Source organism: Myotis nattereri (assembly GCF_964212035.1).
Source record: "Myotis nattereri genome assembly, chromosome: 1".
Taxonomy (NCBI): domain Eukaryota; kingdom Metazoa; phylum Chordata; class Mammalia; order Chiroptera; family Vespertilionidae; genus Myotis; species Myotis nattereri.
Window position 1 is genome coordinate 2,575,485 of NC_138075.1, and position 60,948 is coordinate 2,636,432.

The 60,948-nt window shown below is 62.6% G+C and overlaps 3 protein-coding genes across 5 annotated transcripts; all 3 read right to left on the minus strand.

Moving 5' to 3' along the window:
- Window positions 1–14,574: 14,574 nt before the first annotated feature.
- TNFAIP2 (TNF alpha induced protein 2) lies at window positions 14,575–27,555 on the minus strand. Its single transcript, XM_081099302.1, has 12 exons — window positions 27,538–27,555; window positions 24,796–25,159; window positions 23,882–24,512; window positions 21,561–21,675; window positions 21,277–21,399; window positions 21,016–21,116; window positions 20,402–20,500; window positions 19,727–19,835; window positions 18,771–18,893; window positions 18,405–18,560; window positions 18,118–18,239; window positions 14,575–16,266 (listed from the first exon to the last, which is right to left on the minus strand). The coding sequence occupies exons 2-12, from the start codon at window positions 25,142–25,144 to the stop codon at window positions 16,128–16,130; spliced, it is 2,067 nt and encodes a 688-aa protein (XP_080955428.1). The 5' UTR covers window positions 25,145–25,159; window positions 27,538–27,555; the 3' UTR covers window positions 14,575–16,127.
- Window positions 27,556–36,448: 8,893 nt separating this feature from the next.
- Window positions 36,449–45,267, minus strand: EXOC3L4 (exocyst complex component 3 like 4). The gene is made up of 11 exons (XM_081112169.1): window positions 44,838–45,267; window positions 43,382–44,012; window positions 42,412–42,523; window positions 42,034–42,156; window positions 41,602–41,702; window positions 41,272–41,352; window positions 39,767–39,881; window positions 38,712–38,831; window positions 38,467–38,619; window positions 37,865–37,986; window positions 36,449–36,941 (listed from the first exon to the last, which is right to left on the minus strand). Exons 1-11 carry the CDS (start codon window positions 45,253–45,255, stop codon window positions 36,761–36,763), a joined length of 2,157 nt encoding a protein of 718 aa, XP_080968295.1. The 5' UTR covers window positions 45,256–45,267; the 3' UTR covers window positions 36,449–36,760.
- Window positions 45,268–54,636: 9,369 nt separating this feature from the next.
- Window positions 54,637–59,570, minus strand: LBHD2 (LBH domain containing 2). 3 transcript variants are annotated; one of them, XM_081114379.1, is made up of 5 exons: window positions 59,488–59,543; window positions 58,426–58,509; window positions 57,767–57,853; window positions 56,215–56,371; window positions 54,637–55,097 (listed from the first exon to the last, which is right to left on the minus strand). In XM_081114379.1, the coding sequence occupies exons 3-5, from the start codon at window positions 57,833–57,835 to the stop codon at window positions 54,943–54,945; spliced, it is 381 nt and encodes a 126-aa protein (XP_080970505.1). In that variant the 5' UTR covers window positions 57,836–57,853; window positions 58,426–58,509; window positions 59,488–59,543; the 3' UTR covers window positions 54,637–54,942. The 3 variants fall into 3 exon arrangements, with proteins under 3 accessions (XP_080970505.1, XP_080970506.1, XP_080970507.1); XM_081114380.1 differs by lacking the exon at window positions 58,426–58,509 and having other exon boundaries at window positions 59,488–59,570; XM_081114381.1 differs by lacking the exon at window positions 58,426–58,509 and having other exon boundaries at window positions 57,767–58,121; window positions 59,488–59,531.
- Between the last annotated feature and the right edge of the window lie 1,378 nt (window positions 59,571–60,948).

The window sequence follows — 60,948 nt, forward strand, 5'->3', positions numbered from 1 at the left end:
GAGCATCGAGAGGAGGAAGGTCCAGGTGATGCCCTGGGGGCAGGGCGGGCAGGGGGGCTGGGCAGGCCCCCTTGGGAGCTTTTACGGGTGGAAATCCTAGGGGAGGACCCGGGGAGGGTTTCTTCTTCTTTCTTTTAATGTGTTTTTATTGATTTGAGAGAGGAAGAGAGAGAGGGAGAAACATCAGCGGGAGAGAAACACGCATCAGCTGCCTCCGACAGGCCCCCATTGGGCCCGCAACCCAGGCACGTGTCCTGACCGGGAATCGAACTGGAATTGAACCAGACCCCTTGGTGCCTGGGTCAACGCTCAACCACTGAGCAACACCGACCAGGCAACTCTCAATGGAACCTTCGCCCGCTCTCCAGGTGTGCCCTTCAGGGTTGGTCCCCACGGGCTGGCTGTCGGCCCAGGGCAGGGTCCTCACTCGGCGCAGCTGGTCCTGAGCTCAGCGGTGAGGCAGCTTCTCCGGGGCTGCTGCTTTTCTGGGCCTGGAGCTGAGACACCGGTGAGGCCTGGGTGGCATCTCCAGGGAGGCAGGGTCAGCCACTCCGCACCTGGGCCCGCGTCCTTGCTCTGCTCCTCTCCCTGCCCACCACCACGGGGCCCAGCACACGAGGTGTCGGTGTGTCTCCGCAGCACCTGTGAGTGGAACAGCCTGCAGTAAGGTGCACGGACTTGACACACGAGGTTTGTAAATGTTCACACGTGCACATGCTCATGAGACGTGGTCAAGGCAGTGACCCATCCACCAGCACCCACGCGTGGCCCTTCGTAACCGTTCCGTCCGGCCCTCCCCACTCACCCACCCCAGCACCCACTCCCCTGCCTCTTAGCGGCATCAGGTACAAAGGGCGCATGGCAGGCTGGAGACCACCAGGGGCTCTCACCCACAGCTCCTGGCACAGCCCCTGGGCAGGCCCTCCACCAGCATCACAGACGCGTGTGCCAGCCTCCCCTCCCAGGAGGTGCCTCACCGAGGCCCCAGCATCCAGGCACAGTGACGCAGGCACCTGGCTGCTGACTTTTTAACAATTGATTTCCGAGAGGAAGGGAGAGGAAGGGAGATGGAAAGGTCAGTGATGGGAGAGAATCACTGATCCGCTGCCTCCTGCACGCCCCCCGCTGGGACTGAGCCGCCCTGCACATGCCCTGGTGGGACATCGAACCGTGCCCTCCTGGCTCATAGGTCAACCCTCAACCCTGGCTGGCTACTTACTTTGTTTGTAGCGAAATATTGGAAAGTCCCTAAGTGCCCGGCAACGGCTGAACAATGGAGCGCTATGCAGCCGAGAACGAGGAGGGAGTGCTCTCTGCTCTGAAGCAGAAATTGCTCTGAGAGGAAGGTGAAGGGGAAAGCATGTGTGCCCAGCAGAGGGTGGTGTGCGTGCCGTTTCCCTAGTGGGGGGGAGGTGGGCATTCATGAGGGCCGTGACCCTGCCCACCTCTCTTATCACCCCCCCCCGCCCCTCCCACCCCTCCCCTCTCACCCGGGGAGGGACCAGGCACGCACTCACTGGCAGACTGGCAGCTGGTGGAGGGATTAAGCCTCTTTCCCTTTGTTTTATGTTGGGTTTGTTCTGCTTTTCTCCTTGTGTCTCTGCGCAGAGGGGCGTGTCTGCCTGGACGGGCGAGGCCTGCAGGCGGGAGCCATGCTCCGCACCCGGCCTGTCAGCAATGGCTGTGCGAGCCTCCCCCTGCCCGCCTGGCCATCTCAGGTTGCACCTGGCAGGTGCTTTTGTTCCCCCACCGTGTGGCTGTGTGCCAGCCGCTTACACACCTGCTGTGCCTGCGGGACACAGGTAAAGCGCACACAACACACACGGTGCCATCTTAACCAGTGTGTTCTAGTCACAGCTCAGTGACGCCTACAGGACGCGAAGTACGTTGATGGTAGTGCGTTCACATCACTGTGCAAGCATCACCACACCCCGCCCTGCAGCGCCGTTCATCTTGTAAACGAAACCGTTAAATAGCTGCCCGTCCTCCCTCCCCGTCCCCGGCAGCCACCACTGCACTTCCTTTTCTTCCTTAAATATATTTTTATTGATTTCAGAGAGGAAGGGAGAGGGAGAGACAGAAACATCAATGACGAGAGAGAATCATTGATTAGCTGCCTTCTGCACGCCCCACACTGAGGATTGAGCCCGAGACTCAGACATGTGCCCTGACCGGGAATTGATCCGTGACTTCCTGGTTCATAGGTTGACGCTCAACCCCTGAGCCACGCCGGCCAAGCATGCACTTTGTCTTTATGGTTTTGACAACGCTGAGTACTTCACCTAAGGAGGGTGGTGTCATGTCTGTCTTTTGTGACAGGCTTATTTCACTCAGTATAATGGCCTCGTCTCATCCATGTGGTAGCATCTGTCAGGATTTCCTTCTTTTTTTATTGATTGATTGATGGATAGATTGATTGGATTGAGAGAGACACAGAGAGAAACATCGACTTGTTGTTCCACTTATTTATGCATTCATTTGTTGATCTTGCAGGTGCCCTGACCAGGGATCAAACATGCAACCTTGGCATATGGGGGGCAGGGGAACACTCTAACAAACTGACCCAGCCAGGGCGGTCCTTGATCTATTTTGAATTTATTTATTTATTTTATTATTATTTTAAAAATATATTTTATTGATTTCAGAGAGGAAGGGAGACAGAGAAAGAAAGAGAAACATCAATGATGAGAGAGAATCATCTATCAGCTGCCTCCTGCACCCCGCCCCCCACTGGGGATCGAGCCTGCAACCCAGGCACATGCCCTTGACTGGAATTGAGCCTGGGACCCTTCACTCTGAAGGCCGATGCTCTATCCACTGAGCCAAACTGGCTAGGGCTATTTTGAGTTTATTTTTATACTAGAGGCCCGGTGCACGAAATTCGTGCACGGGTGGGATCCCTAGGCCTGGCCAGCAACCAGGGCCTATTGGGATCATCTCGCCCAGCCCCAATGAGGGCTGGGCTGGCCGGGGCCTGCTGGCTGATGGACAAGGCCTGCCAGCTACTGGACAGGGCCTGCCGGATCGGGGGAGGGACAGGGAGAGGGACCACAGGAGGTTGACTGGCTGTGGGAGGTTGGCTGTGGGAGCACACTGACCACCAGGGGGCGGCTCCTGCATTGAGCATCTTCCCCCTGGTGGTCAGTGCACATCATAGTGACTGGTCGACCGGTCATTCCGGTCACACGGTCGTAGCGGTCGCTTAGGCTTTTATAGATATAGATACAGTAGCATTGAGTACAGGTACAATTTCACTTTTTTGCATGTGGATGTCCAGTTTTCCCAGCACCATTTGCTGAAAATCCTGCTCTTTCCCCACTGGATGGTCTTGGCACCCTTGACAAAAATCACTTGGCCACATACGTGAGGATTTAAGTCTGGGCTTTCCATTCTACTCTCTGGCCTGTGCCTGTCTTTATGCCAAAGCTGCACTGTTTGATCGCTTTAGCTTTGTGGTAGTTTTGGAATCAGGAAGTGTGAGTCTTGGAGGTTTGTTCTTTCTCAAGATTGTTTTGGCTGTTCATGGTCCCTGTAGGTGGCATGTGAATTTTAGAATGGGTCTTTCTGTTCTGCAAATAATGCCATTGGGATTTTGATAGAAATTGCATTGAATCTGTAGAGTGCTTTGGGTAGTATTGATATATATATATATATAATTTTTTTAAAATTCTCACCCAAGGATATTTTTTCCACTGATTTTTGTTTTATTTTTTAAAATTAAACCTTTATTGTTCAGATTATTACATTTGTTCCTCTTTTTTCCCACCCATAGCTCCACTCCATCCGGTTCCCACCCCACCCTCCGCCCTCACCCCCCCTCCCACTGTCCTCATCCATAGGTGTACGATTTTTGTCCAGTCTCTTTCCGCATCCCCCACACTCCTTTCCCCCCTGCCCAAGATAGTCAGTCCACTCCCTTTCTATGTCCCTGATTCTATTATATTCACCAGTTTACTCTGTTCATCAGATTTTTTATTCACTTGATTTTTAGATTCACTTGTTGATAGATGTGTATTTGTTGTTCATAATTTGTATCTTTACCTTCTTCTTCTTCTTCCTCTTCTTAAAGGGTACCTTTCAGCATTTCATATAATACTGGTTTGGTGGTGATGAACTCCTTTAGCTTTTTCTTATCTGTGAAGCTCTTTATCTGACCTTCAATTCTGAATGATAGCTTTGCTGGGTAAAGTAATCTTGGTTGTAGGTTCTTGGCATTCATCACTTTGAATATTTCTTGCCACTCCCTTCTGGCCTGCATAGTTTCTGTTGAGAAATCAGCTGACAGTCATATGGGTACTCCCTTGTAGGTAATTGTTTTGCTCTGCTGCTTTTAAGATTCTCTCTTTGTCTTTTGCTCTTGGCATTTTAATTATGATGTGTCTTGGTGTGGTCCTCTTTGGATTCCTTTTGTTTGTGGTTCTCTGCACTTCCTGGACTTGTAAGTCTATTTCTTTCACCAGGTAGGGGAAGTTTTCTGTCATTATTTCTTCAAATAGGTTTTCAATATCTTGCTCTCTCTCTTCTGCTGGCACCCCCATAATTCGGATGTTGGTACGCTTGAAGTTGTCCCAGAGGCTCCTTACACTATCTTCATATTTTTGGATTCTTTTTTCTTTTTGTTTTTCCGGTTGGGTGCTTTTTGCTTCTTCGTATTTCAAATCTTTGACTTGATTCTTGTGATCCTCTAGTCTGCTGTTGGGAGTCTGTATAATATCCTTTATTTCAGTCAGTGTATGCTTAATTTCTAGTTGGTCCTTGTTCATATCCTCGAGGGTCTCACTACATTTATTGGCAGTTTCTAGAAAATTCTTGAAAAACCTTAAAAGTGTGGTTTTGAACTCTATATCCAGTAGTTTGCTTTCCTCCATTTCTGTCATTTGTGACCTATTTCTTTGTCTCCACATTTTTTGTGCTTCCCTGTGTTGATAGAGTGGCTTTCTGTGCTAGGTGTCCTATAGGGCCCAGTGGCTTAGCCTCCCTAATTATCTGGGGTGGACACTCTTGGTGCACCCCTTTGTTGGCTTTGTGCACAGTCTTGTTGTAGTTAAGCCTTGATTGTTGTAGGTATCACTGGGAGGAATTGACCTCCAGGCCAATTGGCTGTGAGAATCAGCTGTGTCTACAGTGGAAGAACTTCTGTGCTGGAGAAACCCTTCTGGGGCAAGACTTGCTTCAGTGGGGCTTTGGTGCTCACTGAGTCTGCCCCCTGAGTGTGTCCCTTATGGATCTGAGGAGCTGTAATCTGGATGGTCCCACTCTGACCACTGGGTACACTGGCTCTTGGATCTCTAAGGAGGTGCTAATTTAGCCTCTTCCTGAGGCTACCCAGCAGGATCTATGGAGAGAGCTGCAGATTCCTTTTCTTTGTTTGGGGTTTGGAGATCCCCTATGAGGCCCAGCTGTGAAGCAATGCAAGCTGCTGTGGGGCCTTGGGCCTTCTTTTGGAAGTTCTGGGTCTCTCTGACCCAGCTGCAGTTTGTTAGGTAATTTTCAGATTGCAAAGGGCCAGGCCTTTCATATGCAAAAGCCTCTGCGCACAGCTTGGGTGGGGCAGGGTCTCAGGGGATCAACAGGGCAAAGCAAACAGCTATGGCTGATCCTCAGCCCTGCCCTAAGAGGCTCCTCGTCTCAGTGTCCCGGTAATCGCTGCAAGCACCTCTGAGAGAAAGCCGCCCTCAAGTTCTGCCCAATGCCAGACAGTCCAGTTTCTACCCATATGAGTCTGGGTCCCCAGAGACTCGCCCGGAACTGGAGTTCAGGGCAGTCGGGAGCTTGAGACTCCCTCCCGATTGAAAAAGACAACCGTGTCCTCAGTTGCCAGCCTTTTCCGCACGGGCTTGAGCCTCCATACCTCTGCACTTTACTTCCCCACCTCCTCTGAGTCTCAGTGTGCTTTTCTCTTTCCTTCTAGTTGTAGAATTTCCACTCAGCCAGCCTTCCTGTGGTTCTGGATGATGTCCGTTTTGTCTTTTAGTTGTATTTTTGAAGTGGTTGTGCGAGGCAGCAATTTCCGGTGTTTACCTATGCCGCCATCTTGGTTTCTCCTCCTCCACTGATTTTTAGAAAGAGTGAAAGGGAGGGAGGTGGAGGAGAGAGAGATAGAGAAACATAGATGTGAGAGAGACACATCAACTGGTTGCCTCCCGAATGTATCCCGACAGGGGGCAGAGATTGAACCCGCAACCGAGGTATGTGCCCTTGATGGGGAATCAAACCTGTGATCTTTTGGTTTGTCAGCTGACGCTATAAGCACTGAGCCAACACCAGCCAGGGCTAGTATTGATATTTTAACATGTCTTCTAATCCATAAACATGGAATGTTTCCAATTATTTGTGTCTTTAATTTCTTCCAGCAATGTTGTTTATATTGCACAAGTTTTCTTTATTTTTTAAAATCCTCACCTGAGGATATTTTTTCCCATTGATTTCTAGAGAGTAGGAGGGAGGGAGGAGGAGAAGGGAGGGAGAGAGAGAGAGAGATTGATTGGTTGCCTCCAGCATGTGCTCCTACTGGGGCTGGGGAACCTGCAGCCAAGATAAATGCCCTTTACCAGGAATCAAACCAGAGACTTTTCAGTCCTTGGGCCGACACTAACCACTGAGCCACTGGCCAGGGCCTTTAAGTTCATTGTAAGTAATTTTGTTTTCAGGTTTTGCATTATTTATGTATGGAAATGAAACTGATTTTTGTCCATTGACTTTGTATCCTACTACTTTGCTGAATTCATTGCTGTCTTTTGTGGAGAATGGATTTTTTTTGTGGTGAAATATTTAAATTCCTTCAAATTTCCTTTTGTGTTTATTCTATAGCTATTTTCTTTGGGGTCCCCATGGGGATTACATTTCACATCCTAACACGATCACACCCTAATTTGAATTTATAGCAGCTGAACTTCGCTGACATTCCTTTAGGCTCTGCCCACCCTTTTGGTGGCTGAGACACAGAACCACATCTGTGTGCTTTGTTGTTGAGTCAGGCCCCGCCTCCTGATGGTGATACTCTCAGTTCCGAGTGTCAGGGGCACTGGCCTGGGCCCCTGCCCCTCAAGGAACCCCACAGCCATTTCTCCTTCCAGCCAGTGTTGTGGCTGGGCTGGTTGTTGTGCTTCTTATTATGATTGTAGGATGCACGTCAGTAAAAAACCACAGGGAACTTGAGGAGTAGCTTTATTACTCACCGGTGCTGGAGGACACACAGCACGCATGAGGGTCACGCGGCCAGGTGCTGGGGAGAGAGGAGGACATGGGCCGGGGGCCTGCCATGGTCAGGGTCTGAGGGTGGGTTGTCTGAGATTTTGCAGGGTCTCTTATTATGGGCTAATTTGAAACATAAGTGTGGGAGCTAAGGGGAGCATTTGAGATCTTGCTCCCCCAGTATATGTCATCAGTTTGGCTCAAATAAAGTATTTTTTTTTAAAATAAAGAGTGGGAATGAAAGTGTGGGAGAGTGGAGGTAGGTCACAGCTTTCTCGGTCACCCAGGGCCTCTGAAAGGGGAACTTCATGGGTGTGGGCGGCCCAGTTCCTTAGCTGGTTGATTTGCTAATAGTCATGCCGTATGTTTTTTTTTAAATGGATGTCATTCTAAATGGAGGCCTCAGCAATCCAAAGCTCAAGGTACAGTTACACAACACTTGTGTTCTCAGACACACAGAAATAATTCCATCACCGTCATTAACCTCCTGAACTAGAAAACAGTAACCAACAAGATCTGGAGTTAGACACCACAGCTACAGTAGGACTAGCTTTTACACTAATGTTTTTTATAAATATATTTGTATTGATTTCAGAGGGGAAAGGAGAGGGAGGGAGAGATAGAAACATCAGTGATGACAGAGAATCATGGGTCGCTGCCTCCTGCACGCCCCACACAGGCTCGCCCTGGCCGGGATCGAGCGCGACCTCCTGGTTCATAGGTCGACGCTCAACCACTGAGCCCCGGCCGGTGACCTGTGCTGATTTGACAGCTGCTGACTTTAGGCTGGAGGGTCTGGGACTTGGAGACAAGAAAACCTGGGGAAGAGTGTGAAGGCGGCCTCTCCGAGTGGGCGCACAGCGCCTGCGTGTGCCCTGGCTGCCCCGCGGGCATCTATCGGGAGCAGCTCTCACTGACCGGGTGGCAGCCGCTGTGGGTTTGCCAGGGCTTCTGTCACCAAGGCAGCAGGACGGGCTGGAACATCTCACAGCAAGAGGCTGGGAGCCCAGGCGCAGGGCTGAGGGCTGGCGCCTTCTGAGGGCCGCGCGCCTCACCTGGCCTCCACCTCTGGGGTTCTCTGGAGATCCTTGGTGCACCTGGGCCTGTGGGGTCACCCCAGGCTCCGCTCCATCTTCACCTGCTTCCTTCCCAGGTGAGCGTGTCTCCAAATGCCCCCTGTGAGGCCGGCAGTCGTCGCTCATCCGGGGCCACCCCAGTGGCCTGGTGGCGGCTCGTTCAGCGCCAGAGCGATCCCAGCTCCAAAGGAGGTCGAATCCTGGGCACTGGGATGCAGGACTTCAATGTGAATTTTGGGGGACACAATGGGACCCGTAACAGCCTCTTTCCCCAGCCCCCCAGGGCTTCCACATGGACCCACCAACACAGTAGCGACGGGGACAGGGATGCGGGCTACCTGTGGGCACACAAGCACGCGCTTTCTCTGACCAGCGGCTCTGGCCTTGCAAGTGTCTGATCTGTGGCAGGGGCTTAGCGGGGGTTGGCACTCACTCCGGGGCTGGCACCGCGCCTGGGAGCCGGTGGGTGGCCTGGGCCTCTTCCCTCTCACAGGGGCAGGGCCGCAGCGTCCCTGGAACGTGGATGTGGCTCCTCATCCATATGCTCCTGCGGGACAGGCCCCCAGGCCCCCAGGATCCTTAGCCATCAGCACGTACTCCGCACAGTGTGGCTTCTGGCCCGAGGTTCATGTCAAGGCCTGGGAAATGCAGCAGAGGCGCCCAGGCCGGGAGTCCCTGCTCTCACCTTGGGTCCTGTGCCGGGAGGGACCAGGTGGCTGATGGCTGAAAGAGAGCAGCCAGGAAGGGTGGGCCCTGTGTCACAGGAGTCGGTCCCCTGCCCAGGAGGCAAGGAGGGGCTGCGGGCAGGTCCTCCCCTCTGGCCTACAACCTTGACCTCTGCTAGTGTCAGTGTCTCGGTCCCCCAGGGCGAGGGCTTTGACCAGGACACGCAGTGTTTCATTGCACTGAAAGATGGCACTGCCCCCTTGGGCGCCACAGGCCTAAGAAGGGATGCTCTCCTGGGAGCGATGGAGTGTGGTCACTCCAGGGAAATGGCAAGTTGACGGGGAGGGGGGTGGGTCCCTGCAGCTCTGGGGGCGACATGCAGGGCCCACGGTAGAGACCACAGAGGCAGCACCACTAGGACAGGCCCTGGGGGACGGCTCAGGTCATTCCGCCCAGTAAAGACCCCAAAGCGGCGGTTCTGGCTCGGGCGGGGGGGGGGTTGGGGGGGGCAAGCCGGGTGATGCGAGGAGGAGGACGCGCAGGCATCACAGGGGATGGGGGCAGGGGGTCGATGTCGCACTTCCTCCGCTTGTCCGACGGTGGGCGCGTGTGCTAACCACCCGCCTCCTTTCTCCCCACGTTTTCGTTGGTCCAATTAGGTGGAGTCAGCGTTACATGCCCGTCCTCCTGGCCTGACCCCGCGGAGTGCTGCGCGCAGGGCGGTGGGTGCGGTGGGTGCGGTGGGTGCGGTGGGTGCGGTGGGTGCGGTGGGTGCGGTGGCTCCGGGTGTTTGGAGACGCGCGGGGGGAGAGGGCGGGGGGCGTTTTCCCGGCAGGAAGGAGGGACATGGCGTTCAGTGGAAATGCTCTCAGAGGGGAGCTGTGTCCACAGGGGCCCCTGGAAGCTGAGCATCGAATCCACGGCCTCTGCCTCCCGCGCATCGCTTCGCCCTGGCGGGGCCGCGGTTCCGGGCCGGCCGTCCCCGCCCCCGGCAGAGCGCTGGTCCGCAGCGGGCGCTGGAGGGGCAGGAAGAAGGGCTCCCGGAGCGGGGGCCGCACCTGGGATCCCCTCGAGCTGCGGCCCCGCCGCCTCCTCTGGCCCCGGGGCCCGCGCACCCGCCGCGCAGAGCGACTCGGCGGCTGCACCCTCCGCGGCCGGAGCCCCAGGGCGGCTGGGCGGGGCTCGCGGGTGGCCCCCCTGGGAGTCCGCCTCCGCCCGGCCCGGGGCCCTCCATCCCGCAGCTCCACCGCGGCTGAACGTTTCTTCTCGAAGGTCCCCCAGTGACTGGTTCCGGCTCGGGTTGGCCCCGAGTGGACGCAGCGGTGACAGTGGCTCAGCTGGAGGGTGCGCGGCGGAGGCGGAGGCGGAGGGAGCGCCCGGGAGGGCAGAGCCTCCACTCAGGGCACCACGCTCCCTCCCCCTCCCTCCCCCGCCCCTCCCTCCCGGGTCTCCCCACCGGGTCTCCCCACCAGCGCTCCCACTGAGGCCCCAGCACAGCCTGACTGCCCCCGCGCCCCCACCCGGTTATATCCAAGGGCGCCCCTCGGGCTGGCGGGCGAGGGGCCGGGGCCAGGGACCCGGGCTGGTGGGTGCTTCCCCCCCTCCCGCACCGGTGCCCAGAGGACATGGCCCTGCCCATGCCCCCACCCCTGGGTGCGAGCTGGGCGCTTGGGGCTCCACACTGGCCGCCACGGCCAGCATTCCCGGTGTCCACCTCCCACAGCGGGGGACTCCCCCATCGTCCGCTGCTCCCACCACAGTGAGCAGCCGCCTGCGAACGGGCGAGATGTCCAGGCGCTGAGGCCCTCCCGGAGGGCGGCGCAGGGTGCGCACAGGGCCAGGGCAGGGTGGTCACCTGAGTGTGGACACTCCAAGGAGCCCACACAGCCCCTCCCCGCATGCCCTCCAACCTAACTGCCCTCCTCCCCGGCCCCCCCCCTCCCCCAGGCCATCCCCAGCTCGGACCGGGCTGGTCGGGGGTCTTGTCCACGGCTCCGGGAATGGTCTCCCCTCCCCGCTGCCCGGAAGCGAGCTCCTCTCCCTCCATGTCACCCACAATCACATCTGTCCCCGGCAGCCCACACACACGTGGTCGCCTGGCCTGCCCCTTCTCCGTGCCGCAGCCAGAAGGATCTTTTTAAAATAGAAATTTCCATTGATTCCGAGAGGAAGGAAGAGGCAGAGAGAAACTTCAGTGATGAGAATCACTGAGCCGCTGCCTCCTGCACGCCCCACACTGGGGATCGAGCCGGAAACCCAGGCCGGTGCCCTGACCGGGACCGAACCCTGACCTCCTGGTTCCTAGGTCGATGCTCAGCCCTGAGCCACAGCCAGCCAGGGGGGTCTTTCCAAGGACCACATGTCTTATCAGCCCCATGGCCTCTGGGAGACCCTCCGTGCTTCCTCCCTTACAGCTGAGGTGAGCCCTGCTCCCGCCCCAACTAAGGCCCGGGAGCCCTGCCCCCTTCTGTGGGCTCTGCTCGCTCCCTGCCTTCACCCACCCCTGCCTGGCGCTCTCTCTCTCTCCCTCCCCCTAAAACAGGAACCCTTCCCAGTCCTCCTGGCCTTCGCCCAGCAGTTTCTTCCCCTGCACTGTTCCTTCCAGTGGGGGTCCCCTCCCCAGGGAGCACGCCCAGGCCACAGCGCCGCCTCCCCCCTCCCCTCCCCACCCCCTGCACTTGGACCCCAACTGTTCATCTACTCACTCCCTCCAGGAATGTCAGCCCTGCAGGGAGGCCCGGCTGCCTTCCCCACTGCCCCTCCCCCGTGGATCACACTTGTTCCACATGCACTGTCCTCCTCCCTCTCCCCCCCTCCCCGCCTTCACAGGAGGGGTGGGCGGGCCTTGTGCAGGGAAGCAGGGGTGCGGAGCCCCGCCCAGGAGCTCCCTCCCTGTGCCCGCGACTCCCACCTCCTCTGAGGCAGAGGTTCCTGGGCCACAGCTGCAGGAAGTTACTGAGGTGGAACCTGGGGTGGCCCGCACTGGTGACCAGGGTGAGACCTCAAGCCCTCCCCCACCCCACCCCACCCCGGTGGCAGGAGCAGCAGGAGCAACAGGAACCTCGAGGTGCCACCCATGTCCCCTCCTTCCGCCCCAGCGTGGTGGGTGGGCACCTGAGAGTCACCTGCCCTCCGGCCCGTCCCCACCCCAGTGCTCCAGGACCTTTCGGGTTTAAATTCACCTTCTGGGGCCCTACACAACTGCCCCCATTTAAAATGAGGCAGCCCGGCCAGCGGGGCTCAGTGGTTGCGCATGGACCTATGAACCAGGAAGTCATGGGTTCGATTCCCGGTCAGGGCACATGCCCGGTTGTGGACTGGATCCCCAGTGTGGGGCGTGCAGGAGGCAGCCGATCCATGATTCTCGCTCATCAGTGATGTTTTTATCTCTCTCTCCCTCTCCCTTCCTCTCTGAAATCAGTAAAAATACTTAAAAAATAAATAAATAAAAGGTTGAGGCAGCCCTGGCTGGTTTGCTCAGTGTCAGCCCAAGGACTGGAGGGTCCCGGGTTTGATTTCAGTCAAGGGCACCTGCCTTGGTTGCAGGTTCCCAGGCCCTGGTCAGAGCTCGTGCAGGAGGCAACCAATCAACATCTCTCTCTATACCGGCGTTTCTCTCTGTCTTGCCCTCTCCCTTCCACTCTCTCTAAAAACGCAACGGGAAAACATCCTTGCGTGAGGATTAACAACAACAACAAAACCTGTCGAGGTGAGAAACCTATAAGAATTCTTGTGTTTATTTGAGCCAAACTGATGACAATTGCCAGGAAGCAGCCTCTCCTGACAGAGAACATGCCCGAGGGTGGCAGTTCTGCAGCGTGTTTCACACGTTAGCATGTTAGCATCAACGCGGGAGGCGGAAGGGGTCACCTGAGACCCCTGGTGGGAGGCGAGGGAGGCGGGAGGAAGCACGGGGGCCTCTGGGATCGGATCAAAAGTAAAACGGTGGACACGCCCTTGGCGGGGACAGGACCGCTAAGGTCCCCGGCACGTGGAGGTGGTATTCAGGGAGCACAGTGACATGAGGCATCCGTGGTCCCTGCTCCGGGGGGAGGTGTGCCCGGAGGAAGAGGTGCTGTGACGTTTCTAAGGCATGTTGTCTTAGAGGCCACCAGTCCAGGTAAGGGACAGAATGACCTTCAGCAGGAGATGCCGGCCTAGGACATGATGACCCGCCTCGACTCACGTGTAGTCAGGAATTTTAATTCCAGCTCATCCTGTGTGGTTGCTGTGGGTCTCTGGGTGTGTAAGGCTACCACCGAGCTTGCCAGGTTTAATATGCGGCTTCGGCCCGGCCGGCGTGGCTCACTGGTTGAGTGTCACCCTATGAACCAGGAGGTCATGGTTCGATTCCCAGAGCACATGCCTGGGTTGCAGGCTTGATCCCCAGTGTGCGGCGTGCAGGAGGCAGCCGATCAATGATTCTCATCATTGATGTTTCTCTCTCTCTCCCTTCCTGTCTGACATCAATAAAAATACATTTTTTAAAAATGTGACTCTGTTTTTCACCCCAAAAATGTCCCCCTGGTCCTGGCTCTCCCCATCCTGTGCCCCAGCAGTACCATGAGGGTCACTGAGCTTCCCGCTCCCTGCCCCCACTCAGTGCTCCACTGGGAGGCTGAGGGCAGAGTCTGCAGCCCCCAGGGGTTCCAGCAGCCCAGGACCACACACAGGTGGCACATGGACTGGGGCCCGCCAACCACAGGGCACCCCGTAAGGGTCTCCTGGGGCAGCCATCCCCCCTCCTCCCTCTCCACTACTCTGTGGGCTCTGCCCATCCCAGTTAGCCCCACAGATGGGACTGGCCAGAAAGGCCTCCCTCCCCCTCCAGCTTCCTCTGACCCTGAGCCTGGCTGCTGAGGTCAAGGGCTTTCCTGCAGGTCCCAGACCCCGAAGGTGGTGCCCTTGCCTGCCTCTCTGTGGAACGGATGGTCAAGGTACCCCCTTCCTTGCCCAAATCCTGGGCCGGATGGGAGAGATCTGATCTGCCCACTATTTTGTTTTTCCTTTGATTCCAAGGGGCCTCCCTGACTCACCACCACCCCGCCCTCGCTACGCCCTCGGGACCACGGGCTGTTGACCACAGAGGCAGCGTTTACGGTTACATCCAGGCCTCAGCTGTGCTTCAGCTCCAGAATGACCCACGAACTGCATCCTGGGAAACCAGAGCAGGCGCTGCCCCGGCGACATGGGCCTGGATGCCCAGCCCACCCGCCCGCTCTAGCCCTCGCAGGCCAACCGAGCATGAGCACCTGCGACGCTGGTCGTGGCACCACCAACTCCCAATAAGCCCTCGCTTCCTGGCTGCAGAGTCCTGTGTGTGTCCTGCTGGGCTTTGCTGTGCAGGCAAACGGGCCTCCCTGGTGAGCCGGGCCTCTGTCCGCCGACAGCTCTTCAGGTCAGTCCCAGACACAGGAGTACGTTCCCTCTGAGCCCTGTGCGTGGAGCTGACATGATTGTCCAGGGTCCTAACCTCCCCCCTCCCCCATCATCCTCAGTAAAGTGTGTGGGGAGGTCATTACAGGGAAGGACACTGCGGACCTGGCACAGAGCCAGGAGGACAGGCCTGCCCAGACCCCCAAACCCTGAAAAAGCCGCTGAGGCCCAGCCCTGCTCCCCGAATGAATCACTCCACGGCAGCTTCTGAAATCAGCTTTATGTCAAGCTATAAAAACACGGACCGTGTCCCGGGACACGCATACAAAAGCAGTGCTATCAAAAATAACATCAGTGACATCCAACATGTGAACGACAAATGTACAAAGGCTCTATGCACCGTTTTCACGGCCAGTTCCTGGCCAAGTACCTGGACAGAGGGAGGGACCCTGGAGAGAGAGCTCGCCCGACCTGGCGGCGCCCTCAGAGGCCGAGTCACACCTGCATCTGCTGAGAGGGCCTCTGGGGTGGGCCGAGGCCAGGGGGGTAACTGAACACGTCTTCCTGGGGTAGGACCAGGCGCTCTCCAGGGCAGGGGACGAATGGAGGGCGTGGTGAGCAAAACCATGGCCCCCCAAAGATGCCCACGCCCTAACCTCTGGAACCTGTGACCACGTGAGGTTCGTGGGAAAGGGAATGAAATCAGGCTGCCAACCAGCTGGCCTCACAGAGCGCGGTGCTGGGCTATCCGTCTGGATGGGCCAAAGGTAATGGCTGGGCTCCTTGCGAGTGGAAGAGCGAGGCGGGAGCGAAGCCCTGAAGCCCTGCCCTGTGAATGGCTTTGAAATGGATGGGACCACAAGCCAAGTCCTCTGGGAAGGTGGCCTCTAAAAACCGCAAGAGGCCAGGAATCCTCCCCGGGAGCCGCCAGCAGGGCCCAGCGCCAGCCGGCCCCTTGCCTTCAGCCCACTAGACATGCATCAGAACTCTGACCTCCAGAACTGAAACTTAGTCTTGTTTTAAGATACTAAGTTTGTGGAAATTCGTTATAGCAGCAGTAAGTAACTAATATAGGTGCAGAGGGGTCAGAGGTCAAGCTTGCCCAGCCCAGTGGAGGACCCAGGAAGGCACCCCTGGGCCTGGGCCTGCCTGGGGGGCAGCCTGAACCCTAGAAGACCCAGGAAGCCCCCTTCTGGGCAGGGGGTGCCTGTGGGCAAGGCAAGCAGAGAGGGGTCGGGGTCTGAGCTGCAGGGATCACAGGGCAACCTGGAGGGGCTCTGACGCCGGCTCTGCCCCAGCCTGCGGGTGACTGCCCGCCCCTTCCCAGGCCCAGGCAAGAGCTCATCTTTCCCTTCTTTCCTCCCAGCTGCCTTCCTTTCCAGACTTGCTGAGCCCAGCTGGTCGCAGCCCTGGGTGAAGGGGGCAGGTAGGTAAGGCTCGGCATCCGGCCCTAGGCACTCAGCCCCGGCCACGAGGGCAGCTCTGAGGTGGCCGGGGAGGGCCCCCTGGATAGGAGGTGACCCAGGGTCGCTGACCCCTGGCCACTCTGCTCCTTTAGTGCATGACGATCAATGGCCACTTCTCAGGTACGGTCTCTGGCTCCTCATAGGTGTGCTCCCGCCCCACCAGGCTGGTAGCGAACTGGGAGCCGTCCGTTCCAGCTGCCCCCGGGCCTGCACCAGGCTGGGGCTGGGTGGCAGCAGCAGCAGAAGGCAGGAAGCCCGGGAGGCCGGAAGCCAAGTGGGGTGACTGGCTTGAAGTGGGGTGTGTCCGAAGCTCGCCGGGGCTCACAAGCAGGTCAGTCCACAGGAAAAGCTAACCAACCTTTATAAGTGAAAATAGGGCCTTGGCGGCCTCGGGGGCCCCCGTGTGGACGTCCAGGATGCTCCGGATGCTCTTGACTTCACTGCTGGACATCCCCTTGATGGCCAGGATGGCGCTCAGGTGGCCTTTGCTGTCAGGAGGAAGTCCCGTCAGTCCAGCTGGTCACCAACGCCCCTGCTCACACCCTTCCCGCTCTCCAGCCTCCCGGCCTGAGCCACAGCGCCCCGCAGCAGCTGCCGCCCGCTCTCCTCCCATGAGCTCCAGCAGCATGGCCGCCCAGCCCCCCGAGGGCACGCCTGCTCCTGCCACCTCAGGCCTTTAACCGCTGTCCCTCCTGGAATCTCTTCCACCCGCTCTGGAGGGGACCAGCTCCTCTCACCTTTAAGTCTCAGCTAAAATGTCACCTCCCCCAAGAGGCCTTCCCGTCCCGAAAGCCAGCGCCTCCTGCCGGTTACATAACCTTTCCAACGTGCAGGTGTATCCCTTTGCCTGACTACTGTGAACCCTCCGTGGACTATAAGCCACAGGAGGGAGAGGGGAGGCCTGCTCCGTCTTGTACATCATTGCATCCTGGTACCTAGAACCAAGCCCGGCACCTGGCAGACCACTGCAAATTGTGGGTGGGCTGGTGGGTGGGTGGTGGGTGGGTGGATGAGTGAGTTGATGGGCGGAAGTTGATGGATAGATGCATGGATAGATGGATGGATGAATGGATGAATAGGTGGGTGAATATATGGATGGAAGAGTGAGTGCATAAGTGGATGGATGGATGGATGGATGGATGGATGGATGGATGGATGGATGAAAGGATGAATGAGTGAGTAGATGGAAGGCTGAGGGGTGAATAGATGAGTAGGTGAATGGAGAGATGCAGAGTTGGGTGGATGATGGATGGATGCATGAAAGGATAGGTGGTGGACGTATAGATGAATGGGTGGCTCGATGGGTAGACTTGCGGATGGTGGGTGAGTCGATAGCTGGATAGCTAGATGGTGGTTAGATGAACAGATGGGGAGATGCTGCTTGTATGGGTGGGTGAGTAAGTGGGTGCGTGTGGAGGTGAGTGGGTGGCTAGGTGGATGAGTGCAGTGGATCAGCCAGGGACTACACTAGGCTGAGCTGTCAATCCAACTCAGGGCCCATTCAAACGCTCTCCTCCGTGTCAGAGGACTCGTCCCCCAAACCCATTTCCTGGGCTCACAAGATCCTCAGGCAACCGCCACTCTGGAACGGGGGACCAGGACCCAGGGCCCAGGTCCAAGCCCCAAGCCCCCGGGGATCCCTAGGCTGAGGGGTGGACCCCAGCTCCATCACTGACCTGCTACAGCCTCTAGCAAGTCCCTGGTCTCTCTGGCCTCAGTTTCCCCTCCAAGGGGCAGTATCATCAAAGGCTAAGAGTGGGACTGTGGGGCCAGACTGCCTATATTAGTCATCTCAGCTCCACCGACTCACTGTGTCACCTTGGACACGGGCCTTTAGCTCTCCAGGCCTCGTATGTAAATCAGGGGTGAAGAGCATCAGTCTGGCCTAGCCCGTGTGGCTCAGTGGCTAGAGCATCCACCTGCAGACTGAAGGGTCCCAGGTTTGATACCCGTCGAGGACATGTGCCCGGGTAGTGGGCTCAATCCCCAGTAGGGGGCGTGCAGGAGGCAGCTGCTCAGTGATCCTTGCTCATCAGTGATGTTTCTGTCACTCTCTCCCTCTCCCTTCCTCTCTGAAATCAATACAAATATATGTTTAACGAAGGAAAGCGTCAGCCTGGTAGGGCGGTGGTGAGGCTCAAGTGGGTGAGCCGCTGTAAGGCTTTGCCTGGGCGCCGGCAGTCGCAGCCCTCAGCAAGGTCAGCAGCCAGGACTGCGTTGCGTGGCCAGTACTGGAGCGCCCCCCACCCCAAAGGGGCTGATGCAGCCAAGCCAGGCTCTGACAGTGGGGACCGGCAGGGCCATGCTGACTGCCCAGGTCCCGGGCTGCCCGGTCTCACCTGAAGTCAGGGTACCAGGTGGCGTAAGTGGCCACCTCGATCTTGATGGCACTGGGGTCTTGCAGGCGGATGATCTCGGCGAGTGTCGGGAGGGCGTGGTGCAGCCAAGTGGCCGGGGAGCCCTGCAAGCACAGGCCTGGTTGGAGGGAGGCTGCCCCTGCTCCAGCAGTGCCCCCGGGCCCAGAGTGGTTCCGCCAGAACCGATGGAGCTTGGAGAGGCCCAGAGGGCAAGGGCAGCCCATGGGGGACGGGGGGCGGGTGGTGAGGGGGGTGGAGTCGGGGCTTACAATCTGAGTGCAGAAGTGCTGGATGACTTCGGCGTTGGCCAGGACCTGCCCGGCCAATTGCTGCTGCTGCTCCGCGGTCTTGAGGACCACGCGCCGCTTGCAGAGCCGCACGATGTACTCCTTCACCAGGTGCAGGTGGACAAGCTCCATGAGCTCCTGCGCGGCCAGGGGCAGAGGCAGGGCCGTGAGCCAGCTCCCCACGGAGCTCACACCCTCCCCTGACAGGAGCTTGAAGCCTGGGGCCAGGAGTTCAGGGAGGACAGGTGCCAGGGCCAAGGAGTGCATACATGTGTGTGCGTGTGCAGTGCTGGTGGGTGCATGCACAGGCCTGTGTGAGCCCATGCCCAGCCCAGCCCAGCGCCTCACCTCCTGGAAGCACTCGCGCAGTTCTGAGAACTCGGGCAGCCTTGTCTCCACGGTGGAGATGATTTCCTCCAGGGTCTGCGCAGAGGCCGCCCAGCGGGTCTGTGTGAACCTCTTGAACAGCGGCTGCAGCGGGAGAAAGGCAGGATGTCTGGACCCGCCCTGCAGGGGAAGGCTGCCAGCCACACACGCAGACACGCACACTGACTCTCGGGGTGGCCCAGGGTCCAGGGACCCAGGGCAGGACTCAGGTCACAGGCAGGAAGTGGAGGGGGGTCTGTGTACCCTTCTCCAAGGACACCCAGCTGTGGCCCCTGCATCGCAGGCAGCCTGCGGAGGCCTTTTCCACCCTCCCCCCACCCCTCCGCCCCCAAATAAATAAATTCCTGCATAAACAAAGCCTCGCGCCTGACTGGTGCCAAGTCATCCCGGGTCACTGTCACCGCCAACTGGCCACCCCGCCTCCCACTCTGGCCGCTGGGTACATGGCGGGCAGGCATGGGACCCCTCCTGCTTTTCTCCGGGGCCCCTCACCCTCTGCTAAAGTAACAAGGGCTTTCTGTGGGCTTCTTGGCCCAGGCAGACATGGCGTGGCGGTGGCTGCCAGAGGCTCTGAGCATCACAGCTGGAGTTCGGCATGGGACAGGCGGTTGGGGAGGGGGGGGAGGGGGGGTGGGGGGCGCGGGGAGGGAGAGAGTGTATGCAAGCTTAGGGACTGGGTGGGGGCACCCTGAAGCTTTTCTGTGTCCTCCCAGCCCTGGGTGGCCCCTCTGAGGCCAAACACCAGGCCAAAATGGTGGGGGCGAGGTCGAGGCCTCCATGGCCCCTCGCTGGGCACACCAGCCTCTCTACACCCGGCCCCACACCGTGCCTCCCACATGCCAGCCGGGCTCCTACCATTCCTCCCACCCCATGTCCTATGCACAAGCCTCGGCGGGCCCTGGGCGGGGCGTAGCTACCTTCAGGTCCCAGAGCAGGCCCTGGAGCAGCGTGTCAAAGCCGTGGCTCTTGAGCTCATTCAGGGGGCCCAGGAGGCCCTGTGGCGCCTGCCACTTCTCCAAGGATATCCTGGAAGGACATGGGGCAGGGAGGCCAGTCACACCGGCCCTGCTGGCCATGGCCCGTACCAGAGAGCCAGTCAGCCCGAGGCCCATCTTCCTAAACCACCTCCTCACTCTGGAACCCTCGATGGCTCCCCATTCCCTTGGGAGCAAGTCCAAGTCACTCCATTATACCCCCCAGGCAGGCCCAGGCTGCTCACTGCCCGCACACCCCCAGGCCACATCCTCTCCTAACCGGGGCGTGGCTCCGCCTCTGCACACCTGTGTGCTCCGCTGCTTAACGGACAGAATCACTGCCCGTTGTTCGAGGATAAAATCACCAGTGAACCCTTTGCCTGAGGCGGGGTCCACCACACAGCCGCTTCCGCTGGGCAGGCCTCCCGTTTCCCACAGACCTTCCTCATTTATTCCACGGCTGCTTACACTGCTGTGGCCTGCCCCCCACACCTACCTCACCCCCCACCACGCACTCTCCTCTACCTCCTAGCAGCCCCTTCTCGCCAACAGGCAGGCTGGTGCTCTGCTCCCACACCCACTCCTGGCCGCCCAGCCTCACCGCCCTCACCCTCTCACCGGAAGGACAGGCAATTGTTGATGTTGGCCATCACATTGGCCCTATAATTTTGCAGCTGTTTGCACCTCTCCAGAAAGTCCTCAAAGGCTCGCTGGTAGCTGGTGAGACAGGAAGAGGCACTTGCAGAACCAGCACAAACACTGGGACAGGAGCAGCGCCCCGGGTTACAGCGCACTATCCCAGGGGTGGCCCCTCAGCTTAAGGCAGCAGCTGGCCCCGGGCACCACGCGGCTGACTTCGCTCTCGGGGCCAATAGAGCCAGGTCCTTCCGAGCTCCTGAGCAGGGGGCCGCCAAGCTCTGGGAGCCTGGAGGGGGCCGTGGGTAAATGGAAGGGTCCTCAGACGTGGGGGGGAGGCAGCCAAGAGATTGGGGGGCGAGACTGGAGGTGCCACCTGAAGGGGAGGCCAGGGTCTCAGTCCCTCGGGAGGCATTCCCTTGCAGCTGGAGGGTGCTCCACTGGGAGCTGTGCCCAGCAGAGTGGGGGCCTCAGTGCCCAGTGCAGGGGGACAGACACCCCTAGGGGCCGGGAGGGCACTGGTCTAGCCTGGACCCCCAGCCAGGCGCAGGGAGGATGCTGCAGGGCCCTCTGTGCGCGCCTGCGCACACACCCACCTCCTCAGAAACGCAGCCAGCTCCGCCAGCAGCATGTGCTGTATCTGCTTGCCCAGGTCAGGCGTGATGCTCTCAGCCTTGATCTGGCCCTGGGAGATGATCTGCAGGGAGGGGGGCAAGCTGAGCAGGGCCCCACCAGCACCAGGGCTGGGGTGGGGGTGGGGGCCTGCTGGGAAAGGGGGCGGGCTCAGAGGCGGCACGTGTGTGCACACAGGGATGGACTGGGTGGGCTGTCCGTGTACACGGGAGGGGGGCTGCTACCTGAATGATGTCAATGGCCAGCTCGCTGTGACAGTGGCCGTTCAGCCTCTGGGGGGCCACATCCTGGGCCCAGCGCTGTGACTCCAGGTCCAGGGCTCGGGCCATCAGCTCTTTCACGCTGGCCTGGGGGCCGGGGAGAGTCAGGTCAAGGTAGCAAGGAACCCATCAGCCCTGCCCACGTGGGAGCCCTGTCAGGCTCCCTGATGTCCTGACTGTCCCAGAGCCTCCCTCCGCTTCCTTCCTGCCCCTCCCTGGCCAGGCCCCGGCGCTGTCGTTGGACTCACCACCTCGTTGGACAGGAACGTGGCCTCCAGCAGCCGGACCTGCTTGGGGGGCAGGAGGCTCCCCAGGTTGATCCCCTGCAGCTCCCCTGCCAGGCTGGTGCTATTGATGATGTCGCTGTGGGCAGAGGGGCTGGCGTGAGGCAGACAGGCCCCACCCAGCACCATCCTGAGGTGAGAGTACCTCCCTCCCTGCCTCTCCGCTGCTCTGAGCTCCGCTGTCTGTTCCCCTGCCCCCCGCTAACCCCCCTCCCTGCCTCTCCACCTCAGATGATGGATCCTCTATCTGTTCAGGTAAAAACCTTGGAACATCATGCCTCCTTTTACTCTCTCATCCACTCAGGCTCCAAAACATCCCCCCGCCCCGCCCCATCAGCCTCCAGCCACCCAGCCAACCACCCCATCTCCCGCCTGGCTCATTGCCGGAGCCTCCTCCCAGGCTCCTGCTTCCGCCCTTGTCCACCAGCAGGCAGAACCTGCTCACCTCCTCCTGCAGAACAAATCCCAGCTCCCCTCTCACACACAGGAAACCCGCTCCCTCTGGCAGCAGCCTGAGACCAGCCACCCCTCCCCCTCTTCCCTCCCTGCACCCCAGCCCTAGGCCCCCGCCCTCCCGGCCACCCCTGCTGCCCGCAGAGGCTGGGCCAGCCAAGCAGGAAGGGCTGCTTGCAGGGCTCTGCGGAGGCGGCTCCCCTCACCCTCCTGGCGCCTCTGCGGGTCCAGGGCCCCCAGGGACGGCCCAACCTTGGCACCTCCTCAAGGCCTTTGTCTACAGGAGGCTCTGCCCCTTCGCAGCCTGGACACCATGTCCCTTTGCTCCCTGCACTTCTGCCACACAGGCCTCAACCAAGCCTCCGGAACCCGCCTCAGGACTCCCAGCCCAGCCAGCCTCCGTTTCCGCTGTGTCGACCCCAGTGGGCCCCAGGCTAAAGGCCCCCGGTCACCGTCACCGGGACAGGAAGGCTGCCTGCCTGGCAGAGGTGTGAGTGCCCAGCGTTTCCTGTTGAGTCAGGCCCGCCGCCCCTGCCCTGTGCCACTGCCCTGTGCCCTGCTGACTCCTCACCCACCACCCCACTGGGCCCTTCCTCCGGACCCGCTGACCACCAGCACCAACTGAGCCCACTGGCCACCCAGGTGGGTCCCCGAGGCCCTCCACGCTGCTGACTGTCTATTCCTCTGGGCTTCCCACTGGGGGCTGGGCCAGCCCTTCAGGCCCCCCTGGCTTCTGCTGGGCACTTCCACACTCTGTCTCCCCCCACCCAGCTTGTGCTGAGACCCATGGAGTCTGGGTAAATCGGGATGCCTGAGGCTGTGCCCACGGCTACCAGGCCCCCTCTGCGGGCACCGCCAGCCTCCCACCGAGGCGCTCCGGGCCCCCTGGCCGGAACTCAGCTCAGCTGTGGGCTCACGGGGATCTTTTCATGGGCCACGTGGCCCAGCCCAGCCCTGCTCTCCAAGCTTCCTGGGAGGCCCCCATCACCTGTCCATAAAGCCCAACACTGACAAGCTCCGCACAGCTCCCAGAATGCCTCCCGGCTCCCCTTCAGGCCCAGGGAGTGACTCCCTTCACCGAGAGCACCTCCCTCCTTCTGCCTTCTTCCTGGGCCCCTTCCCTTCCTTCTGTGGGATTGGGAGCTGGCCCTGCTCAGGGACCTGGGCTCCTGCTCCAGGCAGACCCTGCTGGCACCTCCTCAAGCCCACTTCCCAGACTGACCAGGCCAGGCTAGGGCTCTGCCCTGGGCTCCCAGTCCCTGGCCCCCTCTGCCACAGTCCCTCCAGCTCTGGATTGCCATCGTGTGCCCACCCCTTGCCCAGTTCACGAATGAATGAAGTTCTGGGCCCGGCCAGGTGGCTCAGCGGTTGAGCATTGACCTATGAACCAGGAGGTCATGGTTCGATTCCCAGTCAGAGCACATGCCCAGGTTGCAGGCTCCATCCCCAGTGTGGGACGTGCAGGAGGCAGCAGATCCATGATTCTCTCTCATCATTGATGTTTCTCTCTCTCTCCCTCTCCCTTCCTCTCTGAGATCAATACAAATGTATTTTTTTCAATAAGTGAAGTCCCTGCCTTTCTCTGCACCTCAGTTGCCCCAACTGCACCTGTTTCCCCAACTGAGGCCCTGGGAATGAAGGGTTCCAAGTGCAAAGCCGACCCAGCAGGCCTAGGCTCCCGGCCTGCTAGCCGCTCCGCCCACTGGGACTCCTCCCCGCGGCCCAGGGCCCCGCCCACGGGGACGCCACGGGGGGGGCGGGGGGGGACCTGGTTTCCCCCCTCCCGGCCCCACCCCCAGAAACGCCGCCCCGCGGCCCAGACCCGCACTCACTTGGGGTAGAGGTTCTGCACCCAGAGCAGCAGCATGTAGGTGTCGCGCTGGCACAGCTCGAACTGCGCCATGGCCGCGATCTGGGCCGCGAACTGCGCGTGGTAGCTCTCGGCGTAGACCGCCACGACGCCGAACTCGGCGGGGAAGAGCGGCTTCAGCCGCTGCACCACGGCCTCCAGGTCCTCCTTCATGGTGCGGCCCATGGACAGGAACGTGCGCTCGGCCTCCGAGAGGCCCTCGGCGGCGTTGGGCGGCCGGCCCATCCGCTCCTCGGCCTCCTGCGCCACCGCGCGCTGCCACCGCTGCAGCCAGTGCCGCGGGCGCGTGGCCGCCAGCGCCGAGGGCTGGGGCTCCGCGGCCGCCACGCGGCGATCCTCGCGCTCCTGCTCGGCCAGCACGGCCAGCGCCTGGCGCAGCCGCTCGGGCGCCGTCTCCAGCGGCCGGCGCAGCGGCCCCAGCACCTGGTCGCGCAGCAGCACGTACAGCGCCTCCACTTTGCTCTGGCGCCGCACCAGCTCCTCCTCGCTCACGCCGCCCGCCGCCGCGGCCTCCTGCAGCTCCCGCTCCAGCCGCATCAGCGGCCCCGCCGCCTCCAGCCGCCCGCGCTCCAGGTCCGCCTTGAGCTCCTCCACTGCCACAGGGGACACGCGTTAGCGCCAGCCACGGGCCAGGGCACGCGGGGCCAGCCCACCCCATGGCGCCCGCTGGAGAACCCGAAAGGCGAAGTGATGCGCCCCGAGAGCCAGGACTGAAGCCTGGTTCGCCTCCTCCCAGACCCGCAAATTAGGCAGAGGTGCAGGTGGAAGGAGGGAGAGACGGGCGAGCCCACCATTCTGCCCTCTCGGTCCTGGACAGAGTGAGCCAGGCCCCGCCCGCTCTGACCCGGGACCCTCACCCACGCGGCCCCAGCCTACCTGTGGGCAGCGGGCCCCCCGGCCCCGGCTGGGCTTCAGGCTGGGCTTCAGGCTTGCCCTCGCGCTCCGCGGCGGCGGACTGGCCCTTCTTCTTCTTCCCTTTGGTGAAGATGCTGAACATGCCGGCCAGGCCTTTGGGCTTCTTCTTCTTCTTTGAAGCCCCCTCCTCATCCTGGGCCACCTCAGCCTCCGGGAGTGGCACAGGGTCCTCCGAGGAGGCCTCCGACATGGAGGCCTCTGACTCCACCTCTGACCCGGAGCGAAACTTCAGGGGGCTTCCAGGGAAGTCAAGGGCCCCTGGCACCCGCTGCTGGCCGGGCAGGCCCTGGAAGGGCATCGTCTGCAGCATCGTCCCGCCTCAGGCCTGCGGTGGGCGAGGGGAGGGGAGGACGGGGTCAGGTCGCAGCACCGGGCGGGCGTGTGGCAGCAGTAAGTGGGCCTGCTCAGTCGTCCCTGGTGTGGCCACCAGGGCTCTGGCCTTCTCCTGGCCCACGTGGGCACCAGCTCAGCTCCCTCCCTGGACACGGGTTTCTCAGGACCCACAGCTCCCCCCACCACCACCACCACACCGCAGCCCCCCAGAACCACCAGGCAGGGACCAGGCTGAGGAGGCCCCGCCCGCCTCTCAGCCTGAGGGGCCTCCCTTCCCTTGCAAAGCTTCCTTGACAGCCCACCCTCTGGGCAGGGGCTGCAGAGCATGCACCCTGGATCCCGGGGCCTGGGAAGAGACAGCATGGCTTCGGTCCCATTGCACGGAGCACGGACCAAGGTCCAGAGGGGCGCGTAGCAGCGAAGGCTGGCTGAGGCAGAGGCCCAGCCCGGCACACCCTCCATCTTGCCCAGCTCTTCTCTGTCTTGTCTGGCTGTGGGGTCCCAGAGGGACCCTGTGAGCAAACATGGAACCACGAGGCAAGCAGAGCCCCCCCTATCCTGGCTGTGGGGCTCAGTCTACAGATACCATAGCCCCGCTCCCACTCCCACTCTAGGGGGGAGGACTTTGGAGAGCCGCCCACGTGGTGAGATTGGGGCTGCCTGCTTCTCCCTGCTCCAAACGGGGTGATGTCACCATCACAGCAGCTTTCACTTTCTGTGCCTTCCCGGGTGCCCACCCATCTCTTCCTCATTCCCACTGGGGGGCGGGGGGGGGGAGTCCTCATCTCACAGAGAGGACGCAGGGAGGCTTAAACGCCCCTACAGTCAGCAGCGTGAACTCAGAACTCATCCCCTGCCTCCGGGTCCCCCACCACCTTGCAAGCTGCACCCACAAAAGCAGGACCCCTGTGCCCAGCAGCACTTGGCCACCATCAGAGCGGGCCAGGGTCATGGAGGGGAGCATGGCTGACCCCAGGGAGCGAGCAGGGCAGAGCTGGGGACGGGGAGCAGACGGGGCCAGGCCTTCCTGGGAACTGGGGTGACCCATAACCATAGTACCTTCTCGCCACCCAAGAGTAAATATACCCAGTCACGACGCACGCAACGCGGTGACTTAGACCGGCCCCTGCCGCAGCCCCGCCACGTGGGTGGGCTGCCCACCATCCAGGAGAAGCCGAGGAGTGGGTGACGGCGAGGCTGCGGGAGGCTAAGCTTGGGCCGTCAGACCTTCCGGAGCCCCTGCCGCCTCCCCACCAGCCCACACACCTGTCCCATCCCCCGGCTGCTCACCCAAACCCCTGTGCTCGGCCAGAGCCACACGGGGCCAGGGCGCCTGGGTTGTTCCCACTCTCACTGGCGTCTCCAGATGCCCTGGGCAGGGTCCTCCCGTGCCCCTGGGCCTGGCAGTCCCACTGCAGAGCCCAGCAGGGGTGCTCTAGGGGGCCCCCAGACCAAGGTCCCCATTTCTGCCTCCCCACCCACTGCCCCCGCATCCCCTCCCAATCCACCCAGTTCATGCCACGCACCCATGGGAGCTGGTCTGGCCATCTGGCGGGGGTGCTCAGGGCCACCCCGGGGCCTGCCCACCTCTGCCCTCCTCCCGGAGCGAAGGAGAGGCCACCCTGACCAGCAGGGCCACCAGCCTCGCCTCTGCAACCTCGACCCCGTCTCCCTGTTCCCACAAGCTGGGCTCCTCTGACCACCAGACCCTGCTCTGCGGGTCCCCACGTGGTCCCCGCCTCCTCCCCTGGGCACAGACTCCTTCTAGGGCCCTGGGGCCCCCAAAGACTGCAGGCGCAGCCCCGGCCAGCCCCACGCGGGGCCAGGAAGGGTGTGGGGGTCTCAGGCCAGCAGGGAGGGCGGGAGAGGCGATCGGTGAGGCGCAGCCCTGGCTGGGCAGTGAGGGGAAGAAGGGGCCGCCCAGTCATACTGTGTGGCAGCCCCCCTCTCTTCAGGCCCGCACCCCGCTCCTGCCCTCCTGCCCTGGGGTCGGGGCGGGGTCGCACAGCCCCCCCCGCCTCTGCTCCTGGGGGGGAGGTCTCCCCGGTGAGGACAGCAGGCGCCGCGGTGGAGTGACGGCCGGGGGCACACAGCCTCCCTCCGCTGCCGCTGCGAGACCCGGGGGACCCGCGCCCTGCCCGCCCCCCGCCCCCTCCGGCCTTTCCAGGGGCCCCCGCGCTGGGAGCGCCGCCCGGGGCCATGGCCTCAGTTTCCCTGGAATCGGCCGCCCCCTGGTCCCCGCCGCCGCGCCGGCCGCTCCGTCGGGGGACCGGCCATCCGGGGGCGAGCGAGCGGTCCGGCGGCCGGGCAGCCGCGCGGCGCGTTGGGGACGGACGGACGCCGGACGCGGGGAGGGAGAAGGTCACTTACTGAGCCGCCGCCGCCTCTGCCCCGGCCGTGCCCCGCGCGGCCTGATAAAGCGCCGACTCCGCCCCGCCCCGCCCGCCCCGCCCGCGGCCACCACGCGGGGGAGGCCGGGGGAGGGCGACGGGGCTGCCCGGCCCGAACGCGGGAGCGCCCCCCTCCCCGGCGGGGCTGGGCCCGTCCAGCAGGAGGTGTGTGGGGTCACTACCCCCCACCGGCGGGGCGGTGGCCGGGGCCACCCCGTACTTGGGGCGCGGGGACCCTTACCCAAGGCCGACGGGGATCGGGTCTGGCTCCCACCCATTGTCCAAGGGCTGCTTCTGATTGGCTAACTGGGAAGTCCCCTCCTCTCCTTCTCCCCCCACCCCCGCCCCCCAGTTCAGGACCACGTTTCTGCGTCACAGAGCCACCGACATCCCAGCTCGGGGTGCCGGGACGGTCCCACCCCAACTCTCTGTGCCACAAGGGGATCCCACTCTGGGTGGCCCTGTGGCCTCACAGAGGCGCGGAGGGCTCCCTGGAGGAGGTGTCCTAGGGGAGGCTGTAGGGTGGTCCGCCAAGGACAGAGCCCTCACTGTCAGGCCTCGCGGGAATGGGGAGATGCCGAGGGCACGCAGGCGGGTGGCGGAGTCGGAACTCACACCCAGGCCGCCGAACCCCCACTGAAGGGCCTTCCCTTTCTGGGACCCGGGCTGGGCCGGGACAGGCGGCTGGGGGCCCAAAGCCCGGACCCCAGCAGCGTGGGCTCGAGCCTCACTCAGCCCAGCTCTGTCCTCGCCGGTGGGGCTTGAGCAGCTCATCCCCTCTCTGGGCCTCAGCTTCCCCGCTCAGCCCGGTTGCCCAGGCCTGGTATGGGGTGGGGGGAGGGTGCGGCGGAGAGCACCCCCCAGCGGCGGCCCCCTGGCTATGGCACATGTCAGGAATCCCTCTGGAAAGGACCAGTCATTCAGGAATTTCCCGGCTGCGCCTGCTTCCCTTTCGGGGAGCCGCCAGCCCGCCCCCTTTTGTTTGCTCCGTGACCCCTCCACCTCCGAGGGCCGCCGCTCCCCCTGGGTCCGGGAGGATGGCAGGGCGGGCGGGTCTGGGAGCTGGGGGTGCCCCTGGGGACCGAGAACTTCCTCTTCCTCTTCCTCTTGGGTGGAAGTGCCAGGCTTGGGGGGCTTAGAGGAGGGGAGGGGCGTCAGGAGTGACAGTAGGTGGACCCCCCCTTTCTCTCCCTGACTCCGGGGGAGGCGTTTTTCAGAGGAGCCACCGGAGGGGCGGCAGGGAGGGCCTCCCATCTGCTCCCCAGTTGAATGGGAGACGAAAGCCAGGCCCCCAAGGCCATCAGCTGCCAGAGGGCTCATTGTGCAAACCTGCTTTCCTGTCAGCTCCCCTGCTCGCCCCAGATTGGGACACTTGTGAAGCTCCCGGGCCCACAGATTGGGACACTCTGCCAGCTGGCGAGCACCGTCCGGCAGAGCCGGTCCTGGTCAGCACGGACAGGAACGCTCCTCCGCAGGGCACAGCCTGGCCCGGCCGCCCAGCCCACCTGCCCCCTTCTCCACAGCTTCACCTGAGCAGCGGCCAGGGCAGGGGGTGAATGGCCGGGGGGGGGGGGGGGCTGCCTTGCCCTTGTGTGTTGCACCAGCCACTTCCCCAGGGCACAGGGCGTGTACGTGAAGCCCCCAGCGCGAGGGAAAGCCTCTCAGATGGGCTGCACAGGGGCCAGGGATGACAGCTGGGAGGAGGTGGGGCTGACTCGGCAGGAGCTATTCCTGACGTGAGGAGACCTTCCAGGGGAGCCAGCCACGGGCCAGCCCAGAATCGCCGTCAGCAGGAGGGAGCAGCCCATGCGGTGGGAGTGCTGCTGGCCAGCTGCTGGCCCTCCCGTGTCCCAGTGCCAGTGCCTTCCCAGTCCCGTCCCCCATCCAGTCCCCTCGGGGTTCCCGGCAGGGAGGGCGGCAGCAGGGGCAGCCTGGCAACAGTCCCGCAGGCCGGCCCAGGGGTGGTGGGCCAGCTCAGGGCCAGGAGCCGTGGTCTGCTTCTCGAATGCGACCAGGGCCTTGGCCCCACCACACGCGTGGGAGCTGCATGCCTATGGCTCTGCCCCCCTTCCGGCCGCTCAGAAGTGACAGCTGACTTTTTTCTTAGAGCTGCGGTAACAGATGCCTAACGAAAAGGACCATTTTGATCGTGGACGCGTGCAGCTCCGCGGCATTAAGTACCTTCGCACTGTGGTGCAGCCATCGCGCTGCCGCCATCCCTGAGAAACTCATCAAAAGCTAACCCCTCCCCCTCCTCCAGCGCCGGCGACCAGCATTCTACTCTCCGTCTCTATATGCGTGTGATATTCTAAGTGCCTCCCGGAAGTGGAATCATATCGTGCCTGTCCTGGGGGACCGGTTTATTCCTCAGCGTGATGTCAGGGTTCCTCCCTGTCCTGGCGTGTGTCGGGCTTTCCTTCCTTTGTAAGGCTGAATGCCCATTGTTTGTTCGTTCGCACCGGTGGGCACGGGCTGCTGCCACCCCAGGCTGTTCTGAGGGCTTTGTGCACGTTAACTGCTTCCATCAGGCAATCTTCTGAGATGGGTGCTCCCTCACTGTCCCCTTTCTCAGGCGGGGAAACTGAGCCCTGTCTGTGGGTCCGTGGTGGAGCTGGGCACCCCATGAAACAGTGCTTCCCCCCAATGTTGATCAATGTGGGAATGCAGTTTTATGTATTTACGTCACAAGGAGGGACTGCCAGGCCAGACAGCTCAGATGCAGAAATGGGAGGTTTTACTGCCTTCCACTTTGTTTACATCTTTGGGGGGGGGGGGGAAAGTCCCAGTATTACATAATCTTTTTCATTAACTGAGTCTCCACCACTCCCTCAGGGACCCAGCCACATGGGGGGAGGGGGAGGGTGGGGAGCGAGTGCCGGCTGTGCTGGTACTGTCAGGGGCAGAACTGGGGGGGGGGGGCTGCCTGGGAGAAGCTCCTGGGAAGAGGGGCATGGAAGGCAGAGGGGGCACATTCATGGGCAGAGGCTGAGGGCCTGTGGGTCATGGGACCGGCTGCACCCAGACTCCGGGAAAGGTGAGGCCCAAGCCGTGGCCTTCAGCACAGGAGGGTGCTGACAGTGGGGTGGGCTCCCCGACCAGGAGGCCAGGGCACCGGGCTGTCGCCCAGCCCCCCACCCAGGCCTGGCCCACTTCCCTCTATGAGATGACTTGCATTTCCACTGCTGGCCCATCAGTCCTGCTTCTCCCTCTACTTCCCAGGCCATCGCCTGACTGGGGGACCCTTCCTGGGGCCCCTTGTTCCCTGGGGTTGCCCCCTCACTAACTGCACTGCTCAGGGCCCTCGTGTCCCCCGCTGACAGAGGAGGAAACTGAGTCTCAGAAGGGCAAGGGGACTCGCAGGCGGAGGCCTTGAGGCTGGGGCCTGTGGCCACCGGGAGAAGTCACTAACTTGGGGTCACTGGCAGCTGCACAGTCCTGGGCCGGAGTCAGCTGATCTCCCCGGGGCCACGGGACAGCTGGCCAGGAGCCACCCTCCCGGCACCCTCTCCCTCGGGGGCACTTGCCCCATGCGAAGATGTTTACTTGTGAACAGCCCCTCCCCTTCCTCCCAGGAGGAAGTCAGGCCCCACACTTCCTTTTTTGTCTGGCAGTTGGGGAAACTGAGGCCTGAGGCTAAATGGCTTCTGCAGGGTCCATGGGGCAAGAGGACCCCAGTACTTGGCCTCCCACGGAGTGCAGCGCAGGAGGGCTTCCTGGAGGAACCGCCCCAATGGCCCAAACTCTCTCCTAAAAAGGCCTGGCCTTACGCAATGGCTTTTGGTGGTGATGCAAAATGGTCAAGTCCAGCTCCTGTTCCTCCAGGCCTGGGCTGCCCTTGCAGCCTTCCCCTAGCCCGCATGATTTCTAGGAAGTCATGTTTGCTCCCCGCTGGACTCCACCCAATGACAGAGGCAGGAATGCTCCTGGGAATCCCAGCACTCTGCAGGGCTGGGCCAGGGCCCAGAGGAGGAGGGCTGCCCAAAGCACCAAGGGCATGACTTTTCCCGGAGCCTGGGTGCTGGGCTCTCCTCCTCATCCGACACTTGAGAACTCTGTGGTGTCTGGACTTTGGAAAAGGAAGGCAGAACATTGGTATTTTTATTTTATTTTATACTAGAGGCCTGGTGCACGAAATTCGTGCATGGGGTGGGGGGGATCCCTCAGCCCAGCCTGCACCTTCTCCAATCCGGAACCCCTTGAGAGATGTCCGACTGGGATTGGGCCTAAGCCAGCAGTTGGACATCCCTCTCACAATCCAGGACTGCTGGCTCCTAACCGCTCGCCTGCCTGCCTGCCTGATCGCCCCTAACCGCCTCTGCCTGCCAGCCTGATACCCCTAACTGCTCCCCGGCCAGCCTGATCACCCCCTAACTGCCCTCCCCTGCTGGCCTGATCACCCCTAACCACCTCTGCCTTGGCTCCCCATCACCATGGCTTTGTTTAGAAGGATGTTTGGTTTAATTAGCATATTACCCTTTTATTAGTATAGATTATTATTTTTTAATATATTTTTATTGATTTCAGAGAGGAAGGGAGAGGGAGAGATAGAAACATCAATGATGAGAGAGAATCATTGATCAGCTGCCTCCTGCACACCCCTCCCCCACCCCCACCCCCCTATTGGGGATCAAGCCCACAACCTGGGCATGTGCCCTGACTGGGAATTGAGCTGTGACCTCCTGATTCAGAGGTCAATGCTCAATCACTGAGCCACGCCGGCCGGGCCACATAGATGTTTTTAGACATGTGGCCTCACCCCCGGGGCCTCAAGTCTTCCCTCCTGGAAATGGGGCTGGCACACGCTCTGGGTTTGCCAGGGAAGGCTGCAGCGCCCGTGCCTGCAACCAGCAGTACCTGCTCCTCTCGGGACACTGCTGCCAGCCAGGCCCTCATGAGCCACGTTTGCATTTTTGCACAAATGCTCCCCATTTTCCCCCGGAGACAGAGCCAGAGAGCGGGAGTCACTTGCCCAAAGTTACACAGCCAGGAAGGTGCAGAGCTGGGATCCCAGCCCAGGGGCCTCGGAATCCAGAAGCTGATTCCTAACCCTGCACGGAGGGAGGGAGCCGGGCACACAGTGGCTGCGCCCTGACAGCCCCGCGGCCACGAGCATTCCTCTTCCCTAAGATCCAGAGATCCCATTACTGTATTTGGGGACTTATTCTTACCCGGCTCAAGGACTGCCCGCCCCCACCCAACGACCACAGCAAAGGCAGGCTCTTCGCCATTCAGGTTTCCCTTGTTAACCTCGGCTGTTTACAGGCAGGTGTCCCCCAGGGAAGGACACAGAGGAAGGAAGAGGAGACCTTTTACCTTATATCCTTCTTATACCTTTTTAATTTTGAACTAAGTGAATGGACCACGATCCCAAAACATATCAAAGTCACAGATGAAAACATGTAACACGTTTCACTAGCCGCTAATAGGTGTGTGGTATATACAGCTGTGGCAGGGGGAGGGCCCCAGGAGAGCAGTGGGCCAGGTGTAGGCCTGACATGTCCACGCGTCTGTCCTCCTCCAAGCATTTCACTACAGTAGGGTCCCGGGGAGGCCGGGCTATGACCTGGTGGCACCTACCCTTGGAGCTCCAACTCCCAGCACATCCCCCCCTTGAGGCCCAGGAAGGGGCCCTGCTCTCTGTTGCCATGGTGCCCAGGACAGAGCCACTGCCCAGCACTCTCACGGACTGGAGGGGGGAAGGGCAGTGAGCAGGCGAAGGCCGAATCCCTGTTCCTCCCTCCAGGCCTGAGCACAGACAGACACTGACCACCATGGGGGGCCCGCGGGTCTGTGGGGTTCCTAAGGGGACTTTGTGGTGGCAAAGGAAGGAAGTGAGATTGGGGAAGCAGGTTGCTCTGGGAACCAAGCAGCCCCCTCTCCCCTCCTGGGCCGCAGTCTTTCGCAGCAAGGGTTCAGGAACCTGGAGAAGGGCCGCGCATAAATGGATACACTAGACAAGAAATATAAATTTAGAAGGCATGGGGAACCAGGCAGAAACCCTTCTCTAGTGGAGTTGGCTCGCTTAATCTCTGGACCCACAGCTTTTTATTTACACACTAGAGGCCCGAAGCACGAACTTTTTGCAAGAGTAGGCCTTCCCTCAGCTGCCAGCGCCCTCCCGGCATCTCTCTGGCACCTGGGATGGCTTCCCTCCAGCTGCCTGCAGGTACCGGAGACCCCAAGGCTTTTCTCACAGCCCCTGCTTCATTCCCAAGGTTGAAGCCCTGTCTAATTAGCATATTAGCTCTTATTATTGTAGGTTTTGTCCTTTAGCAAAGCAAACATACATATCAAAGGTAAGGTTGGCAAACAGTAAAAGATTATCAGGTTACTTAGGGGATTGCCCTGAGACATTCAGCCAACATTGTCCCCTTGCTAAAAGCCCCAATGTCCATGAGCCTTCTGAAGGACTTCTTGCATAATTATGACCTGCTGGTCTTAGCCTCCAGCACTCCTGGGCAGTGGTGAGGGGCCCTTCAAGGGGGGCTGCCCCCGTGTATAGGTGAGGTGCAGGGCCAGGCAGGGAGGGGCCTGCAGCCATGGGGCAGGGTTCAGGCCTAGCTCTGCACTTTCCAGCCACGAGACTGTAGGCCAGGTCCTTCACCTCTCTGTGCCTCAATTTTTCCAGTGAAATGGGGCGCTGTCTGTGACTCCCGGGCTGGGGAGGGTGATGTAAATGCCAGCCATAAAGCCAGGCCCCTATGACTGCATGTTCCAGGGGCATGGCCAGGCCATGGTCTGCAAGAAAAGCTGGGAAGACCCTGGTGCAAGGCTGGGGGGAACTCTGAGTGGCAGCAAAGCCCGAGGTGAGTGGGCAGCGTGTGGAGAGGCCCCAGGATGACTGAGCAGCCTCCTCACGGCGCAGGGAGCTCTGAGGCGGAGACCACGCTGTCTCCCTGAGCTTCCAGGTTCGGAGACAGGAAGTGAGAGTTTCCTGGCAGGAACTCCATGCCCGGGCAGGCCTGGTGCGTGTTCCTGTCAGCCCAGCCGCGTCTGGGGCCTGGAGTCAGCTTCCCAAGGCCGAGTGGGGATGAGCCGCTCCTAACGGTGCAGTCGGGGAGGCTGGGAGCCACAGGGCCGGCTGAGGTGGGGACACCCTGCGTGCTTCAGGCCCAGGGCTCCGGCCATCGGTCATTCTGCCCCAGGGGTGGGTGGGGGCTGTGCCCAGGACCCTGCCACCCTCCCTGTCACCAGGTCCCATGAGGCCCTGCAGAGAGGAGAGCCCAGAGAACTTGGCTCCTGTGGTCCAGGCCAAGCGTGGGCTAGGGCCTGCCTCCAGAGCCGCTTCCGGCCGTGCTGGCCAAGCTGTCTGGCCAATAAGGAAGTGTGTGTGTGCGTGTGTTGCTGGAATGTTCTGGCCCTGGTCCACACCCGAGGATGGAGGGACCGTGCCCCGTGTCTGCAGTTCTCCTGAGGCAGGACAGCCTGGGAGCCCCTGGTGCCCCTCCAGCTGGAGTCCCGGCTGCGTCCCCTCCAGCAGGTCCCTGGTCCTGCCTCTACCTGGCACCCTCCTCCTGGCGGCGCCCTCTCCTCCCTCCGCTGGTCTTCCCCCAGTGCCCACGTTCCCAGGCTCCTCCATGGACAGGGCTGTCCTGTCCACCCCTGAGCTGAGGGCCTGGAGTCGGGGCCTGCTCCATGAAGTCTGGGGGCTCCAGCCCAGGCCTCTCTGGAGGGCATGAGGAGGTGCAGAGGGCAGCCTGCAGCCCAAATGTAGTCCTGGGGTGAGCCCAGCCTGGGCTCGCACCCTCTGTGGCCCCCTCCCCGTGGCTGAGCATCCCAGCCACCTGGTGTGAGGCAGGGCCAGCTCACGCTCTGCTGGCTGCCCCCCCTCCCCCCGCAGGACTGCTGGTCAGTGGCAGTTCTCAAACATTCCCTGCCACACCCCCAACCTGGAACCTGAGAACTCCAACCTCTCCTCTTCCTCATTCCACCCCACCCACCCCACCCCACCTGATTCCCACCAGGGAGGTCTGGGCACTCCCCCCCCCCCCGCCACCTCTAGACCCTGAGCACCCATGCGTGCCTGCTCCCACCCCTGGGGCCCACCAGGACTCAGCCCTGGCTGTGCGGCAGCCCCGGGGAGGGAGCAGGACAGCCCTGCCTGGGCTCTGCTCAGTGCCGGTCGGCAGCGCAGGGAGGTGGGCCCGGAGGGTCTGCAGACGCACGGCCCCTGCCCCTGCGTGCCGGCCCTGCAGCCTTTCAGGACCCTCGCCCTGTGCTTGGGGGACAGCTTCCTCGGGCTCCAAGGGGCCTGGCTCCAGAGGGATAAACTGAGGCCTGGCCGGGAAGTCCTGGCCCCTGCAGCCACCTGCTCCCTCGCGCTGCCATGGTCACGGCCAGGCCGAGGCAGTGGGGCCTTCTGTGCAGGGGGGAGCGGGGAGGCCTCTGCCTGTTTCCATGACTCCGGTCTACTCCCTCACCTCACACCCAGGTTCCCGTCAAGCTGAGGTTGCCAATGCAAATGAGGTTCCCAGCAGCCTCGCCAGAAGGCTGGAGCCAGGTGCCCAATGGAGGGATCTCCTTTCAGCCCCCGCTCCGAGCCCAGGCCTATGGGGTCAGCCCCCACACCCGAGGGTTTCACTTGCCTGGCAGGAGCCCCTCAGCCTGAAGTCCCTCATGTCTAACCCAATCCCTGATGCCACACAACAAACCTTGGCGGTTCCTTGTCTCCCAGGCCCCCCGCTGAGCGGGGCTCCCGGCACCTCAGGCAGCGAACCCCGAATTCCAGGGCGGGAGCCTGTTTTGCTCGGCAGCCACAGGTGTGGGCCTCCCCAGCTCTGGGCCTGCCTCCGTCTCCGCATCCACTAAATGGGGCCACAGGACCTTCCCTGGCACATGGGGCCCCAGGCCTCCTGCTCCCAGCCGTCTTGGCCTGCCTTTCCGAGGGGAGCACCGCTGCAATTCACGTTTATTTTTTAAAACTCTGTGTCTCGCGCTCAGACCGGGTGGTGCCAACACCATGGACCGGAGCCCCTGCCCCACACTCCCCAGCAGGTGCCTGAAATGCCTCCGCCATTGCTGTCCCTCTGGCCCAGCGGCCACGCGTGGCTGAGGATGGAAGCTTCATGGCTCTGGGCTGACCTGGGGCAGGGCTGGGAGTGCCTCCCTGGACTCCTGGAGTGGGGCTCAGGCCAGGGGGACAGTGGCTGAGCCTCACCTCCCCCAGCGCCCCCTGAGGTCAGCTCGCTCCGCCCGCGGGAGCACTAGATACAGGTGATGAGCAAGTCCACCGAGGCGGGCACCTGGATCTCCTCAAAGAGCACGCGGGCCCCCGCGGTGTCGGCGCGGCCTGCGCTCAGCAGGTCCTGGGCGCGCTGCAGGAGGCGGTGGTTCCGCCGGCGGCCCAGGCGGCGCAGCGCCAGGATGGCCAGCACGTGCTCGTGCCTGCAGAGACATGACCCTCAGTGCAGACCCAGCCCGTCCAGGGACACCCCAGGCCCCGGGTGAGGGGAACGGCTGCTGGGGCTGGTCTGAGAGAGGCGGGCGGAGGAGCGCTGGCCTGGAGGGTCCGTCTGGTGGAGAGAAGGGGCCACCAGCTGGGGAAACGCCTAGGCAGAGGCTCAGGAAATGCTGTGGGGCGGGGGGAGGGGGCGAGGGAGGAGGATGCATGTGCACAGGGTGGCGGGCCAGGGGCATCATGGGCCTGGGAAAGGGGAGCCCAACCAGGCAGCAAGGGGAAAGGCCGGTGGAGGAGGGAGGTGGAGGAGGCCTCCTTAGTCACCCCTCCCTGGCCAGGGCACCCGCCTCCAGGAGCCTGGGAGGGCAGGGCCACTGAGGGTAGGGGAACCCCACGGGGCCAGGAGGGGAGCCCCAGAGCGCTGAGGGGGGCCCCTCTGAGTCTGTCAGAGGGACAGTGTGGGCGGGGCTCTGGGGGCTGCGGAAGGTGCTCCTGCACCTCCACCATCCCATCCCCAAGGCCATGAGCTGGGATTCCCACGGGCTGATGACTCACCCCTCCGCCCTTCCCCCCAAACAAAGCCTCTTTCCTCCTGGCAGGGCTTCCAGAGAGGGCTTTGTTCCCCAAAAGTTCCCCACCGGGGGGTGGGGGGGAGGGGGGGACATGTCTCCAACATCAGACACCGAGGAGGGACCGGACCCGCTCAGATTCCAGGGGTCCCCCATCCCACCACAGGACGGAGTGAAAACCACAGAGAATAGATTATGAGGCAGGGGAACCCTCTTTTCCAGGCGCCCCCTCGCATGAGCTCGCATCACCCTCAGGCTCCTCACCTGCCCACCCACGGCCTCAGGGATGGGACCCGCCCCGGCCCGCAGCCTGTGGGAGCCGGGGCAGCAGGGGTACAGACCTGATGTCGGGGTAGCCCCCGATGAGCGCCTCCAGGTGCCGCTGGATATCGTCTTTGTAGGTCTCACCCAGGATGTCAGCCACGCCCGGGATCGCCTGGTCCAGCCACGTGGCCTCCGAGCCCTGCGGAGGCAGGGAGCCGCGCCTGAGCCTGTGGGCTGGCCACCTCCCCGGGACCCCCTTGCGGCCCTGCCTGCAGCCCCTGCGTAGTGCACCGGCGGCCTTCCCGCAGCCCCCACCGCGACCCTTCCTCGGGGCTCCGCCAGGTAGGCCTGCACCTTACAGGGTGCAGCTCAGGGTCTTCACGCCTCTGCTCGGAGGGTAAACTGAGGCCCAGCCGGAAGTCCGGCCTGGAGTCAGACCAGCGGCCGGGTGAGGGGTGGATGTGTCGGGAGGAGGCCCTCTGCTCCAAAGGCTGGAGGTCGGGGTGGAGGAAAGGCCTCCCACAGCCCCGTGCAGTCAGATGCAGTGTCGGCCCTCGCTCTTGGAGCCCCACAAAATATATGTAAATATATGTAAATGTATGCAAAGCGCCGCTCCGGCCCCGCCCCTCTCGCAGCAACCCAACTGCAGCGAAGAGCCCCGCGGAGGGGAGCCGCTCACCAGGCCCCGGAAGGTGTCCCCAATGGCCTGGGCGTCCAGGCCCATCTTCTGGGAGCCGGTCAGGCGCTCGGCGCCCCGGAACCGCTCGCGAGGCCTCAGCGCCTGGGCCAGGTACTCGCGGACCACGTAGCGGTGCGCCTCCTGCAGGGTCTCCTGGGCGGGGCGGGTCAGGGTCAGGGTCAAGGTCAGGGTCCCGGGCCTGGCTTTGGGCAGGAACCCACCAGGGCCACGCTCCTCCCAAATACCTGCGCGCGAGGTGGCGCCACGCGCTCCAGGTGGCCGGCGAAGGCCACCACCTTGTCCATGAGGGGCTGCAGCGTGTCCTGCGTCAGCCAGGCCTTGGTGCACAGGAGCCTGAAGAGCGGCTGGGCGAGGACAAGGGGGGCTCTTCCCACTGTGCCCGCCCAGCCACTGGGCCTCCCCTGGAGCCATGCGGGGCTCCTGACAGCCAGGCAGGGAGGCCAGTCTGTCAACAGGAAGAAACCCTGGGGGTCTCTCTGACCCCCTTCTCCCCGCGTAGGGTGCCCCGGGCCTCCCTACCAGTGATGCACGGGGCTTTCCCAGGGGCTCGGGTTTGGGTTGGAGCCTGCAGCCAGGTCTTGCTGGGTAAGGGGCCTGGTTTCTTTTTTATTTGCTTTTATTTTTATTTTTTTAAGTGATAAAGTTTTTTAAAATATATTTTTTTATTGATTTCAGAGAAGAAGCGAGAGAGATAGAAATATCAATAATGAGAGAATCATTGATCTGCTGCCTCCTGCACACCCTCTACTGGGGATAGAGCCTGCAATCCGGGCATGTGCCCCTGACCACAATCGAACCCAGGACCCTTCAGACTGCAGGCCAGCACTGAGCCAAATCGGCTAGGGCTCTTTTAAAATATATATATACATATATATATAATATATGTATATTATTGATTTCAGAGAAGAAGGAAAAGGGAGAAAGAGAGAAACATCAATGAGAGAGAATCATTGATCAGCTGCCTGCTCCAGGCCCCACACTGGGGATCAAGCCTGCAACCTGGGCATGTGACCTGACCCGGAATCGAACTTTGACCTGGTTCTTAAGTCGATGCTCAACCACTGAGCCATGCCTGCCAGGCAGGCCTGGTTTCTTGACCTACAGTCTCCAGGAAGTAGCGACTGACCATCCCTGCCCAGCTGGGACCTTGTCTGGGTCACTTGCCCCACCCCACCCCTGAAACTGCCCCTGGAGTAACGAATGCTGTGACTTGGGCCCCAGGGCCCAGGGGGCACTCACTGGGTGTGGAAAGTAGGCAGAGAGGGCCCGTGCCACTCACCTGCACATTGTGCTGCAAACCCTGGAGCAGCCGCTTCTGGAAGGTGCAGGTGGCAGCCACGAGGGGCTGCTCCAGCTCCGTGAAGGCTCCTGGGAACCTGGCCAGTAGGCTGGTCCTGGGGAGGGGCCAGGACAGGTTACAAAGTAGCAAGGGTGCGGGACAAGGCCCGGCGTGCAGTCATGCGGGCTAGGTGCCATGCAGCTTCACTCCCTTAGACTGCAAAGGGCCTAGGACACACAAGGTAGTAACCCTGGGAGCAGAGCCAAGTGAGGGGACAGCACCAAAGCCCCAGGAGCCAGTCATGGAAGCACAGTTCAGGGGCACGGGCGTGGCCCATTGCACACAGAGCTCCCCTGCGGCAGCTCTAGGCCAACCCGCCATCCCTCCGGGAGAGTGCAGCCCAGCCCAGCCTGGACCAGGGGCCCTTCTTGGAGCCTCTGACCGCCTCCCTGCAGGTGCCAATGCCCATTTCAGTGTGGAGGCAATTGAGGGCCAGGCTATGCCCAGGCCCCAGTACAGGGACACAGAAGGGCGGGCTAACATGCCATCAGGGGCTGGACCAGGGGCTACCTGCCCACCAAGGTGCAGAGAATGTTCCCTGGGGCCGCCCGGACAAGCCGGACCCAGATTAGAGACAAGAGAGTGGTCTCATTGTGGTCTTGGTTTGGATTCAGACAGGCCTGGTTCTGAGTCCGGCTGCAGCACGTACTGGCTGCAGACAATAGACAAGTGGCATTTCTTTCCTAAGCCTCTCCTTTCCATCTGTACATGGGGACGCCACCCTCGGGATGAAAGGCACCAGGTGGGTAAAGCCCTGGCACATCACAAGGGTTCCTGAAGCCACTACGCACAGGCCCTCGAGGGCACTGAGTCCCAGGGAGCAGTGGTCTGACCTCCACGGGGCAGGTCAGGAAAGGAGGCGCAGAAAGCGGAAGAGACTCATCTCAAGGCGCACAGCCCAGCCCGCAAGTGGCCGAGCTGGGATCTGAACCCGGGGCTGCTCAGCGTCTGCGTCCACTGTTGCTGGCTGCCCTGCAGCCGCTGGTGCCTCCACAACGGAGCACACTGAGCCTTGGCCGAGGGTTGAGGGCACAGAATGGGGCAGCACTGCCAGCCCAGAGGGAGGGCCAATGGCTTCTGGGGCAGAGGGACCCCGGCCCCACTCCCAGCACAGCCCCGCTTCCCAGAAAAGGGCGTGTTCTAAAGAGAACGAAGGCTGCTGGGATGCAGGGAGGAAAGAAATGGAGCCCACAGTGGCAGGATGTGGACCGGATTGGCAACAGACAGAGACCGGCGGCTCGAACTTCTCAGCCTCTGCTCAGCCTTGGAACTCTCCGCATCTCTTCCCGGAACTCGGCTCCGCGGTGCCCAGGCGGCCTCCCGGGAATTCCCCTTTTTGCAAATTTGTCTCCTTTGCGTGCGCCTTCGGTGCCCCGATTTCCAGAGCTCGCGCGCCCCCTGCTGACCGTGCTGGGCACCGCGCCGAGGAGGAGCGGGAGACCCACCTGAGCTCCTCGCAGGCGTTGATGTTGGCGCCCAGGTGCGGCTCGCTCACCGCCTCCGACTCCAGAAAAGTCTTTTCAAACCTGTGGGCGGGGTACGCAGAGGCCTTGGGGAGCCTTCCTGGCCGCGCTAAGACCCGGGTCCTCCCTCCCTTCAGAACCACCCTCCCCTCGAGTCCCATCCAAGCTTCGGGGCCTTGGGATGAGGCCCCTCCCTCCCACGTGTCCGGACCTCCCACTCTGAGCAAACAGGATGGGCTCTCCCCCGGGGAGACACCATCCACACCGGCCTGACCACTACCCCCACCCGCCCTGGCCGAGGATGGCCCGCACCTGGGCAGGAAGAGACCAAGCGCCCGCGCGCAGATCCGCAAGGTGGTGGCCTCCAGCTCCGCGGAGATGGCCCCCGCCGCCTTCACGTGCTCTGCCACCAGCTAGGAGCGAGGCCACGCTCTGAGCCGGCCTCTGAGCCCTGGACCCCCAGGCCCCAGCTAGTGGCTCCAGCCCGCCCTGCTGTCTCACATCTGGGCTCCAGCTTCCAGCCGCCTCAACGTGGAGGCCAACCCTCCCAACGCCCCACACCACGGCCAACTGGGAGCTGTGGCCTGGCGTTCCCTGCCTGGCCATGCGACCAGGGGACCCCATCCCGCCCCACGTGGGCCTTCAAGCTCCCGTCTGAGTGGGGGAGGGGGTACTGGATTTTATAGCTTTGGGTGTCCCTACTCCCAAACACAGGTCCCCTCCTCAGCCCCTCCCGGGCCGCACCATGTGGATGTCGATGGACAGCGACGAGTGGTACCGGCCTTGCAGCACCTCTGGGTCCACGGCGGCTGCCCAGCGGCTCTGCTCCAACTGCAGGATGCTCTCGAAGCAGCTGGCGATCTTGGTCTGGGGGGGTGGGAGGAAGAGCGGGGGGAGGGCGCGGTGAGACCCTGCCGGAAGGAGATCGGGTGTCCCCTACTTCAGGAGCCGCACCGCGCGTCCTTGGGGACAAGGGCCACCTCGCCAGGGCTCAGGCCGCGGGGAGCCTTGGATTGCTATCCTGGGCCGCTGGAGCGCTGAGCGTACGCCCGCCCCCTGCTGTCTAGCCCCGCCCCCTATAGTCTAGCCCCGCCCCCACCGTCTAGCCACGCCCCTCCTCACCTCTAGGAAGCTGGTGTAATCGCTCTCCAGTTGGGCCCACACTTCTGGGGCCAGGAGCGGGGGCAGCGGCTCCGTGGACAGAGTCAGGTCCGGGGCGCCCAGGAAATTAGGACTGGAAGGCAGGAGGGGGTGATGAGGCAGCGGCTGCCCCCCACCCCACGCCCCTCTGGCCGGGCTCAAAGAGTAACACTATCACCACCATCACCGCAGGGCCCCAAACCTGAGTCTCCAATCACACATTCCACCCCGTCCTCCAACCTCAAGCTTCACCCCCAAGCTTCTCCCCCAAGCCGGGCTTCCTGGCACCGGCCCAATCAGCTGTGTGCGCACAGAATGCATAGGAACGGCTTCCACATGGACCTTGGCCAGGCTGCCTCGGAAGTGACCTCTACCCTCATGGTCGGAGTACACCCCCAACGGAGCTCTAAGCGCCCCAGGGCCACGCAGCTCAGGCACCTGTCGCTATCCAGCCCACCCCAGGGAGGGGCCAGTGTCTCTCCGAGAACCCGTACCGCGCCCAGGACCCTCCTCCCACGCGCTCTCCGGCTGTGGGCTGCGGGCGCTCAGCGCAGAGGCGACCTGCCCATCACACTGCAGAGCCGGGGGTGGTCGGCCTGTGCCTGCTCCTTCGGGGCATCCAAAGGAGAGCGTGCGGGTAACAGCCCACCCACGCCGAGCAGCGGGAGCCCGCCGCTGTGTGCCGCCTGGAGGTGCCCTTCTCTACGTCACTTACTAGTAGAGGCGCCCTGGGGACCAGCAGAGGCCCTCTAGGGGGTTCCCCGCCCAGGTAGGAGTCCCCCCGAAGCTCTCCAGTTTTGGGAGCCGGCGCCTGGGTGGCCCCTTGTGAGCACACCATGGCCTAGAGCCGCAGGAAAGGATGCCAGAGGCCTGCGGGACTCTCACCAGCCCCGCCCAGGAAGAAAAGGGAGGGGGAAGGGGCCCGCCCCTCTGTGCCGCCCGGGACCCTCACCTGCCATAGACGTTGGCGGCCCAGTCCAGCAGGATGTAGAGCTGCTCGCAGCCGCGCGCGTCCCGCGCGAGCTCCTGGAGGCGCTGGGCCACAGCGCCGTGGTAGGCGCGCAGGTAGGTCTCCCAGGCGGGGAAGCCGGCGGCCGCGTACGCGGGCTGCACCTCCAGCCGCACTTTCTGCAGGTCGCGGCGAACCAGGCCGCCCAGCTCGGCCAGCAGGCGCGCCAGGCCCGCGGCCTCCCCGGCGCCCGCCCGCTGCACGCGCTCCCGCGCGCTCCGCCGCACCTCGTCCTCCCAGAGCTGGCGCCAGCGGCGCGGCGTGCGCAGGAAGTCGCCGTCGGCGGGGGGTCCCGGGTGCGCCTCCTCTTCGGCGCGCACGACGCGGGCCAACTCGGCCAGCGCGTCCGCGGCCACGCCGTCGGGGCCCAGCGTTTCGCGCACGATGGCGCGGATCTCCGCGGCCAGCCCGTCGTAGTGCAGGCACACGTCCATGGCCCGCCGCGCGAAGCCCGTGGGGTCCCGCTCAAAGGTGTGCGACGCTTTCTCGGCCACCAGCCGCGTCTCCAGGCGCTGCAGCTGTTCGAAGGCCACCAGCAGCTGCCACTCGGTGATGAGATCCGCCACGGACTTGCCTTTTCGCCAGGAGGCAGGAGAGGGGCAGTGAGGGGACCCCGCGAGCCTGTAGCCCCCAGTCTGACCCCGGAGCGGCGCTGCCTGGTCCCAGAGCTCGGCTGAAGGCCGCTCCAGGAGCAACATCCCCAACTGCCGGAACCCCCTGAATCACGTTTGAAGAGACAGAACCCCAGGCACAAGCCTGGCTGCAGACGCATGTGGATCAGCCCCTGCCCCCCACCCCCCACCCCCCTCCGCTCCCGCCAACCCAGCTCTGCTGAGCCCTACCTGGGCCTCAAGTGCAGCCCCTCCTGCAGGTCCAGGGGTCAGACTGCAATGCCCAGGCTGCTGCCCCTGTGCTGCTCCTGCTCAGGGCCAGCCCCCTGCTCTGGGAGCCTCTACTTCCCCCTGTGCCCCCCTTCAGGGCACAGCACCTGTGTGTCCTCTCCTGGGCCACCCCGGCCGCCCCTCCAGGCTGCCATGGCTCCCTGCAGGCTCTGTGACCCGTGGCCTAAGAGGGCAGCGCCTTGTCCATCACTAGTTCGGCCAGGAGCCAGGGAGGCTGGAAGAGGCCAGGGCTCTGGAGCCGCAAGTCTGGATTCCAGTGCCATTTCTCCCGTCCCAGCTGTGAGGCATGAGAGTCACTTCATCTCTCTGAGCCTCCCTCTCCTGCGCCCACAGGAAATGCCAGAGGAATTTAAAATGCAGCTGTGCGGGGGCAGGGGTTGGGGGGCTGGGGAGAGCCTGGCCGGCCCTGGGCTCCGCTGTCCGCCCTCTGGCCTCAGTCCCCCCCCCCCCCCCCCCCCCCCCCCCCCCCGGCTTTGTGCTGTTGGTGCCGCCCTCACCTGCCTCAGATTCCAGCTCCTCCGGCTCCTCCCTGGGGGATGCCTGCTGGCCAACGCCGTCAGTGGCCCTGGAGAGCTCCTCGGGGCCGTGGCCTGCCCCTGGCCCAGCAGTGGCCTGGTCCTGGTCCACGGCCGGCCTGTGGTCCTTGGAGCGTCGCAGGGACCGGAACAGGAAGCGGGAGCTGCGGCGGAGCAGGCCTGGGTCCTCCTCCGAGGCCCGGCCCGTGGCCCGCTGGCTCACCCGGGAGAAGGCCCGCTGGAAGGCGCCCAGGCCTGGCATCAAGGCCTCGCGCTGGGCGCTGGGCCCTTCCCCGCTGCTTGCCCGCCGAGTGCCCGGCACTGGGGTCGGTGGCTCCCCAGGCTCCTTGGGGCTGTGCAGCTCCAGCGCAGCGGCCACCGTCCGAGGTGCGGTCTGCATGGCAGCAGCAGGAGAGCTGGGGACAAAGCGGAAGCACAGGGGGCCTGAGGGTGCCCAGCCATGGGGAGCGGGACAGAAGCGTGTGAGCGCCCGGTGGCGCCTGGCAGGGCCCAGTCGCGTGGTCAGGGAAGCTTCCCCCAGGAGGAGAGTCCTGGGCTGTCACAATGGCGTGTCACCAGGCAGCTCTCAGGCCAGTGCTGTCTGTGCCAGGCTGCAGCCAGCGCAGAGAGGTAGACAGCCACTTCCTCCAGGCAGCCCCCCTGACACTCCTTCCAGGGGTCTCCCCCAGGTGCCCATCCTCACCGCTCATACAGGCCAGACCCTCCAGCAGAGGTGGAGAGGGGAAACGGGCAGGCAGGTCCTGGGGCCCAGCCCGAGCCACAGTCCCCTGGGCTGCACCCAGCAACCACATCCAGGACTTCCTAGACCTCAGGTCCTCAGGCCTAAAATGCCAGCCACCACCACAGCGTTCGCCGCCCCCCAGGCCTCAGCTCACCCCCATTCGGCCTGTCAGGCCTAACTGCTTCTGCTCAAGGGGCACTCAGACTCTCTTGGGAGCCCCCCTTCCCAGGGGGAGTCAGAATCAGAGGGAGGAGGGGTCAGCTTGTGGGCATTGGAGGAGGCAGCTTATCGGGGACTTGCAGCCAGCCGGGGGAGGTGGTGGGAGGGGCCCTGGTCTATATTTAACTAGGAGCTGGGGGTGCCCAAGGCCGTTTCTCACCCATTACATCTGCCCCCATAGCAGGTGAGGAGAGGGGCCCTAGGCTCTGGGGGTACAGATCAGAGGCTGGCCCTGCACACCCAGGCCCCCCAGGCTCTGGCACATTCCCTTTCAGCCAGCATGGCTGTGCTTGGCTTTCGGGCTTTAGGTGAAGCTCTGGGTGGGAGAGGAGAGAGCCTTTTCTGCCGGCTGGACAGCTGGACGGGAGGTCCCAGCAGGGGTGTGTGGAGGGTTTAGCCTCAGAGAAACTGGGGCAAAGGAAGGACAGGACCTCCTGAAGTCACTGACCAAGAGGCTGAGCCCCAGCTCATTCCCAGCTCCCACCCCCCACAGAGGCCAGCTGAGGGCCAGCACCCGGTCCTTGGACATCAGGCAGGAACAGCCTCTCCCCAGGCCCTCACCCACCCCCATCCAGGGGCCAGCAGAGACCTACCTTCCTTTCGCAGAGGCTGCGGGCAGCTGGCAGGAGGCCCTGCTGAGGGAGGGGCCGGCCAGGTGATTGATGGAGCCTTGTTGGCCACGCCCCGGCCACAGGTCACCGTCCTCCCTGGTGCCAGAGCTCAGCGACCCTGCCTTGACTCAGACCCACCCACACAAGGCAGGGAGCATCGCCACAGGAGCCGGGTCCCCTGCTCTCCCCACTCCCTGGTGCCCCTCAGCACCCAGCAGGGGCAGGCGTGGCGATGAGGACCGTGCCAGCTGGCAGAGGGGCCCAAGGTGCGGGCAGCTCCCAGATGCAGGAGGGGGTCAGACTTGAAGGTCTCCCCGGAGCCTAGAGGCAGATTCGGGGGGGGGGGGATGGGGTGTTGTAGTAATATATAGAAATGTTTAAAAATGTCTAAAAATGTGAAAGAAGGTTTTTAAATGTTTGAGTTAACTTTCCTGAAGTTCGAAGTGTAATATTAAGGACACATACGCCACTATCCTGAACGTGTGTATCCCTTAGATAAGGAATTGAACTTCGATTACTGACTTAGAGTGACTTACTATAATAGACATAGGTTCGCCTGTGTAATTGCTGATTAACGCTTGTAACCCTGACGTAGCTATAAGATAAACACCTGGACTGCGGTGGGTGCGAACAGGCTGTAAAAATGAATCCCCCGAAGAGACCCCCCTTGATCATCGCTTGACAAAAGAGCTTTGTAGTCGCGATTGCTTTGATCCCTGCACTGCACTGGTGGCTTCGACAGCTGGAAGTTTACCTTCGCCGATCGCCTTCAGTTTTGGGTGCAGTTCCCTCCCCATTCCTCGGGGCCTCGGATCTCCGATCTGGATCTCCGTGCTACACGCAACGCCCCCTGAAACCTGAAACTCCTGACCTGACTTGCCAGTCAGCCCCCAGAGGAAAGCCATGTTTTGGGGTCCCGCTAAGCCTGTACCCACAGCGCCAGGAGTTTTGTGAGTCACAGTGTGCTGTGTGCTGATAAGCTTTATGCCCACTGCAATGTTAAAAGAATAAATTGCGTGTGAATTGCAACTGTAACTATTTGTGTGGCATAATTCCTCCGGCAGCCATAATGATCTATACCGGTGGTCGGCAAACTGCGGCTCAGCAAACCGTGGCTCGCGAGCCACATGCGGCTCTTTGGCCCCTTGAGTGTGGCTCTTCCACAAAATACCGACTTCTGCAAATGGGCCACGAAGTTTCAATCGCACTGTACATGCGTGCCTGCACGTGGTATTTTGTGGAAGAGCCACACTCAAGGGGCCAAAGAGCTGCATGTGGTTCGCGAGCTGCTGTTTGCCAACCACGGATCTATACTAATAAAAGGGTAATATGCTAATTAGACTAGGTCAACCGGCCATCTTCCGGACAGACGTCCGACTTCCTTCTGTACAAAGCCAAGGGAGAGGTGGTTAGGGGTGATCAGGCCAGCAGGGGAGGGCAGTTGGGGGCCATCAGGCTGGCAGGGAAGGTCAGTTGGGGGCCATCAGGCCAGCAGGGGAGTGGTTAGGTGGTGATCAGGCCTGCAGAGGCAGTTAGGGGCGATCAGGCAAGCAGGCAGGAGAGCGGTTAGGAGCCAGCGGTCCCAGATTGCAAGAGGGATGTCTGACTGCAGGTTTAGGCCCCATCCCTGTAGGATGGGGCCTAAACTGGTAGTCAGACATTCCCTGAGGGGTCCCGAATTGGAGAGGTTGCAGGCCGGGCTGAGGGATACCCCCCCCCTTCCCATGCACGAATTTCATGCACTGGGCCTCTAGTACTAATATAAGGTCAGGTGAAAATGCCTACTCCTGGCCCTGCCAGCTCAAAGGAGTCTTTTTGCTGGCAACTACTTTAAACGCCTGAATATCTGCACGGTTAAAGCTTATTTCAAGGGATGCCTTGGATAAACGCCCCTCTTCCTCGGACAATGGGGCAGCTGGGGGTGGTCTCGTGGGAGGTTACTCGGGGCCCAGCCTGCTCAAATCAGAGCTGCAGCACAGGCCCATCGGGCTCAGCCAGTCCCCCAGCCCTGTGGCCCTGCTCCTGCAGCTTCCCCAGCCATTCCTGACCTCGCTGAGGCACAAGGCAGCCGGTCACTCCCCTACTCTAAGCCCCACAGAGGCTCCCACCGCTCGGGCCATGCCCCAGCCCGCAGCCTGGCATCTGAAGCGCAGCATCGGGGAGACCTTCAGCCTCACCTGCAGCGCCCTCACCTGCACCCACAGCTCTGGCTGTGGAGCCGTTGGACTGTGCTGCACCACCTGTCGGCTCAGGGGCACTTGGGACTGTCCCCTTCTACTGGCCTGAGAGCCTCTGAGCACCAGCCGCCTCCCCGTAACCCCGGAGCCAGCCTGGAGGAGGAGTGCACCCGCAGTGTCAGGTCGCCCCTGCCTGGCCTGCCTGGGCTCCACGGTGGGGCCTGCTGGGCTGGACTCTGCGGACCCCACCTTGGCCCTGCCCCGCACTGGCCTCCGCGCATCCCTAGGGCATCTCTCTGGCTCCCTGCCCCATTGCCCTCCGTGTCCAGAGGCCCAGCTTCAAGGCCCGGGAAACCCAGGCCCAGCCTGAGCCCTGGTCCCACACTCCCCAGGTCAGGCCAGCACAGCTGCAGAGCCAGCGAGGGGCGGGGGGCGGGGGCCGTGGCTATGCCACCCAGGAGCCATGGTCATTGGGAGCTCCCATCGGGTGCCACCCAACTGTGACCAAGAAGCCAGGCCTGGGCTTCCTCCCTTCCCTACCCCAGCCTCAGCATCCACCCCTGTTCCTAGAACTGCCCTCCCACCCTCCTCATCTTCTGTCAGCGCCCATCCCACCCCCAACCTCCCACCTCCCTGGGCTGAGCCATCACCCACCCTTAAAAGCTCCACACCAGCCACGGGAAGCAGGCGGCTGCTTGCACCCTGGGCCGTACCCCAGGGCGACTGTCTCCCCCCCCGTCACCTCCCACCTGCCATCCCCCATCATCTGGTCACAGGTCCTACTTGGATCCTTTCTCCTCAGAGCAATTGGTGGAGAGAAGGGGGGCGGGGGGGATCCTGCCGAAACACAAACCTCCCTTGAAACCCTTCCTTGTAAGCTAAGCTAAGAGTCTCCTAAAAATAAGACAGGTGTGTTCTCCCCATACTACCCCCCATGTGTCTGTTAACGCTATAAGGCAGTGGTTCTCAACCTTCTGGCCCTTTAAATACAGTTCCTCATGTGGTGACCCAACCATAAAATTATTTTCGTTGCTACTTCATAACTGTCATGTTGCTACTGTTGTGAATCGTCATGTAAATATCTGATATGCAGGATGGTCTTAGGCGACCCCTGTGAAAGGGTCGTTCTACCGCCAAAGGGGTCACGACCCACAGGTTGAGAACCACTGCTATAAGGCAAGAAAAAGAAGAGGTAGAAAAATTGGAAAGACCTGCTAAAACCATCATTATTCGTAGGAGATATGATCGTCTGCTTAGAAAATAGCTTTCCTGTACCCCAGAAAAACCTGTGGGCTCCCCTCGATAGCCACAAACACATGAGACCCTCGGGGCTGCCATCACTCAGGGAAGCAGACTCTCCTTGGCTGGAGCTCAAGCCCCTCTGGCTTCCTCCCCACTCACCACCTCTGAGCTCAGAAGCACTCACCTCTCCCCCACCTTTGCACAGGCTGCGCCCTCTGCCAATAGTGACCTCACCCCCACCTTCCCCAGCTGCCAGCTCCTTCAAGGCTCAGCACAAGTGACTCCTCCTCCAAGAAGCCTTCCTGGAGCAGCTGAACCGCAGAGCGTGGTCAGCACCTCCCGCTCTGAGCTGGTCTGGCCCTGGCATACCTTCTCCAGTGACTAAAGGACAATGACAGGGTCTGGGGCACCTCCCCTCTAACCAGGACCCCCTCAGGACAGGGGCTGGGTCCAACCCACTGGGCAGGTGCCCAAGGAAAACAGATAAGCAATCTCAGGCAGGAGCGTAAGCCCGTGGGTGTGCCCACACTTCTGTGTGGGCCTACGTGTGTCTCCTCGTGTGCACCTCTGATCTAGAACGTATGTGCCTCCGGCCATCTGCGAGTGCTCTCCCCGAGTCCGTGTGTCTGTCTGCGCCTGCATGCCTGTCTTTATGTCCCTGCCTGTCTGCCTGTGTGTGTCCACTGTGACTTAGCTGGCGCGCCGGCCTGGGCTCCGGGCAGAGCGGAGGCCTGGAAGGCCACTGGGAGGCCCGGAATGGTACTCAGTCCCTGAGTCCCCGCCCACCGGCCACGGCACCCCTGTGACCCTCCTGCTCCACCTGCAGGGGACATACCTGCTGAGGACGGAGACACTGGGCCCTGACGGGACAAGCCACCAGGAGAGGCTCTGAGCGGGCCCTCAGAGCCGGCCGCAGTGAGGCCTCTGGCAGCCAGGCAGCCAGAGCCAGTGACCAACAGCTGGGACTTCCCAGCTGAGGCCAGCAACCCGCCACTGCCTTGCCCCCTGCTTCCCCCCAGCCCCCCTCCCCCCCATACTTTCACTTTCAGAAACATTCCAGCCCTTCCTTCCCAGCGCAATCTCTCCAACCTTTGAGTCCAGCAAGCCCAGGGCTCAGGCTGAGGTTCAAGGCCCAGGAGGCGGGCTCCGGAGCAGTGGACGCCGCTGGGGACAGCTCTCCCTGCCAGCTCCTCCTGCGGTCAGCCCCGGGCCAGCGGGGGACCCCAGCCCACTGCTCCCTCCAGGACAGAGGTGCCAGCACCAGGCCTGCCCGCCAGGCTCACCCCAGGGGCCCTGCCTGAGAGCCAGGAGAGCAGAACCGTGGGCCCGGCTGGCAGGGTGGGGGGCACAGTGACAGCACTGGGCGCCCTGCGAGCCACGCGCCAGCACAGAGGGTGCGGGAGCTGGAAGGGGAGGCTCCAGGGCTGAGGAGGCGGCTCCCTGGGCAGGGAGGGGTCCACCTGGGAGCCGTGCGTGGGGCAGGCCCGCTCCTCCCAGGCTCAGGCTGAAGAGCTTTGTGGGGAGGGTCACTGAGACTTCCCAGAAGAAGCCGGCCCCACCCTGCTGCGGGGGATTCCGCCGCGAGCGGCCCGGAAAAAAACTTAGGGAAAATCCAGGGAGGACAGATCCAGGCCTGTCCCACCAGGGAGGGGACAAAGCGGGTGCTGGGAGAACAGACAGGCTGTGGGCTGGGGTCCAAAGGCCCTCCAACACAGACAGTTATTTCTCCCCGCTCTGGAGGCGGGAGGGTGGGCCCCAGGTGTGCGCAGGCTGGTGTCTCCTGAGGCCTCTCCCCCCGGCTTGAAGGTGGCCGTCTTCTTCCTGTGTCCTCGCGTGTCCTCCCTTCTGTACGTGTCTGTGTCTCCTCTTCTGATAAGGACACCGGCTGTTGGGTTCGGACCCCGGCTGGCCTCATTGTAACGGAAGCATGCCTAGAGACCCTCTCTAAGTGCAGGCGCCTCCTGAGTGACGGAGGCCTAGGGTCTCAGCAGAAGACTGTCATGAGAGCGAAATCCAGCCATAGCAGATCGGAAGGCACCTGGGCTGCCGGAGCGCCTCTGCCATCGGCAGGAGGGCCCAGTCGGGGGCAAGTTGCCAGCACCTTCCCTGGGAAGCCCTCTGTTTACTATGGAGCCGTTAGCCCCCTGAGCCCTGGGTTCCCCTCTGTGAAGTGGGGTCCTAAGAGTCCCAGCTCAAGCCCCTGGGGCACCCAGCTGGCCTCCCATTCCCTGCATCTCTCAGTCAGAGACGGACAGATGGGAGGGGCAAGCACAATCCCAGAGACTGGAGGTGACTTCCCGGGGCTGCTCAGTGGGGTCCTGGGGCAAGTCTGTCCTGCTGGGTGCCCTGTGGGCAGGTGACCGCTGCCCATGCTGCACTGGGACACCGACTCAGAGAAGCACAGGGACCTGCTCACGGCCACACAGCTGGCGAGAGAGACCAGGCCTCCAGCCTAGGTGTCCGCCTGGGAAAACGGGGCCTCCCCTGGGGACAGACCCTGGGGGACCTCAGTCTGACCCTCCTGCTCCCTCGCTCACTGGGCGCGTCCTGGGACCTCCACCCAACAGACAGGTCCCTGCAAAGCTGGTGGTGCCCAGGGCCTGCGATGGCGCCTGCACTTCTCCCCAAGTCCCAGCTGCACCCACATCTGCCCAGCCCGAGGCCGGCCTTCAGCCAGAGGCTGTAATGCGCCTTCTCTCCCATTTCCACGTTGCTCCCCCAGCATTCTGAGTGGAATCCTCTGGCAAAGCCGCTGGTCTCAGGGGAGCCTCCGCCAGGGCTGGTCGGGGATGGCAGGCAGAGGTCGCGGTCCAGACGCTGGGCTGAGCCCTTGGGAGAGGCCCTTCTGACTCTGAGCCCTGTACTCCGCCATAAAGCAGGGCTGCTGTGGGTCTAATGGGTTCGCCTCCGTGGAGGGCCTGGTCCCAGAGGGGAAGGGCAGGACACGGACCTGCAGCACCAGTGCCTGTCTGACCTCGTGTTCCTGGGAAGCCAGGCTCTCCCCGCAATGCAGACGCCACGCGGCAGATCCCACCCGCCCTGCCGCCGGCTCGGGGCGGAGAGCAGGAGGCCTGGGCTCCATCCTCGCCCCTAACCGTCCGCGGACCTTGCGGAGCTTCCCTCTCCCCAAGGTGGATACCGCAAACACGAGGAGGCCCATCCGGGAGCCCAGGGGGCAGTGACGGGGCGGGGCGGGACGGGGTGGGGCGGGGCGGGGCTTACCCATGGGCGGGGCGTCCTCGCGGGCACCGCCCCCGACCTTTACCGGAGAAGCGGGAGGTGGTGGTGGTGGGCGGGGGCCCTGCTGGGCTAAAGGCGCCGGTGGGGTGGCTGCGGGCTCCTGAGCTGTTCCGGGGAGCAGAAGACGGGGTAGAGATGCTCTGCCCACCCCCACTGGGCTGCCTCCCTGGGTCTGCACCCCCTCCTCCCAGCTCGCCGGGCATGGGGAGCTCCAGAGTGGCGTGGTGGGCACCGGCCCGCTTGGGTCTCGGGCGCACCTGGGATTGCGAGCTCAGCTCTCCGTCGCTGTGGGACCGCGGGAAAGTCAGGTCTAAATGAGCTGGGAGGGTGAGGATGAAATCTCTGCATGTGGCACCATTGCCCACCCCCGTGCCGCATGGGGAACCTGGAAACCACGCCGCTCCCTCCGTGCCTTGCCCTATATTCCCAGTGTAAGCAAGTCCAGCAGCACTTCCTGGGGAATGTCTACCCCTTTCCCACCCGCTTGGGGACCAGACCCCAGGGGCTTGAAGGACAGCCCCACCCCTCTCCCAGGCTGCAGGCCAGGGCCTGTGTGTGGGGCACAGGCGTCCCAAGGCTTCACTTAAAGAAGACCCCAGACCGCAGGCAAACTGGCACTTCCGCCTCCCACCTCTCCTGCATGTGGGGGTGGGGGTGGGGCGGGGTGAGCTATTTTTAGAAGGAAGGGGCAGGGAAAGGACCCCAGAACAGAAGGGCCTGTCTCCTGCCTCCCCAGGCGGCACACTCACCGGCCTGTCCCACCGCCTGCGCCTGTGTGTTCTGTGGGCTGACATTTATGCCGCGCTTTCCCTGCTAGCCCTGAGGCTCCTCGGCCTCGTGGTCAGGCTTGCTGAGGGCAGGGGCCAGGTGAGGCGGGTGGCACACCTGGGGAGTGGCCGGGCAGCGATCAGGTTTCAGCCCCCCAGCCAAGCTGACCCCTGTCCTGGTGCAGTGGGACAGAGCCAAGCGACAGTGAGGCTGGAGCCCATGGACAGACGGGACCCTCACTTCACGTGGCACAGGAAGAGGTGCCACCTCATCTCCCAGGTGGGCTCTGTGTCTAGCTGGCGGCTTCCCAGCCTCAGGGACCCCATTATAGCCTTCGGCACTTCCCTTCACACCTCAGTTACCTTCACTGTAAAATGGGACTTTGTAGGATTTCGGGAGATCCAGCCTGGGAGAGGGCGCCCACCCCCGGACCATTCCTCGCCCTGGTGCCCAGGGAGGAGGGACGTGAGCACTGACTCCTGCCCTCAGGGCCCCGCCAGGGCTGCAGGCCCCAAGGAGGGTGGCCGGTGAGTGAGGGAGCCGGTCCTGCCTGCCGCCTGGGCTGGGGCAGAGCAGACAGCCCTGGGCAGAGGCCCGAGGAGCCCACGCCACAGCCCCTGGGGAGCCCCACCCCCCGCCCTGGCCTTTGCCCCACACAGACACCCACGTGGTCTCTCCCAGCACCCGGCCTGGCCAGCCAGGGCTCAGAGCCGAAACCCTGACCCGAGAGGCCAGCAGCAGGACCCAGATTGTCCTCGGTCCCTCAAGTCCCCACTGTGGGTGCCACTCCCAGGAAATGCCTTTATTTCTGCTTCAAACCACAGAATAGGGAGGGGATGATTCCCCCCCTGACCCTGGGTGGGAGAGGGCGGGGCTAGGGGCCTGGCCAGAGGAGGTGAGTGGAGGCGCGGCCCAGCTTTATTCCTGGGGCTGGGGCCCTCCCAGCGGTCAGGGAGCAGTGGGACCCTCCCAGCGGTCAGGGAGCAGTGGGACCCTCCCAGCGGTCAGGGAGCAGTGGGGCCCTCCCAGCGGTCAGGGAGCAGTGGGGCCCTCCCAGCGGTCAGGGAGCAGTGGGGCCCTCCCAGCGGTCAGGGAGCAGTGGCGGCGTTGGCAGGGACAGCAGACTCTGGCCCTGGTCTTGTCCTATCCCTGGGCCGCGGGGCCTGGGCCTCGGAACTGGCACACTCACTGCCGGGGTGGCCTGGCACGTCCCCGGGTGCTCCTGGCAGGCTGGGCGCGGGGGCTGCGAGACAAGAAGGCCCCTGTTGGTGGGGCCACGCTCCTGGCAGGCTTGCAAAAAAAATGTGGGGGGAGGGGGGACTGCACCTGGAGGGGCTGGCCGCAAGTTCCCCCCGCGGGAAGGAGGGGTGCCGATGCGCACCCCTGGGCAGGGAGGAAGGTCGAGGTCAAGCTCTAGGAGCAGAAGCACCCCCTGCCCTGATTCCCACCCCGCCACAGAAAAAGGAGTGACAGATGAGTCCAGGGCAGACTTGGGGATGCCCCAGAACCCAAGTCCCACCCACAGAAGGGGGTGTCCTGGTGCTCTTCTGAGTGGAACCTGACAGAGGATGGGACGGTGTTGGGGGGATGGTGGGTTCTGGCGTGGACAGGCCCAAGCTTCAGGGGGCTGCTGTGTGGGTGTGTGGGGAGGGTGACACTCGAGGAAGGGGAGAGGGCAGGCAGGGCGCTAAGCAGCCCCAGCTGAGGCCAAGTTCATCTCCAAACCAGGCAACAGACCGCCCCCATCCCCCCCACCCTCCCACCTTCCCCCCCAGCGCATGCCCTCCACAGAGGCCCCACCACCCAGCACCCCCCCCCCCCCGCCCCGCTCTCCTGAGCCTCAGCTGGCTCCTGGCTGACCCTGCTCCCCTCACTGCTCCCCAGCCTTGGCCCCTCAGCCTTTAACCAGGCACCTGTGGGCAGGACAGGGCCTGCCATGGGCTGGCCCATCGCCCCACCTGGTGGGCACCTGGGCTGGGCCTGCTCGGCACCCGGCACCCGTACTCTCACCCCTTCCAAGCCCTAGTGGACAGCGCAAGAGGGAGGAAGGGGAGGGAGGAGATGGGCCTGGATGCTGAGGGGGGAGACCCTGCGGCCATTCATTCAGCAAGTGCTCGCTGCTCACCACCCTGCTCACCACCCTGTGCCGACCCGGCCCCCACAGTGGATGTAGAGACTCTGCGCAGGTGGGGGCGGGGGCCAGCGAGGCATGCAAGGCCAGGCAGCGCCTAGGCACCAGGCAGAGACTTACAGGGGGCTGCTGGGCGGGCGAGCAGGTGGAGGGTGGGGGCCTGCCTGCGGGGCGGGTGGGGAGGACACCTGCTCTGACTCCCTTTGGGGCACAGGCAGCCATCACTCACCGGCAGCAGCCTGGCTCTGCGGGGAACCCCTCTGCTCGCCCTCCGGGGGCCACCGCAGCTCCCCACTCTCCACAGCACCCGCCTCGGTGGGCTCCACCACGATGGAGGGCAGCCGCGGGCCCAGCCGAGGGCCCTTCTCCCAGGCACCCACCGCGGCCTGCGGGAGGCGGGCAGGGGTCAGCGCAGTGCGGGCCCTGGGCTCCCCACTCCCTCCCACTCCTGTGCTGGACCCTTGCACACACATCTTTGAGAGGGTCCCAGTCCCTCCTCCACCCACCCCTGGGACTGGGGCACTTGGCACTGTGGGTTGCAGCTCTCCTTGGGGCCCATTCCACAGGCAGGAGCCCGGGGCTGGCGAGGCCCCATCACCTGGTGACTGCACTCCCACCCGCCACCTACCCTGCACCGCCCCTTCTGGGGTCTTCCCTGCTGGTCCTTGGCCTCCTCCCTGCTCCGAGGAGCTGGGGAGCGGTTGTCATGGCGACCTGAGCAGCTCACTCCAGGCTCATTGTTCAGTGCCCACCAGAGTGTGCGGGCGCCTCCCACGCCCTCCGTGCCCTGGCATCTCCGCCTCCCATTCAAGGCCTTGGAGGTAGAGGCTCTGGCTGCCAGTCCACTGCGCACCTGCTCCGCCCTGCCAGACCCCCCCCCTCCCTGACCCCAGCAGCCCAGCTAGCCTGCAGGCCCCTCCATGCCCCTGCTCAGGCTGGTCCCTCCTGGAGCCCCCCCCCCACCCAGTGGGGTAGCAGGTGGTGCGCGGTCCACCTTCCCCAACCACATGAGAGCCATGAGGAAGGGCGGGAGCACACAGGCAGAGCTTTTCCAAACAGCCTGGCACCACCTGCCCTGTGCTCAAATGCCCACCCCTGTCCCCCATACTCCCGCCCAGACTCCTGGTTTGCACCAAGCCCCAGGGGACCCTGAAGCGTGAGAACAGGTGTCCCTGGGCTGGGCGGTCTGTGGGTCCAAGGAGCCTGGAGTAGCAGAGCAGGGACGCAGCCAACCCCAATGCCGGGCTGGGCTGCCCTGGGTCTTCCTGCTGGCGCTGCAGCTGTAGTCCCGGCTGTAAGGGCCCTCGGGGAGCCCTCCGGCCTGCGTTCCCCGCCTGCCTCCGGGAGGAGGAGGGGACAGGGTGTCACTCTGCCCTCAGGTGAAGGAGACCCAGGCAGAGAGCACGGAGCTCCAGGCCTGGGGTCCCCCTCTCTGTCCGCCCGGCCAGGGAGGGAGCTGGGTCTGCAACAGCACAGCGCCAGCAAGGAGAGCGCAGGGCCCTAACGGCGCTCCTGTGCAGGGAGCAGCCACACCTCCTCCCCAAGCCCAGAGCTGAGAGCAGGGCCCTGGCACGGCCTCGCCTGGCAGAGAACTGCCCTGAACATCAAGCCCTGGGGCCCGAGGGTGTGAACTAAGCCAGCGCAGCTCAGCCTCCCATCACTTTCTCCATCAGACTCCCCACCCCCTTGCAGGTGGGTAAACTGAGGCAGGCCCCAAGCCACGGGCATCCCTCCTGTCCCCTTAAGGCTGAGGACTGGCACCCCGGGCCCCAGGTCCATACCTTTCCAGCTCGGCCTCCAGCCCCTTCTGCTGGGCTGGGCTCGGGCACGCTGGGCGGGGGGCCACTCATGCTGCGGCCGCTGTGGGGCTGAGAGGACAGCGAGCAGACAGACGACAGACGTAACGACAGCGGCCTGCTGTGGCCAGAGGCTGGGTCCCCTCCCCGGGAAGCCTCGCACCCCAGCCAGGCCCGGCAGCGGGACCTCTGTCCCTGCCCCAGCCACCAGCGGAGGGCGCTGGGCAGCACCACGCAGTGCCCGGGGCTCCGAGGGCGGGCGGCAGGAGGGCTGAGGCTGATGCAGCCCTAAGACCCGAGAAGGCTTCCTGGAAGAGGGTCAGCTGACCTGAGGCGGGGGCTGGGCGAGAGGGAGCAGGCCAGCAGGGAGGAGAGTTCTGAGTCAGGAAACAGCGGGGAGGGGAGGGGGGAAAGGAGAGCGGAAGTGGGGAGCGGGGACCCTAATTGGCTTCTGAGACTGGAGTCTGGGAGCAGTAGGGCCAGGTTCAAGTCAGCCGGAGGCAAAGGCGCACCAGCCTCCGACTCTCCACCTGCACTAAGCCAGAGGGAGAAATGGGGTGGGCCCTGGCCAGCGGCTCAGTGGTTAGCGCACCGGCCCACGCACCCAAGCGTCATGGGTTCCATTCCTGGTCAAGGGCACGTACCTGGGTCGGGAGTCGGCAGTCAATGTGTCTCTCTCACACTGAAGTTTCTCTCTTTCTCTCCTCTCCCCTCCCCCCTTCCACTCTCTAAAAAATCAATGGGGGAAAAATATCCTCGGTGAGAATTTAAAAAACAAGGAAAAAAAGAGCTGGAGTGGGTCTGGCAGGCAGACGGCTCCCTTTGGCACTGCTTGGGAGGCAGCCAGGAACACAGGCAAGGGCAGGAGCGGGGGACTGGGCAGAGGGTGAGCGGTGATCAGCAGGGTGCCGTGTCCGGGAGGCCCAGCTGGTTGTGGGGAGGGGTCCTGTGGGCACCCAGCGAAAGAGGCGGGTGGGAAACGAGGTTTCTTTCAGCGAACACCCAGCTCAGGTCCCCTCTCAGGCCCCGTGAGCTGCTGGGAGGCGTCCTCGCTTGGTGGGAGCCAGCCACACCCACCTGCCTCCTCTCATCCCAGAGCAGGTGAGAGCCCCACCCCACCCCCACCCCCGCCCTGCTCCCAGGTCTGACCTTCCAAGGGAGCCCCGCCCAGGGGTCTCATCCCAGGAACCCAGCGCCGGCTGGGGCCCAGGCCCGGGAGGGACAGGCGTGAGAGGCAGGGAAGCGCCCCAGACGAGCAGAGATGGGCCCGCGCGGGGAAAGAGACCCAGAAAGGCATCCCGGTGGAGGAGGATGGAGACCCAGGTGAGAGCTGTCACCGTGGGGCCAGCCCGGGGCAGGCAGCGGAGGGCCAGTGCCCAAGCGCTCCCCCCGCGCCCCGCGCCAGGGTCCAGTGCCGGCGGGCACGGAGCATGGAAGGCTCCCAGCACCCCCACTTGTGCCCGTTGCCAGGTGTGTCAGGCCAGTTACGGGGTGTGGGGTGCACAGCCCCCGGGGCACTGCTCTCGCCCGAAGCCTGGCGTCCGGCGGCCACGAGCTCACGGGGGTCCCCGCGCCCTCCTCTCTCCCGGGAGCTCCGACTCAAACCCCCGTCCACCCGCTTCCCCTTCTCCCGCTCGCGCCGCCAGGGCGCACCGGGGCCTGGGCCGGGCATGGGCCGGAGGGCGCCCTGCTCCGCGCACACTCACCGCGCGCTGATGCGGGCGCCTGGGTCGCCACGCTCTGCTGGGCGGCTCTGCTTGGCGCTGCCTGCCCCGCGCTGCTCGCCCTCCCCCGCGCCCCGTCCCTCCCCGCCCCCCCCCCCCACGTGCTCCCCGCCCACGCGCTCGCTGGCCCGGCCCCTCATTCACGCTTGCGCCCCTGTTTCTGTCCTTGGGCTCCGCTCCCAGGTAGGACAGCGTCTGGCGTTATCCTCCCTTTGACAAGACCGCATCCCCCAGAACCTGATCCCCATCGCTTGAGATCCCAAGCGTCCAGCCTGAGGCTCAGGGCACAGACTTGGGTGGGGCCAGATGCGTAGAAAAAGGGCGCCTTCCAAACGCATGGAGTGGAGAGGACGCCGGGGAGCGGACGCCGAAGTGGAGGGCCAAGGTGTGTGTGTGAGTGTGTGTGAGTGTGTGTGTGTGTGTGTGTGTGTGTGCAGGCTTAGCCACACACCCCTCTTGTCTTCGTCTCCACCACATTCCCCAAAAGCAGCAAACAGCCCTGGGACATGGGTCCCACTCAGCTGGATGTACATCCCTGACACCTGAGAGCATAGTGCACCACCTCCATCTGCCCAGTTCCCCACCCTCCCACCTCCCAGCAACCATCCAACTTCCATTCAGCACCCACAACCCTCTTTCAGCATCCATTCATCCAACCACTGTCATCTACCATCCAACATTCACCCACCACCCACCAGGCACCAGCCATCATCCACCATCCACCATCCATTAACCACCCAATCCAGTCACCATCCACTCTCCAACCACCAGCCACCCATCATGCACCCATCCATTACCACCCACCACTTACCAGGCATTAGTACACTATGAAAATACCCATCATCCAGCATTCATTCACTCACCATCCATCCATCCATCCATCCATCCATCCATCCACCACCTATCCACACATTGTTCACTATATAACAACTTTCCATCAATATCTAACACCTATCTACCCACCTACCATCCATCCATCCATCCATCCATCCACCACCTGTCCACCCATCATTCACTATATAACAACTTTCCATCAGTATTTAACACCTATCTACCCACCTACCATTCATTTATACATCCACCACATATCTGGCTGCCAACGTTAATCTACCATCTCTCGGCTCCTCATTTATCTGGATTTACCCACCACCCATCCACGAGCCTCCATCCATTCAATCAGCCACAATTCATCCATCTACATTCACTCACCATCAGTCATTCGTAATCCCTCATCCATTCATATTTCTATGAACTACAATCCACCAACTACCTCCCTACCAACCACCTACCACCCAATCATCTTATTCCTATCTATCCATTCATCGTCCATCTCACAGTATCTTCTGTCTATCCATCCGCCACCCAGCTATAATTCACTAGTCATCCAAAACCCATTCAAGTGTCATCTACCACCCATCCATATTCATTTATTCTAGAAGATTT

Coding starts and splice junctions, on each gene's coding strand:
- TNFAIP2 (XM_081099302.1), bottom strand. CDS start 25,144: ATGCTGCAGACGATGCCCTTCCAGGGCCTGCCCGGCCAGCAGCGGGTG. Junction 18,894..19,726: donor GCCTGCTCTGGGACCTGAAG/GTAGCTACGCCC, acceptor CTCCCGCTGCAG/CCGCTGTTCAAGAGGTTCAC. Junction 18,240..18,404: donor AGCACTTCTGCACTCAGATT/GTAAGCCCCGAC, acceptor CTGTGCTTGCAG/GGCTCCCCGGCCACTTGGCT.
- EXOC3L4 (XM_081112169.1), bottom strand. CDS start 45,255: ATGCAGACCGCACCTCGGACGGTGGCCGCTGCGCTGGAGCTGCACAGC. Junction 38,620..38,711: donor TGGCGCCACCTCGCGCGCAG/GTATTTGGGAGG, acceptor CGCCCCGCCCAG/GAGACCCTGCAGGAGGCGCA. Junction 37,987..38,466: donor GGGACACCTTCCGGGGCCTG/GTGAGCGGCTCC, acceptor CTGCCTCCGCAG/GGCTCGGAGGCCACGTGGCT.
- LBHD2 (XM_081114380.1), bottom strand. CDS start 57,835: ATGAGTGGCCCCCCGCCCAGCGTGCCCGAGCCCAGCCCAGCAGAAGGG. Junction 56,372..57,766: donor CTGGAGGCCGAGCTGGAAAG/GTATGGACCTGG, acceptor CGCCTCCCGCAG/GCCGCGGTGGGTGCCTGGGA. Junction 55,098..56,214: donor GCAGAGCCAGGCTGCTGCCG/GTGAGTGATGGC, acceptor CTTGTCTCGCAG/CCCCCGCGCCCAGCCTGCCA.